Source organism: Esox lucius, chromosome 15 (assembly GCF_011004845.1).
Source record: "Esox lucius isolate fEsoLuc1 chromosome 15, fEsoLuc1.pri, whole genome shotgun sequence".
Taxonomy (NCBI): domain Eukaryota; kingdom Metazoa; phylum Chordata; class Actinopteri; order Esociformes; family Esocidae; genus Esox; species Esox lucius.
The window spans coordinates 12,409,954-12,470,907 of NC_047583.1; the positions used below are offsets into that span (position 1 = coordinate 12,409,954).

Genomic DNA, 60,954 nt, shown 5'->3' on the forward strand with positions numbered 1-60,954 from the left:
GGGCCAGGTAGAGATGTGAGAATCATTACTTAACTGGATGTTTCTTTACTGCTCTGTCGATCAAGCAGGAGAATGAAAGTGCCTGTACGAACAGAAAAGAGCAGAGCAGTTAGAGTCCTGGGAGGGAAATGAAAACAGATGAGGCTGAGATCCTACGGCTCCAAGACCCATTTCCCCTGCTAGCCATAAAGAGCCTTCATGGGGAGAGCGATGGATGGATGGATTGATGCATGGATGAATGAATGGATGGATGCATGGATGGATGCATGGATGAATGAATGAATGGATGGAGGGATGGGAAAGCAACAGATCGAAATGGACAGAGGGAAAGATGGGGAGTGAAACAGTACCAGGAGAGAAAGAACAAGACAGATGGGATGAAGAGAGGAAGGAGATGGAGTGTCCGGGGAGGGGAGCTGAAGAGAGCCAGGGGGCTAATGGCCCTGGTCCAATCAATGGCATAAGATGGCCACTCTAGACTGGGCTGGCTGACAGACGGAGCCCATCTCTCTGCTTTAGCTCTCCCTTGACTCCCACTGTGGAGCATCTTACCCCAGCACAGCTGTCTGACGTCACACACAGTCAGGGCTACAGGCTCAGCCATCGACCAAGCAGTCCGGCTCGCCGGCAAGCTAATAAGCTCCGCTGTCATCCAATTAGTGTTTTGTTGTGGGGGGGGGGGTTCACAGCGTGGCGTGGCTATTGCAACTGACGTGGAAGAGTTGGATGCCTTTGGATGACTGTTCAGCATCAGCGGTGGATTGATTCCTCATACACATTGATTGAGCTAACGGAGAGCCGGGATAGACCTCCTTGTCTTAATCTGGCTGCCACAAAAAGCCTGCTTGATTGAGTGACTACTCTGCCACTTACGTTACACTGTGTCTTCCATTCAGCCGTTTCAAGGAAGCCATTAACCCACAACGTCATTATGCCCCGGTACTCTGATTACCTGACAGGGGGCTGGTTAGAGCGGGGTGGTATGTGGGTGTCGGGGGCCAGAAGCTCGTTGACAGTCCAGGCTGGATGTTGTCCATCTGGGAGGGTTGATATCGGAGTCTCTGGTCAGCAGGGATGAGGAGGAGGTGCTCGGGGCGCGGGGGAATGGGGGGGTGGGGTGCTGGTTGACAGATACACTGACCTCCATTCTGTGTCCACCCCATCAGCAAGACTCCTGTCACACACGGCCTCACATTCTCAGTACACCAGATGAATCAGCGTGTGTGTGTGTGTGTAAGTGTGTGTCTACGCGTTGTGTGTATGAACGAGGGTGTCATGCATATATTCACCCAAGTCTGTGTGTGTTTGTTTTCTGTGTGCATGGACATGCTTGCATGCATGTATGTTTGTGGAGGTCGAAGATCTGTACATCTTTCTTGATAGAACTACAGTAGAATGTACACCTGACCCGTTCCATCCTTAGAACCCTCCAGTCAGAACCTTAGAACCCTCCACTGCCTAGGTCATGGTGGAACACTGCGGCAGACGTTGCTGTGTCTTAGATCCCTAATATTCATAGAAAAGGGTCAAAGCACAAGTCACAGATGGCTGGGAGATCTGACTCTGCCCAGGGGTGGATAAACAGAAGGCTGAAAATGCAAAGAGGAGAAAGACATGGATCTGGCTGGAAGTGAAAGTGGAACCATCCAGGGTCCACATCCCCTGCACTGAAACACTTTCCTTCATTACAGCATGGAAACCCCATCAGAAACCTATTAGAAATGGAAAATACATTTATGAATTCTCAGTTTAAAGGACAGTCTGTTTTTTTTACCATTTATTAAAAAGCAGGTGGAGCTCTCCTCAGCTCAGCGATAATTGAAACCCTGGTCATGACTAATCCCCTTTTTCCATGACTTTGCCTGAGATGATCAAGTATTGTATAAGTAGAAACGTCAAAGAAACGGCTTATCCTTTGGCATAATATTCTAAAGATAAAGTGTGGATCCGGGGCAGAGTGGCGGAGAATCACCTACTGAGCCTATTAATTGAATGGTGCTGTTCTGATGTCATTATTCCAGCTCACCTTAGCAAGGCCCACGACATGCTCCACAACCATGTCTTTTGTAATTAACTCTGCTGATTAAAGGCATGATATTAATTACATTTGTCGTGAGAATCACTGATGTTCCGCGGTTTGCCTTTTGGCTACTCAAGATTAGAAACCTGGATTCTGAGCTGTTGCTCTCCCAGTGAGATGGAATTACACAAATGTAGTATGTTTTTTATACCACATTGCAGAAATCCAATTGGCATTTTGAAGTGCAGTCAAATAATGCATATTTTCTTTTACTTATCCTGAAAGGAGAATTAATATTTCACTTTGTGTGTGTGTGTGTTCTCATTTGTGGGGCAGCAGATACTCTAGAGGTTAGACTGTATGTCCAATTTGAATCCAGATCCAACAAGGTGAAAAATATGTTGTTGTGTCCTTAAGCAAAGAACTTAACAATTATTGCTATTGTTGATTTGTGGAACGTGTGCACAGCGGCTTGACCAGACCCTTATCAGTGTCCATTGGCCAGACAGCTATTCATACAAAAAGTAGTCTATATAAACGAAATGTAGTTACACAAAGCAAAAATTACAGTACAGAATTTTCTCTACTTTCCTCCGCCTCAATCCCCCTCAACTCTTTCAGAAGCAGGGGCATGGAGGCATGTCATGTGCCGAAAAACCTATCAAGCTCCTTTTACAAAGGACAGATCCCTTATGCTACCACTCTGTTCATTCTTCTCACAGGTTAGGTGATAAGCGTACCTCATATATTCATACTTAATATCTTCACACTTCATGTCTTCATTATTATTTACACTTAATATATATATTTTTTTTTTACCATGGATGTTTTCTTTGTTTAAGGTGACCAAATATGCTTCCATTTACACAGAAACACTCCTTGTATTTTTAGAGGTCTATATCTAAGTCTATGTCTCCAAGTCAAGATGTTCCTTTGTAAAGTGGTTAGCTCTAAAAAAGAAAGAATTTCCTTTAATAAAAGAAAGAAGGTATTCTTCAAAACGTTTAAGGAAATTCAGCGTACGGCAGGTGTAAAATTAACTGCCATGTTTTCTGGATAGCGATCTCAACAAGTCCCTACCTCTCGGATTGTGATCCAAGTGACATCACACTGTAGTTCACAAAGGCCCTGTCCAATGCTCAGTTCACTGTAGTCAAACACCAGATGGTGTTCAAGGAAATGAATTACCTACAGAAGACTGCTTCCATACACACCAGATGGGATTTCAAGAAAGAGGGAGAGAGAAAATCCAACACAACTTCAACAACATTTGAGACAAACCAGCCCAGATTGAGAGAGCAGGGCTGTATGTGACTGAGTCTGTTTGTGAGCCTTTGTCTCGTGAGTGAGTTAGTGTTATATGGCTCATGTTCATTGTCTATCGCAATAACACATTCCCCAGATTATAACTCACAAGTGGCTTGAAATCTGAAGAACTGAATGATAACTGTATATTTTTCCTGTGACAGGTGGAGGTATCGCTGGCAAAAACTGAAGGAGAAGATCCCAGTATTTTTAAAGCAATAGTGGACTGCTGTACCTGGTAGTGTGGGACAGAGCTATTTTAACAAGAGTGGACTGCTGTACCTGGTAGTGTGGGACAGAGCTCTTTTAACAAGAGTGGACTGCTGTACCTGGTAGTGTGGGACAGAGCTCTTTTAACAAGAGTGGACTGCTGTACCTGGTAGTGTGGGACAGAGCTATTTTAACAAGAGTGGACTGCTGTACCTGGTAGTGTGGGACAGAGCTCTTTTAACAAGAGTGGACTGCTGTACCTGGTAGTGTGGGACAGAGCTCTTTTAACAAGAGTGGACTGCTGTACCTGGTAGTGTGGGACAGAGCTCTTTTAACAAGAGTGGACTGCTGTACCTGGTAGTGTGGGACAGAGCTCTTTTAAAAAGAGTGGACTGATGTACCTGGTAGTGTGGGACTGAGCTCTTTTAACAGCTGGCAGGGGCTCTTTTTCATATTGTTCCTCACTCTGTTTTTGTCTCAATGTCTTTAGTTGCAATTACTGGTGGTCTTTCTGAGAGGTTGTGAAACTTTAATGAATACTTGATTTGTATGTTCACGCGCACACAAGAGGATTTGTTTATAATGCTTTTATGGGTATTTAATGATGTTGGAATTTATGTTAGGTCAAGACTGAGAAGCAACAACATTTTTGGTCAAGTTGATTCTTCTGCGTCAGAGGTGGAAGAATGTTAATGGAATGTCAATAATGTAGGTATAAGCATTATTTAATATTGAATTGGAGATCCAGTTCATTGAGAAAAGGAGTCGGATCAACTTTATATTGTAATTACTGTTTATAACTTTTGTTCCTATGCACACCAAATGAAAAAGTCTGAAACTCAACCGCACTTCAGTGCTTTCTTGTTTTCTATCACCTTGTCCCTATCTTAACACAACGGGGAATACCAGTGGAGCATCTCACTTGTGCCTCGCTCAATGTGTTTCTGTTACTTTCTTCCTGTTTTGTTCTCTGCTGCATCTGTCACTGAGGCAGTGTCAGACGAATGTAGGGCACTCTGCCAGCACTGACAGCTGGCACAGAGAGAGGGAGGCTGAACTACAGAGAGTGAGAGGGGGTGTGGTCAATAACTATGGACAGTGACAAAACTCCAATAACATCGTCACCACGGTCCACAATACCAACCACAGAATACTGGCAACAAGTGACAGTTTTTCAAACACTGTTGGCTTCATTCAATCTTTATCGCTGAAGGGGTTGAATTGAAAGTGAATTAGAGTGAGCCAACATATTGGGCTCTATTGTGAGTTCCGTCTCCTCTAAAGCTGGAACATTGACTCTTAAAATCCACGCGGTTACGCCGAACCGTCGCCATTCAACAGAACCCTCATGTAAACGGCAGTAATGAATATAGGATGACAAAGGCAATATCTTGCATATTCCTTTCTATCTTGAAGTACCCCCAGTCTTATGACTGTTATAATACTACAGCAGAGTCTTACAGTCCCTCCCTTCATTGGGCTGTTGGCCATCTTTCTCTTTGGGTGTGGTGATGAGTCCAATCTGGGAGAAATCTCCAACTGAACTCGTTTTCCAAATAGGCAACCATTTATTTACAGTTGTAATTTAATCAACACTGAATGGACTTCATGTTGAGCCTGTGTGAAAGTCAGCTCATTTGGGTATTGGAGAGGTGCTGGAGTCTGTCAGAATGACATGACCACTATACTTCCACTGGGTTGAGACATGAAGTGTTAGAGTTATAGGGTGGGGAAACAATGTCCCCATAGAATAGAGGTAGAACAGGCAAAATGTCTAGCGTCATGTTTGAGACTGAGTTGGAGATGAGTGTCTGGAGTTGTGGTTGAGACTGAGCAGGAGGTGGATGTCTAGACCAGTGCTATTCAAATCTGGCAACCCCCTAATCAAGGATTTAGACCTGGGACAACAGGTGAGTTAAATTAATGATGAGGTAAAATAGAAGTCCCTGATTAGGGGGCTGCAATGAAACATTTTAGTGGAACTGGCTTCAAGGGCCAGATTTGAATAGCTTTGGTCTAGAGAAATAGTTGAGACTGGGTTGGAGGTGAGGGTTGGTGTCTGGAGGTCCCAGCCTGACTAACATTACTGTGAGGGATTACCCTGTGACCTCTGTGCCCTAGCAGTAAATCTTTAAGGCCTCTTTCTGGATCATCATTGCTGTGTTAGCGCAAAATGGCTGCAACAGCAAGAAAGTCATTCAGGTGACCAACTATGTGATTTAGTTCTGTAGTGTTTACTTGGCTGCATGAGACATTTTTCGCACACTTCAACCCCATGGTTACAAAAACAACAGTGACATGTTTATTATGCTCCGGTGGAAAAATATTTCTTATTTACAAGTCTGGAATCTTAGGAATCACCGGAGTCCTTACACTAACAGAGGGAAGGTGGGGGAGAAAGGAGCGAGAAGAACAAATAACTTTGGTCCAGACATGGCTGACTTTCCACAGTCATTCACGCAGATGCCAAACCTTTCTCATCACAGTAATCCAAGGTTAAAACAAACACTGAACAACATGTAACCATTAGGCAGGAGTTTGTCTCGTGTCCAGGGGCATTGCTGCTAATTAGATTAATGATAGATGAGGCAAATCTTATCATAACGACTGTGTTTACAGGACACAGTCAGTAATCCTCTGAAATACTCCTCCCTCACATACAAATACAATATGGGAAAATGCCTCTAAAATACTATTAGTGAGAGAAGATTTACTTATACACACACACACACACATCATTTGAGAGAGGGAGCAGAGTGCAGAGATCAAAGATCAGAGAGAGAGAGTGAATTAAAAAAAAATGTCTCAGCGGGCTGTTGTAGTATATCCCTGGCCTAGATCTCTGTATAGTCTCACTGTGGCTGCATCAAAGAAGTACAGTAGTCAATGCCAATGGAGTCAATTCATATTCACACTGCACACACACACACACACACACACACACACAGACAGCGAATGCTGTATGCTCCCACTGACTGCAGAAAATCCACTAGGAGCAAATGCCTTCCAGGTTTCCTATACAATTTCAGTAGGACTCATATTCAATCCTTACAATCATATTTACAAAAATCACATTTACAGTAACAAGAGCAAATTCAACAGAACAAATACTCGAAGTGATGGAGCACAGGACAGACACTGGCTCTTAGTTATAAGTTAGACATTTACTATAGTGGTTACAGGTAACAAATATTCTCCCTCTGGTGTTGAACTGCTGCGATGTGTTCAGCAAAGTGGAGTTGAAACACTCCACTAAGCTGAACTATCCTACTACGATCAATATGACCTTGGAATGTGTTTCCTTAAACAGTAATAGAATTTGAATGTTTAAATATGAATAGGTTACAAATGTCCCTGAAGTGAGCTATTTACTAAACACTCTACTATAACACTAGGTCAAAGAACAGAGATAGAGTGAGCGAGAATGAGAGAGAGAAAGACAGAGAGCGGTACCCAAACCTAATCTCATATCCAGGACTGCCTGGCACAGGTGCCACTTCAAGGATGTTTTTGTACTCACACTGTCAACCGGTTTGTGCACAGTTGCTACGTGCTGGCAACGACCTGCCAGTTGATATGGCAACGACCTGTTTAATCCCGGTATGATATGATACATTAGGCAGATAAAGAGAGAAGGAAGTGTGATATCTGAGAGGGGAGGCGGAGCTGGAGTATTTGAGAAGCCCGCTTGTCTGTCCACTTTCCTGTGTCGGCCCTGTGTCTCCAGCTGGAGGGAAGTCAGAGTAGACATGGGGATGTCAGAGGGGTGGAGGGGAAGAGTCAAGGGGGAGCGACAGTGTGGTGGGGGTTTCAGGGCCTTGTTTCTGGATGTCTCCATTGGCTCCAGCTCCTGGTTGCAGGTGCAGTGAGATCACTTCCTCTGTGTGTATCCGTCCATCCAGGGGGCGCCTGCTCCGGTGGTTTCCTGTCCGTGGGGAGAGACAGGAAACAGGATGAGCATCCCAGGCAGCCGGGGTCACAGGCAGGGTCACGGGCAGGGTCAGGATGGGGTGGACCAGAAGAGGAATGAGGAGATGACCCTGGAAATGGAGAGAGAGAGAGAGACAGATGGAGAGAGAAAGTCAATCAGTATGATGTACTATCAAGAGTTGTTCATTGGAGGACCAACCTAGTGGCTGCTACTGGGGCCTTGAATGGTACCTCACTAAGACAATCAAGCTCTGTATCCTGCTCTTTTGGTAAGTGTTGTACTAGATCATAAATGCAATGCAGTCTTCCCAATATTTGCTGTCCTTCCCCTAATCTGTGCTCACAGTCATACTATCCTCCCCTGCTCGGTTCAACTTCCTCCCCCACTCTCTTCCCAGGTCGACAGCCCACGCTCTGGACTGGTATGTTCTGTCACCCTGAGCGCAGTTCAAATGTCAATTGCCTGTACCCTAATATTACATTTTTCTCTTTACCAATTAAAAGAACCTACAGTCTTTTAACTGTTGTTTTTTTCTGTTTCCACCTCAACAGAAATGGCAAAAACTAGGAGAAATGGTGGTCGTAAATGAGAATTATTAATGATGAATAGTTCTAGACAGTGGCCTTTCCGGTAAATTTTGCCCCAGTAGCTTCTCTATGTGCATACGCTAATGCTGAATACAATATGAGCATGTGAAGTACTATAGGTAGATAGTTGTGAAGTCATTACTCTATCAATATATATATGAGTTGAGATCTTACCATTATCAACTCATTTCGGTAGTTATCCAACTTAACAGCTGTGTGAATCAGGCTGCTGTGGCAATGGGCAACTCAAGTCTGTGGGCAGTGAGAAAGCTCTGGTGGCACTGGAACTGCTTGGCATCATGATATTTGAAGAAATGACAATCTGACTTCAAATTGCTTACTTTTAGTTCATTTGAACCAAAGACATACACTGATAAAAATATACATTTTCATCATTCAAACGTGTATTCTCTTTACCGGTACGGCTTTAACCATCCCTCCGTAACCTAGAAAAAGTGGTCTTGCTATGTCCAAGGTATTTGATGTTTTAAATGATGCGTACACCAAAGGAACACCACAGCAAGATGCAGCCACTGTTGCTGCTACTGATCTACTGATGCTCTCTGGGCAACTCTCCCAATGTGTCGAAATGAGCCAGATGACAGACATGCAAAGACAGGTTCCCGTTCTCATACTACTAGGTCTATCCCTCTCTGAAAACACATTACTTCAATGATATCATCAACAAGGTCACATCAGTGAAATGATGACACACCTCTGGTTAGCAGACATGCTGTCGTGATCACATCCTGTCAGTCTGATGATGTGGTTGAAAGACAGCACTTCCTCCCGCTATTGGTAAACGTGAGAGGTTAGCATGTGTCAGGGGGCATCTTTTGGTGCCCCCTCTAACTCGGTCATTATTCACAGTTCATTCGGAATTACTGCATTAACATAGAAGAAACATCTTCTGTTCCTGTTTACAATCAAATCCACCTGAGACGGACACAAACCATTATCATAACAATAAAAAATAAAAGAAAGTATGAATTATTTTAATAAGTACCAGAATTTTCTTTATCTTTAATCTGGAGTATCGTCTGGGTTTGTATGGTTTTGTGTTTGGAGTGGGTTGGTTGTGGGTGTGAGTGTGTGTGTGGGGGAAAAGCATACCTCAGTAAGAACTAAATCCTATCTGGTTTATCTCTGATTATCAGAACATGGACCAGATCCCAGTGTCCAGCCTATTCTCTGTGTTTCTCTGAGCAGTAGAACCACCCACAGAGCAACACACAGCTGATCTCTGGCCTCTCCGTATCCTGCCTACATTTTACGTGCGTAAGCATGCATGTTAGGGTTTTCAGCATGGGAGCCTGGTGTACATACATTCATCTGGATTCCTTTGTGTGTGCATGCTTGTGGGTGTATGAGATTTATGAATGAATTCAAGGGGTTGGCTGGCAGTGCTTCCTGACTTTGCTGGTGTGCGTTGTTGAAGTTTCCTGACCGAAAAAATATGACTTCCTGTCATTTTGGAGCTGGAGCAGTAAGGCCTGGTGACAGAGAACTGTTGTCTCTCCAGCTGCTAATGACACACCCTATAAATAGTACAGTCACATTAGCATAGCACATTCTACAACTTTTCTCTTCCACAACCATCAATGTGGCATACCTTCTGATAATGGTCATCTGAGAAATGAGTCTGACAAAAGGCTCTCACATTCCATGTATACAGACTACTGCCCTAGAGCTTTGGTGACATTCTCCCCCAAAAGCCTTTTGGTCCTTAACACATTCTTATCAGTATGTCATCAACTTCTACGGGCATGCTAAGAATGCACTGACAAAGAGAGAGAGGGCGAGGGAGAGGGAGAAAGAGGGATGGATACACAATCTGTCAAGCAGCTCAATGTGAAATCATGTGTTTTGGTATTCAGTTAGCACACAAAGGATGGCTATTTTACAGGTATTACATTAAGTGGATGGTATTGTTTGAAACCAACCACCCAACCCATCACTTGTTGGCCCAACCTCAATCCACCCATCATCCACCCTGACCCTTTTCCCAGAGTTCAGTCCCCAGGGAGCTCTATTACTCTCAAATATTTCTGGGAAAATCATGTTAAAAACCTAGTCTGGTTATTCACGAATTGTAGATCGTGGTCATTGCTTTTCAGGTGTGGAAATGTGGATATCCACTCAGCCGCCCTGTACCCACCCATGTCTGGCGCTCGCCCCATTGTTCTCCCTATCTAACATTCCAATGACTTCAGTACCCAGTATCCTGGTCCAGCTCAGGCCTGACCCTTCACCCCCTCCTCTATCTCATTTATGGACTCCTAATTGTTGCTGGCCAGCCTCTGGGGGCAGCAGGGACGAGGCTGCGTGGAGCCGGTGTGAGACAGCTCCTCTGAACTCTCCTGGGGGTGGGTTAACAGGCCAGGGTCTGGCCACCGACCCACTGTGCTTGGGGCCAGTCAAACGACGGCATGTCATCATTAACCCTGTGTAAGAAGCGTTGCTTTATATGAGGTGTCAAGCCCAGTTGGGATACATGGAGACCGTGCCTAAAAATGTGGCACAAAAACAACCTCGTTAGTGGCAGACGAGGACAAGGAAAATTAGCGAGTTTGACGTTTTCCTAAGGCTTTGTAATGGAATCGTAAGGACATGTTGAGGGAAGGCAAGTGCTGAAGGATGATTCTGTGTTCCAGGTGTTGAGCTGTTGACTTCATAGAGCTGGGCTTATTCTCCATGAAAGGATTTCCTTTTTCCTCTCAGGAGTGAGAATGGGAAGCTGTATATCCACTACTAAGCACTTACATCTGTCATTTCATGTTCTGGACTTATCGGGACAGTTTATTTACCGTACATGTCATTGGATATGACGTGTTGGTTGGGCATATTCATCTGATTAGTCAGTTACTGAACATCAACACGATTTCTCAATATCCTCCATCCAAACAATCGCAGTCCTGCTCTAGAGACACCAGTAAATTCTTGGAGGATTTTAACTACCTCTATCTTTCCCATGCGTGTCAGTCGCTCATATCTCCCAGGGATCAGACACTGACGCATGGGGCAAACATGTGAGGACACTTACTTTAGGATAAGAGGCCTGCATTCTGCACACGCTTAGTCACCCTGCAGGGCACTGTAACTTCCTGTAACCCCTTGGGGTGAGTGGGGGGTGGGGATAAGTCCCCAGGGATGATGTAGTCGGGGGGTTAAGTCTAACAATAAAATCAGACTGTGGGCCTGACTGAACATGGACTCCGCAGTACCACTGTTGACTGGGACTCGGTGAGAAATCAGACTTCCTCATTCAGAAATAAAAGGACTGTTTATTGATTCCAGTGATTCATTGGGTCAGTAGATGTTATGACAATGTTGTACTGCCAGTCAGATGTTTCACAACTTCAGCTTGAATGTGAGGCAAAGACTTCCAGCAACCTGCTCTGTGTGCTCGTGATTGGAAAAGGAAGGCAACAGGTATTGCACATTCTGGGTAAAAAGCACGTTGGTTACATTTAACCGTTTTGTCCGGTCACAACATCAAAGCTGAGGCTCTGTGTAATTACTCCTGTACAGGCCTACTATGTCCTCATTCTCAAAGAAAACTTCTGTCAAATAAGATTACAGGTTTGTTACACAGTTGACAGTTATTGGAATTTCAAACAAACATGAAGGCGAATGTGGTCAAGCACGTACGTTAGGTCCCAATATGGGCACCAGAGGTGTTTGGAATGTGTGGCTTCCGTTAAATGTTGAAGAACATACTGATTTCATATCCAATCGAGCCGACATATGCGGCATTGAATTTTTATCTAGATCACGCTGTTGCTACACTTGGTATGCATGTGTGTACTATGTAAGTGTGTGTCTTTGCTGAGTGTGTATACAGGTGTGTGTGTGTGTGTGGGGGGGGGGGGGGGGGGGCATTACCAATACCATAGCTGTCATTGTTCAGATTCCTTTGGCTGTCTGTGTTTACAAACAACAGAATATTTCTCTCCCTCGTCTCCTGGATGAGGACAAAGGAATGTTGGGGTTTAAACAATGTTTGGAACTGTGGAACTCTGAAATTTAATGCATGCTGTGTTAACCCAATTCCACCCTCAGGCAAAATAATGAATTCCACCCTTGGTTAAAATAACAACGTAGTTTATAATTGTTGAGTGTGTTGTCAGTCAACTGATGGTCCTGAATTTCTCACACCCTGGGGACAGTAAGTCTCTGAGGAAACAGACAGGATGGCTCCGATTGGACAGTAACTGTAACCCTCTCTCCATCTGGCAGTCTCCACAGTCCCACTGTCACACTGTCTCTCTTTCCCGACTGTCTCTCTGTCCCCCCTAACATCTCTCTCCCCCAGTCTCTCTCCCCTCAGTTAATATCCCCCATGGCTGTCTCTCCACTGTGTCTCTCTTTTCTCTCTGCACCATCTCCAATCATACTCTTATTTTGTACTTGTCAAGAAAAATAATTATATTTCAGTTTGAAATTCCCTGACACAGATGGTAGGATACATACACGCACCAGCACCTTCTGTATCATCACAGAAACCAAAGACTGGGTCTTCAAATACCCTCTCAGATATGCACATGTACTGTAGTTTAACAGTAAAGGGATGGGTGAGAGGAGAGCAGAACTTAGAGAACAGAGCAGGAGAATAACACTGCCATTTAACAATGCCTATTTCTCTCAATTCGTATCCACCCCCAAGGGAACATTAAAAAGATTTAGCCACCAAGCAAGGTTAAAGTTTAAAAGGATACATAACAAAGCATTGTTATTCAACTCTATAGTATCCATTAAATAATATAAATACTTGGAAACACTTTAATCACAGAACCCAGAGAGGGCTGCTATACAGTGGAATTCTGCAGGACAGAGAAAATCATTGCTGCTGTACTCATCTGCTAGGAAATGATGTGTTGATGCACAATGGGTCCAACTCTCACACACGCAGTATATATTTTCACACACACACACACACCCACACACAAAAAGTATGCCTGGTTGCCATAACAATAAGAATAACAAATGGCTTCAGCAACTTAGGAAATAATATGACAGCTTTGATTGATTCCACTATTTCTTTTCAAGTCCTGACTCATTATATTTGTGTTCAGTGGTTGTCATTGAAATCCGTGGAGACCATTTACGACCCACTAGCTTCACCGAGTTGCATATCACATTTACAGTTTTCTTTTTTGACTACACGACATTTAGTCACAACTTGCCCTGACCAACCGTCACCCATTTCATGAACCTAACAGATTGTTGTGGTCCAAAAACTTCAGTGAAAATTGACACGGCTGAGTATTATGTATAAGGTGGTCCCAGACGGTGACTGCCTGCGCAGGGCGGTGTTGGGTATCCATGCTGCCACCCCTGGCCCCTAAGTGGGCCTGGGGTTCTGACGGGACTTTTTAAAAGGATCACGTTCCCATCCAAAGTCCCAGGGGGCTTTGCTACTTCCTGTGGCCAACCAGTGGCTAGGCCATAAAGACAGGGCCTAACAGATGGGTCTTTGGGAGCTCCACATATGGAGCCCTTCCTGTGGTCACAGCTAAACCTGCATCAGCCCAGGCTCTCTCTCTCACACACACACACACACAAACACACACACATTCCTCCCTAATCTATGTTCACATCCACTGTGTTTTTTTCATTTTTTGTTCAGTGAATGAATATACATTGACTCTCAATAATCTTTGCTGTGCTAATCTCACTCCATACATCGGCCCTTTGTCCTCTGAATTCCGTCTTTATTGTACACTGCGTGTCATACCTATGCTTCTCCAGGGCTCATACATCTGTTCCCCTGTTGTTCAGGACATGGTCGCGCTCTGTCCCTACGTGCCGCATGCGTTCTCTTCGAGGTACGTCTCTGTGGTCTCCTGAGCAGTTCTAGTGCCAATGGTGTCAAATATCGCACAGAACATCTGGAGAGTGTTAATGCAATATAGAGGGATCAGATTCCTCTAACTGCCATTGGCAGCCGTTCAGGGAGTTCAGGTGTGGGGGGGGTTAGTGGAGAGAGAGCGAGTGTGGGGGGGATCACACTAGGTGTCTAAGAATGTGCAGTTAATGGGCTAGGGCTTCATCTAAATGTTTTGTAGCATACAACCCAGCACCGCTATGTAGCGCTGATCCACTACTGAGAAGGAGACTCATGACTAGGGGCCTTCGCCTCGCTGACTTCACTGAACATACGGTAGAAGCAGAGAGTGTCAGTGTTCACATGCACGTGTGTGCGCTTAGCAAGGCCATTGGATGGTCGAACGTGTGAGTGGGCCATTTGCAATGGTAACCTCTGACCTCTATGTGCAAGCCTGTCGTAACTGAGCTTCCTCCTCCACTGTGTGTGTGTGTTCACAGGGGCCTCGGATATTTCCTGGTCCAAGATTCTCCCTGAATCCCTGTTGAGTGACTGACTGGGAGAGTAATGAGAATGTAAGGTCCATGAGGTCACCGTGCCTAGCTCTACCACTCCTCCACTGACCTAGATAGCAGTAACGGCCAGAACAGTCCCCAGACCATCCCCCATTGAACTGACAGTGGACCCGAGGCCTGTGTGTGGCCCAGGGCACTGACACGTTGAGATCCAACAGCGCACAAACACACACAAACACACAGACAGACAGAACCCATGAAAGTGCACACTGGGGTTATGGTAAAACTGTCCCATTGCTTTTCTACTGACCACCAGCCACTATAACTCAGAATGGCATTTGCACTCGTGCTCACGTGTTCTCTCCTCCCAGTGTCTTAATTTATACTCAGTATCTGTGTTTGTTCATTAGTACCTTCAGTGTATTATCTTCCATACGCACGTGCGTATTTCCCTGTTTGTAGACCGTCTTTCTGCTTATTGTGCTCCTCTTAGCATTGGCCCTAGTCTTCCTCCTTAGGTTAAAATAAGTTCTGAGGAAGGAAAAGAGATGAAAGAAGAGGAAAGGATACGAAGGCCGTGAGGAAGTGGAGGGTGAAACTGTAGAAAACATGTTGCAAGGTATAAATAGATTTATTTCACTGCAGGGTGTTCTGAGTGAAAGAACGAAAAGGCAGTAGTGAGACATTGTAACAGATATCACTATATTATTATTAGATACCGTCTATTATAATATCAGCATGTGAAGGTGATGAACAATACTTCAAAGGTAAAGGGTTTCAGACGATTCCGAAAAAAGGACAGTTCATATGGAAACTGGTTCCACCATCGGGATACCAGGACGGGACACCCGGGAGCAGCCCTCCCTTGCGGGCCCAAGGTGGCAGCACAAATGATTCAGCTAACCGATCTTAAAGACCTGGATACTATACAACCAGCATGTCAGTACTGGGCTGAACAATGTAGGTAGAATAACCAAATGTCACAATATCAATGTACAACAAAGTCCAGGTCAGTCATTCGCTGTTTATGTGATGGACGAAGAGAGAGAGAAAAGAGCAGGTTTGGGAGGAGGACATGAATGTGTGGTGTAGGGTGGGGTTGAGGGAAGAGAACAGTGGTGTGGTGTAGGGTGGGGTTGAGGGAAGAGAACAGTGGTGTGTGTGTGTAGGGTGGGGTTGAGGGAAGAGAACAGTGGTGTGTGTGGGGTGGGGTTGAGGGAAGAGGGTGGGGTTGAGGGAAGAGAACAGTGGTGTGGTGTAGGGTGGGGTTGAGGGAAGAGAACAGTGGTGTGGTGTAGGGTGGGGTTGAGGGAAGAGAACAGTGGTGTGGTGTAGGGTGGGGTTGAGGGAAGAGAACAGTGGTGTGGTGTAGGGTGAGGTTGAGGGAAGAGAACAGTGGTGTGTGTGGGGCGGGGTTGAGTGAAGAGGGTGGGGTTGAGGGAAGAGAACAGTGGTGTGTGTGTAGGGTGGGGTTTTACTGACACCTTTGTGCCGCTCATAGACTTAAGCTCATAATTTCCATAAAAAAATGACTTCAAACAATGCAAAGGTTTTTGAGATCAATGCACACGCCTCTCTGACACACACACCCAGCTATCGTGCACTACCAGTACACAACACATGTTGGTTCAGGCCTCGACAGGTCATAAACAAAGTGTACTATTCCAAACAGACCCTTTAAGATTGACTCTCCAAGAGGGTAATCTTGTGTGGTCTCAGGATTTACAGAAAGGCAATTGTCCAACAACACTTAGTGGGAAGTAGTTTGAGATGGACATCTTGGTATTCATTCTCTGATAAGCACTTCATCTCCATTCATGTTAAAAAAGAGAAGGCATCTACATCCTGTACAGCAAGCAAGGACTAGAAGTACTAAAGCAATCTATTGAAGGTCAAGCTGAGAAGATCATTTTCAGCACTTAGACTACATAAATTGTTGTGGAAACAATTTTATTTAAATAACATGAACATAAAATGTAAATACAGATTTTGATTCACACATTAATCTCGTAGCGCTGTAAAGTGAAACGCATGCGCAAGCAGCACTTTGGCCAGACCTCTCTCATATTGAATGTAAACTCACTGATAATGTTATTTACTTGGTTACTAAGAGCTTATTAACGTTATGCTACATTTCGAAGAAGACTCGAGATGCTAACTTGTGCATTCCGATGGCTCGAGACACCGCCCTCCAAGGTCCCCCCGACCCCGCCCCTTGGAAACTGTATCATGTTGCACGCATGTGGGCATCCATAGCGATTTTCCCTCGACTGACGCCCACAATGTGTGTTTAGTGATAGTAGAATTATTTTGGCGCCAGTGTGAGATGTTTTTAGATGATTCCAAACATACATTTTATTTCTGATTCTGTTCATGAAGCTGGAAGGACTTACAGAGCCAGACTTCCTGCATCACTGCTCATTCCACTCCAACACGCCTGGAGCGGGTCATCATCTTTCGACCTCGGTAGTCGCAGGGAGTATTGGTCAAAAAGGAGCAACCAACTTGACCCTGGAAGGTGACGTGTGACAACTGAAATTTGATTTCATCCACCCTACAAAAATATGCTCTTTTTTTCTGTGTGCGAATTTGGCATCAAGTCTCGTTCATCCAGACAAAATAATTGTAGTGTAAAAACAACATCAGAGAAAAGACTATCAAAACATGCTTACAGGGAGGTAGATTGAAAGGTGTGGAATGGCTACGACTGATAGGCATAGGCCTATTGTAAGGGCCCATAAACTTAGCCCAAGGAACATAATCAGCTTAGAAATGTGCGGCTGGGCTGTGGCAGGCCGCAGTAAAACCTTGGTGCATTATAAAATAAACAGCTCAGGCTGACCAAACACAGTAATGTTATTGAGTTATCCCATAACTGGCTCAGCCAAATCTGCCTGCACTTTGCTTAATGTCCAACAGCTGGTGGCAGCTGGTGCACTGGCCACCATGATGGATGTGGTGTCGCAATGTGGCCCTGCCCACCCTGACCTCCCCTGATTCATCAGCTGTTCCACGGGCCCTGTATCTTGTAGCTAGTTTTGTGGTGAATGTGTGGTAAAGGTATGTAGAGTGGTTTTTGTGGCGTGAATATTTAGTAGGGGGGGGGGCTTGGGGGGGGGGGGGGGGGGGCTGGGGCTGTGGGGGGGTAAACACACCTTTTATTTTCTTGAGACAGCATTCACCCTTTAAACAAAAGAAAAGGTAACTCGTGTTTTATTAAAAAATGTATTCACTTACTATTGCGCTCAAGCTTTGATCCACTTTCAGAATGCTGACTTCTAATCTTGCCACCAGCGAATGACTGGAATGGTGGTTCAGGTACGATTGTCGCTTCAATGCCCACAGAACATGTCAAGATACAAAACTAACTACAGTAGCTAGCTCAGGCCAGAGCAATTCTGATGGTAGCTCTGGCAGATAATCAAACTAGAGACAAGGCTTCTAGTGGGTTAAAGAGATCCAGGAAATAAGGCATTTCCTAACACATTTTGTCTTCTGCCTTGTCAACAGACATCCCCAAGCTAGTGAAAACCAGACACCCTGAGAATGAGGGTACAAGCTCTCAGAAGTCACAAATATTTTAGCTAGGTTGATAGCCACCTAGTTAGCTTAAGCGATGGCTAATGCTGGCCTGTCTGCTAGAAGAAATGGCTAGCTCAAAATATAATGTCTTAAATTGCTAAAGTGAAATGAAGCCTAACCTCAGCAGAAGCATATGTCCTAAATGAAGATATTGTAGCTATAATCTTAACAAATGGTAGATCACCATCAATTTTTCTATTTTCTAACAAGGTAATATTGCTTCACAGAAAGCAGTGAGGCAGACTGCACTGCCTGACACAAAGTAGTCCAGCGTAAATCAAAATGGAAGAGCATAACTATAGCAGTGCATAATAAGAAAATAACTGAAGATCATTAAAATGTATACACATTTAATACATTTAGTTATAAATTATGTCCACATACAATTTCTTTCTGGAATTTTCTAGAATCCAAGACAACCTATTTTGTGCATTTAAGTAGAGAAAACTACATTATGCATTTCCTATCAACCTGCATGAAAATGCCCCACCCAAAAACATTAAATGAAACAATGTATTTTAGCATGGTGTTGTGGAGTTAGATGTTGGAATTCAGCATGCTGTTTCAGAGAGCCACTGTTGCTTGCATACAAATCAAGCCACTGCCGATATTTTCCCTTGAACTACTGACTTGTCCCTGTTCCAAACAATCTCTCTCCACTTGCTCTCTCATTTCTCAGTCTCATGTCTTATCTTTTCTCTCTGTCATACCTAGGCCTTTGCCCAGCTGCTTCTGTTCCAGACTGTAATGTGCATTTACAGTGAGAGTGAGGTGGAGTACAAGGATGGGGGAGGGGTAATCATGATTCTCCGTACTCGGAAAAGACATGCATCCAACATATCGCTGAGGTTATTCATTCATGAGATCTGCCAGAGTCCAAATGTATTCCATCACTGTTGTCATGGCATTGTCATGGAAACAAGTTAGATCACTGTCACTGATACTGCTATTTAGCCAGACAGGGAATAAGTGAGAAGAGCAAACGTTGGGGGAGGGGGGGGGGGGGTAGAGTACTGTAATAGCTGCGGGTTGAGGGAGAGAGATAAGAGGAAATGGGGGGTGCTGACATGCAGATAGATGAAGTGGTACAATGGGTGGGATGAGGTGGTAATTTAGGATGTGATTTCACCACAATATGTGTAGAATGAACAGGACACGGACATTACAAACAGACTGAAACATGAAGTTGTTCTAGTGGCCCATGGCTTTACATGATCCGTGCACCATTTAAAACGGAAATCTCTCCAGAAGCTGACAGTGAACAACAACACATTAAGGCTGCTCTCTTTCTCACTCTTTCTCTCTCTCTCTCTCTCCCTCTCCTGCAGGGATGTTGGAAAGGAAGGATGTACAGCAGGCCCATGTTTTATTAATGGACATCTCTCTATTTTGGGACTCCATATGAAGCGCTTATGTTATGTTTTTGCCTGAGCTGAAAAATTACAGAGCACACACACACACACACTCAAGAACATGTCCTTAATTTCTTCTCATAATTTCTACTTTCTCTCTAGCTCTCTACCTCTTGCCTCCCGACCCTCTCCCAAAATAAAATATGGCATTGCACATCCTGAAAACATGCAAATTTCAGCATCACCTAAATACACTTTTCATTTTTGGTAAACTGTACAGCCATTGCTCTCTCTCTCTCTCTCTCTCTCTCTCTCAGAAACACACACACACATCACATGCACACACATACATACACACACACACACATAAATACTTACACATGCATATTTCAGTCTCTCTGTGATGTGAACACACCACTCTATCTTCCCCCCAGACAGAGAGCTACAAGATGAATCCATTTGCACTGCAGCAGCATCACTGCCAGGAGGCCAGGGGGACCTGGAGGGAAAAAGGAAAATGGAGAAAAACAGCCACACAGACAGACATGCTCTGTTAAGTATTTTCATTTAGATTCATATCATCATCCCATACATTGGACAGATGGATGGATCGACAAATATTGAGAGAGAGTAAGATATGCAATTGAGAGAGGTCTCATGAGAAACTAGGAATGTGAAACGTACATTTATGGGCCTCAGGTCTACACTAAAGCAATTCTTATCTTCACATATTATTATTACTGTGGTTATTCATGGACAAAGCTGGGTCTGGGTCAGTGATCTGGCCTCGGGTTTAATTACCTAGTTAACACCGAGCCAAGGTTGAATGTGTGTTGCACTAAAGTAGTCTGGCGTGAGGTGTTTTCGGTGTTCTGAACGCCATGTTTGAGGGTGCATGATCTATCACACGATTTTGTGATGCAAGCTAACGAAAACGTGAAGGAAGAATCATCAAGGGATGGAGCATGTTTATGGATATGCTCTTTTTGTTTCCAAACCATGGAATGGGGAGGTGGAGGGCAGATATGGAGGGGACATATCCGTTTGTGAATTGATAGGAGTATCTAGTCGTTAGCTTAAATGTGCCCATGAAAAAAGGAGGCTTCATACAGTTTTGGTAACACAGAGGCAGATGGCAGAGGTAGATGTGGGCACTCTACACCATCTCAGTGATGCATATTCATATTGATTTCTGTCGGCTGCCCAAAGCTTGGTTTCCACACAGCTGCTGCAGGTCGGACAGCCCTGTGACTCATCCCTGGCACTCAGCAGATATCAATAACGAGCCGTTTCCCTTTGCTCTGCTCAGAATAACAAGGTGATCCATCACAGCAACCGCCACAACCCCAGCCCCACAACACCGGCTGATTTACTGTAAGGCACCAACCACTCTCGGTGTGTGGAAGTTCTCCCTCTCTTCAGAAAGCGAGTGTGGCTGTCTGAAGAGAGGGAGAACACATTTTCCTGGTCAGGTCACATGGCTCCGGTGACCCTGTAGATGTACTCTTCTGCAACATCAGTGAGAATGCCATCCACCCGCGGTCCTGTGGCATTGTTATCGGCTCTGAGTGCTAGGCTACAAACACTCTCGTTACTCAGTGTAGTGACAACGTTTCCTGCCCTGAGACACCCTGTGAGTGTGTTTTGCGTGTGTGTATGTGTGATCTGAGGAAATGTACATGGCGGTGTGACAGCTAGCACTGTTGCCTCGACAACCCTTTACCTTTCCTCAAACTCATGTCCAGCTGACGCCCCCGAGACGAGGCTGTGTTTATTTGCGTGCGTGCGTGCGTGCGTGTCTTAATGTACCGCAGGTGTGTCTGCGTGTGTGAGTACTTGAGTTTTGAAGAACGAGCACAGTTGTTTGACCTTGCAGGCTTGCCACCTCCCCTTTTGAGGGCATGGTCAAAGACAATGGCAGTTTCATCAGGTGAGACCAGGCTTCTCTGGCAGCCCTATGGTCAGGTCATTCACTTTGAGGAGGGGTCACCAAGCCCATTAGGAGGGAAAATTCACCTAATCGTCCCAAATCACTTTCCCTTGATGGCTGTATCACTGAGTTAAAGAATCCAGAGTGTTTCACGAACACAACATATTACCAGACAGGTCAGTTCCACAAAACCTGACACCCTTTCCATTGCTTAATGACCTGCCGTTCCTCGATGGCTACATTTGTTAGTCTGTCTGTATGATGTGTGCATAAACATCCTCACGTTAAACATCCTCCATGGCTGTAAGTGTCCACAAATGACTGATGAGTGGCACAAACGAAGACACGTTAAAGTCAGGCCACATGCTGTGAAGAGTCATCAGTTTCAGTAATGCTTTAACCACGCTGATAATTTCCCCTTTGCTTATATCACATGGCATCGTGACACGTCTACAAATGTACACTTAAATCCTCCCATCGCATCAACACAGGGCAGGCGATCTCATCATATCATGACCATCTATATTTATTGCATTTGCTGTCATCAGGTTCAATCAGATTATCTGCCAAACCACAGAGCCTTGCGCCGCAGGCTGATCGGCTTACTGCTGTGTGGCCCAGTCTAGGGGCGACAGTGTTACGCCTGTCCCCGAGGACCACAAAGTCACACATCCCAGAGACCCTACTCTATCCCTATCAGTGATCTCCAGTCACTGTCATACAATTCTTCTAGCTCTGACTTTGCTGATGGCCGCTTCAGTGAAATGTACTTACATGTACTTTTATAACCACGGATCTTCAGATTAACTAGCAGCAAGTCTCTGCAGGCAAGAGCATTTGATATGTAACTGAAAAATGAAAAGAATACATTTGCTTGGCCACGAGGACCATGTTGATTCAGCCCTAGAAGAAGGTAGACATTGGCAGAGAAAGTGATGCTGAGATCCTGGTAGAGAAGCAGGGGCCTCATATGGTACCTGTCGGCTGGTGATACACTAACCCGCTTTGTTTTTATGTATCTCTGTGCCGGGGCCGTTCATCAAGCTCTGACAGGCAGGGAATGTATGGGGGAATAATATGGCCAGTAACAGTAAATCCTCTTGGGTCTGACTGCACCTATTCCCCGATGAGACATAGCCGTAAACACAGCTCCCCCTCCAGCGTCACCACCGCCGGGCCCCCGGCCCCCTCGCTTGTGATCAATGGGCAATCAAATTGACCTCTAATCAGTCCATCACGTTGAGGTCATCTAGTGGAAGTCAATGCTAGCCAACCATCTGAGAGTGCCAATTGTGGCTGTTTTTAATCTGAAGATGAGAGGAGAGGGGTGTAGAGAAGAGAAGAGAGGAGTGGGAAAGGGGGAGGAGGAGTGGAGAGGATGACCAGCATCGTTTCTAACCTCCGTTGACTGACATCTGAGTTCCCCAGGCAAATGTCCAAACCAGTGGACAGAATACATAGATGGAGGTGGGTATTGGAATAGACCTTCAGTAGCAACAAGATTCTGACTCTCACAACAAGACGCAAAGGAAAAGATGCTCAACAAGTCTTGGATGCACATTTTGCCAATGCATATACAGTTAGGCCCAAAAGTACTCATACCCATGCCAGGTTTTAAGCTGTAGTGAATTTGTATTTGACCCATAGGTTTCTTCTGGCTGGAAATGACATAAACAAGTGACAAAACACGGTAAGATATTGTGCTGGAGATACAAATGAATAACGTAACCATCTGTGTTTTTTTCAGATTTTTACGAAAAATGTAATGTCCAACATTATTCATATGAAATTGTTGCAAATGTTTGAGAACTTGCAAGTTTCTATAGCATTTACAATGGTCTTGTAATTTCCACCATGAGAGAGCATTCTAATCACCTGTAAATGGAGAACAGCTGAACAGCAGTAGTTCTGCAGTCAGTTACTAGTCAACCGCAAGTCATGGCTAAAACAGTAATAGTTATGTTGTTCATTTGTGGCTTAGGCACAATGTCTTACCGTGTTTTGTCACTTGTTCATGTCTTTTTAATTTTTTTTAATTTTTTTTACAGTGCCCTGTCTTCCATCGAATAATCCCTGAGGAGGAATCGCATTTTGAGTAGCCCAATGCCGGCTCTGTTAGTAGAGTAATTGTATTCTTGGCCTGCTTTTTCAAAGCAACCATGTTTTGAGAGAAAATTGGGGGCAGGAGAGAGGGGGTGGGGTTAAAAATAGGTCACACTCAAACAAGCTCAATACACTGCCGTGATGCTCCATGACAACCCAGCTGCAATAGCAGATGGGTAAAAATGAAAATTGGAGCAAAATGAAAACCAAATAATGAATCAGAGCAAAGCTGGTTGCAAAAAAGTAAACCTCATCCTCTAGGTCTCGGTCGCACTCCCCTCTCTCTGTACTCTCGGCTCTTTCTCATTCCTTTCCCTCCCTGTGCTCTCTGCCTCTCTCATTTTTCCTCTCACTTTGTTCACTGGTCAGATCACATTCCCCTAGGATTGCATCAGGGTCCAGACATAATTATTTAAACCATGTAGCCTCCATGATCCTTTTTGTGGAACATACTCTATTTGGCGGTTTTGGCCATTTGTTCTGTAGGTTCTTAGACTGTGAGGAGAGACACGTTGATCCAATGAAACCACAAACAAGAGATGGACTAGACAGTTGTGTTGACCATAGTATAACACTGGGATTTTTCTTTGAGATAAAGGAGTGTGTGGACTCATTAATCCCACAACACACACCTTAGTGAAAGACAATAGCAATGAATGGACTCTTCTGCACAAGGATAAGTTCTTCACTTGGCTGGCTGAGAATGGCTGGTTTACTGGTCCTGTAAATGGAATGAAGACGGGCAAAAGGGATGGGATATTTGCTGCCACGGTGACCAAGCGGGGTTATGTGTCTTGCTTATGGAGAGAAAGACAGATTGTTCACTACATGTGCTGTGGGATCCAATCAAAAAACATTTCAGGTACAGATCAAATGCTTTAAATGCCAAGCTACATGCTGGAGCATAAAGAACATTATTAGCATACCAACATTAATCTCTTTAATTATTTTCCCTTGTCATTCATACATTAGAAGTGTTAAAAACATGTTGTTCAACACTTCAACTAGCATTAGAACTGTTTGCGTGTGAGTGTGCAGAATGTTTGAATATTTGAAGAATGTTTCTTGATAATTATTTTCCACTTGCTTTGGCAATGTAAACCACAGTTTAATGTGTCAATAAAACATTTTAAATTGAAATTGAATTGAAAATAGACAGAGAGAGGGGAGGGGCACAGAGAGGGGACAGGATTACTGTCTGACAGCTGGGAAGAGCATGGGCAAGTAGTCAGCCCCCCCCCCCAACACACACATACGTACACATTCATATATAGCCCAACAGACACACATACGTACACATTCATATATAGCCCAACAGACACACATACGTACACATTCATATATAGCCCAACAGACACACATACGTACACATTCATATATAGCCCAACAGACACACATACGTACACATTCATATATAGCCCAACAGACACACATACGTACCTCGACAGACAGAAAACACATTCACCAAGGTCCCCATCCCCATCGCCAAATGTATGTGTATGCGATCTCAATAGAGCTAAAACATTTAATAGTCTGTTCATCTCTTCAAAATGGTAGTAATCACAATTTCATTAGGTATTAAACTTTAAGCCACTGAGATCAATTATTTGACAATGCAATTATATTTTATTCAGTTTGAACCATATAAAACTCAATTTGAACCAATTCCCTATACTTTTGGAACGATAATGCGGAACTCCTTTTAGGATGTGCTACACACCATCAACATGTTCCCAGACAGGGTGATGATGCTGAAGGCCCTAAAGAGAGTGATGTTTGAGTCATGCATAAATTGTGGCGGGGGGGGGGGGGGATTTTAGATATACCTCTCTGTCTCTCTGCTCCCCCCAGCCCACGCCGGGCCCCATCAAGAAACAGTAGGGCGGCCGGGTCACAGTTAACACCACCCTCCGAAACCCGCACAAAGAGCCCCTCTACCCATCCCCCACCCCTCAATCCCTCCATCCCTCAATCCTCAAAATCTGCATCACAATAGTATCCCAGCAGGTCCGAAGGGGACAGGCTCAGCCAATCAGAAAGCAGAGTGGGGGGAAGTGGGTACAGTTGAAGGGGGCTCAAAAGTGATGATCTCACAGAGACACACAAAACTCTGGTCGGCATGCATTCTAGAGCAGAGTGCACAGAAAACCCCCTGCCCCGGACACACACCCAGCAATGAACACACCCCATTAATGTGTGTTTTATATGTGTTATTAGCAGCTGCTCCATAGTTGTTCTGCAGCCTGTTTCTCTGCTACTAGAGGACACATGGGCTGTGATCCAATATCAGTCCCTCTTTTATTCCCCAAAACATGGAGGAATGTGAAGCTGTCATGCAATTTCACACCCATGGTTTACTGCCCTGCTCCAGTAGCCCTGCTCACCAGGATCTACAAACCAGTTTCACCTCATTACAGAAATCCACCCCAAAGACAAAAAAGGTATGTTTGGACTTGGCACAAATTGTTCCTGTTCTAATCGACATTTCTTTTTTTTATGAACATTGAGATCACGTCTCCAGTCTCTACTGACTATATCCCCAAAATGTACCAGCATGCACACGTGCAGCTGTCCTTTCTTATCCGTCACAGCTGGGATTCAGTCGAATCCCATAATGCATTGCATGCCCCCTTCAAAGGAAATGTTCTCACGTTTGCAGGAACCACATTCAAACAAAATGCTTGCGTGTGTCAATTCAATGAGAAATTACCTCTGTATTTTACAGAAACAACAGTGCGATTGGTCTCAATCAGCGTCTCTGAACAAAACCCCACGGTCAAAGGGTCATTAAGGAAATGAAGACCAAAGAGCATTTAACAAAAGTTAGGGACAAAGTAATGTAAAGGCAGAGTTAGCAAACATAAAGACCAATGCAGGTAACTTGGATAGCGATCTTGCATGCTAATTGGAACAGTAAATTCATAAAGTATTCTCTTCTATGTTTTTTACCTGATAATATAATTGAAACCAGTAGTATGATTAGTGTTTAAATCAAATGAATTGATTTGAATATATTCAGTCTTTTGCAATCTATGAAGCAGGCTGGCTGGGTTTTTCCAAGTCACACATCATTCAGATGGGCATAACTTCACACTGGGACTTTTACTACCGAAAATCCTCAGGTTTAATGTGGTTACGTTCAATGCTACTTACTCGTCAATCTAACCCCTTACCACTGTTTAATCTATTGTCATCGTCCTCTGCATCTCTCGGTGGATAACTAAATTGGAGTGCAAAGCCAGTATGTAGTAGTGTGTGGGGGACAGAGGGATGAAGAGAGAGATGGAACAAGGGAGGAAGGAGTACTGGGTGCGGCGCTGATTAATGACATGATGGCACACTGACCCACAAACGTTGTTGCTCCACTGCCAATGTGCACCGTCCACACCGAAACCCCCCCCTCCCTGATATGTCCACTTCTCCGTCACTATCAACCCCTCCCTCCCTGATATGTCCACTTCTCCATCACTATCAACCCCTCCCTCTGTTTTCTACATCTCTTACTTCATCTGTCTTTTCTCCAACTCTTTCAATTACTTATCGCCATCTGTTTTTGCCCTTTCATCTCTCCCTGTGCAAATAAGAAGTAAGCTTTGTTTGTTTATGGTAGGGTAGCCTACTAGTGGTCAAGAGGGTTGGGCCAGGAAATGAAGGTCACTGGTTCTAGTCCCCAAGCCAACAAGGTGAAAACCCCATTGTTCTTTCCCTGAGCAAGACATTTTCGCCCTAACTGACCCAAGCTTGTTGTTCTGAATAAGCATTCTTACGTGGTAAAACAATGCTTGAATAAAATTGTTACGATAACAGATGCAAACTAGGCAGCATTGTTTTCATTTGCATACAGTAAGCCATGCAAACGTACAAGGGAACCAGAGAGAGGTTGACAGGGGGAGATAAAGAGGCACTCAGAAAGAGACAGAGGTGTGAGATTTGCCAACTGAGCAAGCCAGAAAGTGAAAGGAGGCTAAAGAAGTATTGATTGGATAGTGGCAAGTGGGTGAGGTGTTAAGAGGAAACCACAGCAGTCATGTGATCATGTCCAGATCACTGCCCCTCTACCTCCCCCATCCTCAGTGACGATCAACATCTCCGATTCAGAACATGGGCAGCTCTATCCGGGAGAGACGTTGCTAGCAGTTTCCATGGTAACGGGCTCTATAGTATGTCTGCCTGTGACGGCAAAGTGATGAGATGCATGCATATCTTGGAGCCGAGCATGTCTAGCACTTCAGCAGTGAAAAGATGCGTAGCTACATGAGAGGAAGAGACAGAGGGACTGGGGGGCCACATACTACACTGACTGTTGCTTAAGGATACTGCACTTTCCCACCTCTTGAGGGTTCCTCACTTCGCAAAATACATGCATGAATGATGCAAGAATCATGTCAGCAAAGGACTCTCTGGGATAGAGACAGGCCTGGCTGAACATTGGACATACAGCTAGCATCCCATGATTATCCTCTGAGAAAAAGCAGCCAAGCTACCACTGAGACAACTAAACTACGTCTCTACTGTCAGGGCTGTTGAGCTCCTGCTGTTTAGGACCTTTGTCAGTCAATAAGACACTATCAATCCTGATCACATTACAAAGGGCTTTTTGTAAGAGTTGGCTTGTATTCATGCCAACGGGTGTGGCTTTGTACTACCTGACTATTCTCCAAATTAGATAGACATCAGTGAAAATTGTGAATGTTTGAGAAACACAGTTATCTGGCAGCTCAGCACACAGTCCTGGACGACTATGTGATCTCCTCCCTTTAGCGGAAGTGTGTGAAACTTGGAAACAGGTTACCAAGGCCATGGAGCTGGTTGAATACCAGGGTGCATAGGCAGAGCAAGCGCAGAGTGCCTAGCTAGTGTCTTTACTGGCATCTTGAGCCTCACCCTGACCCGGTCAATAATGCAACTTGGCTTCAAGCTGAACACGACATTCCCTGTCCCTGTCACAAGAAAGCACCATGCCAGAAATGACCATGTAGCCATCACATGCTTTGAAAGCCAGGTTAAGGCTCCCATCAAAGCCTTAACCTTTGATTGTGCCCATTCTGGGCACAATCGCATTAGCATTACCACCCCCAAATGAGATAACGGAATCTCGACTGCACCTCACACACACCAGTATAAAAGGAATACCTAGACTCAAAGGAAAATATGAGTATACACCCCCTGGAAAGTTATCTTTTCTTTTTCTTTTTTACATATTACATTATATATCTGTCAAATGACATCGAAGGATTATACTTTGCAGTCATTTATTTATCAAAAGTCTAATCAACAGAAATGCACATTTATAATGCAAAGAAAAAATTAGTACACTCCAAGTTTCAAGTGCTGGTGTCATCCTGTTTGGCTGAAATAGCTTTATGCAGCTGTTTCTTGTAACTATCAGCCACTTACATCGACTGGGAGGAATTTGTAGGCTTTAACACAGTAGGCTTTGACTGAGCCATTCCATAAACACCAATTTATTATTTTTGTTGCAGCTTTGCTTGTGGTTTGGAATATTGTCCTGATGCAAGATTCATGTTCGGTTCAGCTTCAGCTTTTTGACAAATGGGCTCACATTCACCTCACTAATTATTCTATGGAATTCATGACTGACTCAGTGATGGCAAGTTAGCCAGGCCATTTGGCAGCAAAGCAGCCCCAAACCTTAACTCCACCGCCTGCATGCTTTCTGCTTGGTATTAGGTTCTTCAAATTTTTTGTCAAACATGGCATCTGGCATTTCTGGCAGACACCTCCACCATTGACTCACCTGTCCTGTGAAAATGTTTCCAGTAGTTCTGTCCTTTACCCAGGTATTGTGTGGCAAATGTCAGTCTTTCCTTGATTCTTTTTTGAGAGCAAAAGCTGTATGCTGTTCATCAACTACACCGCAGCATGCAATACCATAGCCCCTCAAATGTTTTTGGAATATCCTTAAGTTTTTTTTTATTATTGAAACTGCAAGAGAAGGTGGAAGTTCTTCAAAGAAACATTAAAAATTATATTTCAAATAACAGCTGCACCATTGAGACTGAATCACCACCTGTGGCGATTATGATGGTATGCCAACTTTAATGCTATTGATCGCAAGGCACTTCAAAAGGGGTGAAACCAGTTAACATCATCTTCGGTCCAATGCCCCCTGCCATCCAAGTTCTCATCAGCAGTTGGTGTCAGAGGAATGCCCTAAAACTGACCACCCAAGATGAAGACTATTTTCTTTACTACCTCATGGCAGGCATACGGAAATCAGCATTGAGGATTCAAAGCACCCAGTATAATGTTATATATATATATCACTGTGTATGCTTTATATTTTACTGTGTATACTCTACTATTTTATATCTTGCCATTTGTTAATTACCAGTATTGGCAAATCAGCTAGTCTTCAAACCCTGATGAATGACATGTTAATTAAACTGATATGCTCAAGGTGACTCACAAAACCACCCTCTTTTCATACCCTCTTACAAGGCAATCCCCAGAGAAGTGTTTCCTTCATGCCAGGATTAGGTGTTACAGTTAGGTTAAGTTTAGGCATTAAGGTTGAGGTTATGGTTAGGGTTAATGTTAAGGTTTGGTTTATGGAAAAATGGATATTTAATAGGAATACATTTTGGTCCTAAAAAGGTGCTAACAAGTATAATTGAACAAATGCACAGTAGTTAGCCTAGCATTTAAAGCTTCTGAACAGCAACAGAAATGTTGCTACATCAAATCCCAGAATCAGCAAGGCAAATCAATATCATACAGTCCTTCAGCAACACATATAACACAAATTGCTATGCAAAATGAGTATAAATGTAAATGTCAGAAACCTTAAATCCTTAAAAGACTGCTGTTGTCAGCATATTTGACATGTCTGCTCTGCATCCCTCTTCAACCAGACATCTCTGTCTCTCTCAACCTTCATTTATCTCTCCTCATTAACATATACTGTACCTATATTTTTCCCAACAGACAGACATCTATGACAAATACGTACTCCAGCAATCTTTGAACAATATTTAATCTTCCCATGTGTAAACTTGGTAAAGTACATTCACTAAAGGTGGAAATGGAAAATTAATTTGGAGGAGGCTGAATGAGTTTTAAGATGGGAATGCAAACTCCCCAATGTCTGCCCCCAAGCAGTTTGGACATCTGTGCATACTGTAGGGAAGAATAACGCACCATTGACATCTGACATTGTGCCTTCACATGACCCCACATCAGAAAGCAGTAAGGAATTCCAATGGAACTATTGTGGTGTAAGTTGTTATGCTGGCTGGAGGAGGGAGCTAAATGAGAAGAGGCCATTTTCTAACATCTTTCAAGCATTATTTTGTTCTCTTTTTTGTTTGGTGAGGGTGGAATTTTTAACCCCTAAGGGTTCTATTCCACTCTGGAAGGTTCCGCCCTTTCAAAGGAAGCAGATAGTTCTCTGGGTGGAGAAAGCATACCAGGCATTCCACTACAGTTAAAAGGGGGGTGTCAGTGTCATCATGGGGAAAGGGGGGCATGTGGAACCACAAAAGGGGGGTCTATTTAGAACAGGGAGCATCAGAGCTTATACATTTTTAATAAGAGGAAATAATACATTTCACTTAAGTCTTACAAACATGGCAGGAACACACAGAAGGCCCTTTGTTGGGTTCACATTCACAAAGGTTCATAGTCTGGAAATACAGTTGCATTTCAGTCGAGGATGCTACTCACTTGGGGACCTTAAAGCTGTAGATTCCCTTGCTCTTCGTGGAACGCAGGTTTTGTGGAGTGATAGGTAACTAACTAGGCTTCGTGGGTGACTGCTGTTGTTTTATGAAGAGGATCCCTGGTTGCTCTGGGGCCTTGAGTAGGGCCAGTTGTTTATCCTGCTATGAAACCAGTGTGCAGTGATACCTTGCAAGTGAGTCGTCAATGTGTGCACAGGGTCGCCAGTTTAAGCACAGGATGGAGAAAGAAGACAGATATAAGCAGTCCTGTCACACTACTAATGGTAATCCAATGGGCTTTTAATAAGCGCAGGTTAGGCAATGGTTCAAAATAGAGGGGTTTAATGTTACTTTTTTCTTACATGCACTCATACATACATTTTGTCAACAGCTACTCTAATGTAACTACATTCCACATTGCAGAACATCAGTTTGGAAGGTATGAACCCCGTGTGTTTGTACCACGAGCTAGCTGTGCAAACTCTTCCAGTAGAGAGTGGCAAGGTGAGATCGGTATGGAAACTACAATGATAAATATATCATAATACATTCAGTGCCTTTGGTTAAGTTCTCAGACTCCTTCACTTTTTGTTGTGTTTTTGAATTTATTGTGGAAGCATCTTGATGATGGAAGAATCATGCTATTGGGGTAACTTCTCAGGGACTGGGAGACCCGTCAATATTGAGGGAAGAATTAACTTTGGAACAGGTCAATGAATGTCCTTGAGTTGCCCAACCAAAGCCCGGACTTGAACCCCATTGAACATCTGTGGAGAGATGCTCCCCATCCAATCTGACAGAGCTTAAGAGGATGTACAACGAAGAATGGGAGAAACTGTCCAAATTCAGGTGTGGAAATCTGTTAGAGACATACCTAAGAAATCAAAGCAATGATCGCTGCCAAAGGTCCTTCTACAAACTACTGAATAAAGAGTCTAAAATACTTATCTACATGAGATCTTTCCGTTATTATTTTCAATAAATGTACGCAAAATTCTAAAAATGTGTTTTTGCTTTGTCCTTATGGCAAATAAGAGACCAATTAAGACCTGCACCTTTTTCTTTCCTTTCCAAAAAAGTCAAAACGGAAGCTTTTAAGTGAGGAACAGAAGCCTTCAATTTGCAGTGGTCTCTTAATATTAACCCTTTTGTTCCTCACTCAAAACCTTCCTTTTCAACTTTTTTGGAAAGGAAAGAAAAAGGTGCAGTGGTCTCCTAATTTTTTAAGTATTTTTGAATAGTTTCTGAAAGCACTATGTTGCTCTGGTTACTACCAATAACACAAGTTAATCATGTAGGCTATCCCATCCTACTAAACATATGCAATGGAACAACCTGGCCACGTTAGCTACCTCCAGTGATGCTGTCCGGTGAAGCCAATGCAGCCCAGGCAGTGATAAACAGCAGTGGGATCCACTTTAATACAAAAAGGGTCAATCAAAACAGCTTATCATTGAGTGTGCTAATTGCCATGTCATTGTGCCTTGCAGATGATTATAATCGTTATTTCCTTCTCGTCAATCAAAATAACTACAACTTTTTGTGCTGTTGTTGACCAGACACCAGTATGAACTAGTTAGCTGGCAGGTCCACTGTCCGTATATATGCTCCAGAGGGAGGTTTGCCAGTGAGATGTCAGGGGGCATCGGGCAAAATGCCAACACAGCCGGACAAAATTGATTATATGGAAATTGTCTTGATTTAACATATTTAATTCAGCCATCTTTGCCTTCACTACTAGGATGGTGTACACTCATCTGGCAGTTAGGTACACTCAAAGGTCAGACACCTTTGCCTCCAGAGCAGCCTAAATTCTTTGGGGCATGCATTCTCTTTGGTGTTTGGTGAAACATCACACAGGAATCCAAGCTGACAAACTGGCATCACACAGTCACTGCAGTTTGGAAGGTGATGCATTCATACAGCCTTTTCATCTTATCCAAAGATGTCATATTGGACATAAGTTAACCTAGATTCTTAGGACTAATGCAGTGTTTTTTTACACTCCCTAATTTTTCAGTGTCGTTGATTGCTTGCCCAGTGGAACCACATCCTATTTTTATCTGATAGCAGTGTTTGTCTGCTACAAAAACCCATCTGTAATAAAGACTGATGAGTTGTGTTCCGGGATGCCGTTCTGGACACAAATGTTGTACTGTGCCATTGTTTGTTTGATTGTGGCCCGTCTGTTAGCTTGCATGATTCTTGACATTCTCTTTGACATGTCTCCTCAACTAGTTTGTTTCACCAACACAGAACTGCCACTGACTCAATATTATTTGTTTGTCACCACATTCTCTGGAGGCCAGCCATTTCTGAGATACTGGGCCTGTTACTAATCAAACCACAATAAAAGTCACATAGGTCTATCATAATTGACCCATTCTAACATTCAACTTAACAGTAACTGAAAGCCATGATGCATTATTTACATATGAAGCAAAGGCCATGCAACTCACGATTTACTGTCAATGTGGTATACCTGATAAACGCTTCACCTTAACCTTAAGATATTACAATAAAAGTGCTCAATAAAAAAAATTACACTATTTTCACTTACAGTTAACATATGCAAATAAAAAAAAATTAAGCTGATGGGGCGGAGAGGGGATGGGGAGGGCTTCCAAACCATTGTTGCACATTGGATATGTCCGTGAAGTCACGCCCATAGGTGGAGTCTTCCACGATTTTGAGGCACGGTTGAAATACTCACACTTGTAGCCCTTGCATTCTTTAATTTGCGCTCAGCAGCCGTGAGGTTCGTAGCCCAAAGAGAGGAAACTTTTATTGCGATCCAAAACGTACATAAAGGGAAGAACGCGGATTTAAAAATCTGGCAAGATCTGCATATCTGGCTGGATTTTAAACCGCACATCGTCTCGAGGTTTTTCTTTTAAGATTATATTTTTTTGTTTAGAAAACCTCAAAAAGATGGGAGCTCAGTTGTCCAAGGGTGGAGTAGCTGTGGAGGGGAATGCCGTCGCCGACCCCGCTGTCGCTAAAACAAATGGGCAGGTAAGAGTCCAATTGGATGCATCCACATTGATACCCTATGCCCACCTCGAACGAGTACTATGGGCAACGTTTAGAAGGACCAGTATGAGCCATCGCCGCTAGTACCAGTGAGGACTACATTGATAATTTGTTATAAAATAATTCGGCGTAAGTAGAATATACATTTGAATTAATCGTTGAACCACCGCTTTCGGTTGTAGAGACTACATTTTGTAATAAATAGTTTTTACTTGGTCGGGTGGCTAATCGAGGAGTGCCATATGCGCCACCAACAACCACCAGACGCGTTGTTCAATGCGATTCATGAGCATTTAGCCTAATCGAGTAGCTAGCTACAGTAGTCCGTTACATGTACATCAGGGCTGGACAGAAGTCAGGTACTTAAATATCTACATTCAAAGCAGTTTTAGTTTCAATAATTGTTATCAGAATGGAAAGCTATTTTAATTTGACTAGTTCTCTCTCATGAGTTGGCGCTAGAAACTGGCAGCGGTCGCCCACTCGCGGAACAAAAGGTGTAAAGGATGCTAACGGGGTCGGCTGGAGGCGCATTTTTTGCTGAGTTGCAAACAAAGCGCACGAGCACCAGCAAGGCTTACCAAAACGTGGGATCATCAAACGTCTTATGTCCGATGAAATCCTTGATTTAAATACATTGAAACATGTAACTTTAACATTGTTTTTTGTAAATGCCGTTCGCATGCCCGTTATCTACAGGATATTGATACGCTATGTACGTTCTTGATAGAATGGTTGCAATTGCTTGTCGTCTTTGAGGCGGCACGCCTACCAGTTCACGGTACATTTATCAAAACCAGAAATTGTTTTTAAATGAGCAAATGTACACTTATTTCAATAACATGTTGGGTTGGTCTGTTCGAGAAGTGATATATTTAAAAATACATAGCATAACATTTTGCAATGCCCCGTATGAGTGTTAAATTGAATGGGAACTCCTTTGTTCCTAAACCGATCGGTGTTTGACTGCTTTTGATTGTGGTGGAGCACGACTGCCCCCATATGGTCGACGCGAGCAGAACAAACCAGCTGTGCCCATGCAGCGTTTTGCTGCGCATTTTAGCAGATAAAGTAATCTTTTCCGATAAGGAATCCTCTGTCGTTTGGACATACTACACGCCTTGTCTAAGATAATTAAAACAGTGATTTTATTTCCCGATATTTGTTCCTATTATGTTTGTATATTGTATATCTGGTTTACATCGCGCTGTTTATTTTCGTAATTTGCCTTATTGATCTCCACATGTGTAAATGGTTTTCCCTGTTGTCCTCAGGAGAATGGCCATGTTAAAACCAATGGAGATGTCTCTGCCAAGCCAGACGGAGAGGCAGCTGCTGTTGACGGGAATGGCACAGCCGAGCCAGCCAAAGAAGGCGAGACAGGCGCTGGCGACACAATTGAGGCTGCCCCTGCTGCTGAAGGGGAGGCCGCCAAGGTTGAGGGGGAGGCCGCCAAGGATGCTAAGAAGAAGAAGAAGTTCTCCCTGAAGAACTCTTTCAAGTTCAAGGGTATCTCGCTGAAGAAGACCAAGAAGAGCAGTGAGGAGGCCAAGGAGGAGGCTGTCTCTCCCACGGCGGAGGACAAGCCAGAGGAAAATGGCCACACAACCAAGGAGACCAAAGAGGAGACGCCGGCCACTGAGCCTGTGGCAGAGGCCAAGGAGGAGGCCGTCCCGGCCCCAGAGGCTGAGGCAGCAACAGAGGCTGCTCCAGCTGAGGAAGTCCCTCCCACAGAGGCTGCCCCCGTCGAGGAGGCTGCCGCCCCCGTGGAGGTCACGACACCTGCAGCGACCGAGGCCGAGCCCAAGACAGAGTGACCACAGCCGCCACGGCTACCTGAACTGTTTTTCCAAGATTAAAGTATATAAATATATATATGACTCGTGCCACGTTCTTAAAGTTATAAACAAAACTACAAACGAAGACAAATGAAGGATGTATCACATTTGCTGATTCAGCCACCAGTTCACTGCCTTTATCATTTCTCTACTTACGGAATCTCACTGGCCCTCATGATATTGTTGGCTGAGCGCCCCCTCATGGTACACACTGGGACTGGTGCATGGGGAAGGTATTGGATTGGGATGTAGAAGGAATCAGGAATAATGACTTATTTTCCCAGTTCATGGAGAAGCATCCTTTTAAGTGTGGCAGCCCTATAACATTTTATTTTCCTTTATCTCTTGGGATCTAAAAATCGACAATGGTTATGGAGCAGGGCAGACATATCCTTCAACGGAAATGACTGTTATATGGACACATAAACCTTTCAAATGATCTTATTCTGTTTTTTGATTTCTACATTCCCATGTTTACCCCCCAAATTTCAAGTATGTTGTGCTGTATAGAAAAACAAAATTCAAGGACAGGAGGTGGAAAGAGCGATATCTTTGTTCGTGCTTTTTGATTATTTTCTGGCTAAATCAAGCTTTCTGAGTCTTGCAGTGTTCACATTTCAGAGTTTATGTGAGAAAAATGTGAGCTTTTATCTGCAAATTGTCTCTGTAAATATGTTTTTGGCCAATATTTTTGGTTCTTTATTTTGCTATCGTTTAAAGATGTTAATGGTTTTATTGTAACTTTTAATAAGGGTAAATAAATGTTTGATCCCCTCTGATCGTGTTTTGCCTCTGTCGTCCTAAGCAATGTGGATAGTAAGAAAACCTTGGGTGGTCTGTTGGCGTGTTACAGGTTAGTCTGATGCATGCACCACATTAATTCCCTCCAAGATCGTTGATTAAAACATTGTCTTGTCTCAGAACCCCATAGGTGTGACACCTCACAGAACTCCAGAAGGATACTTGAAGTAAAGGCCCTTTATGAACCAATAAATTACTGACATGGTACCATGCTTATAAGTTGAACTACAGTATGTATCCTGTCATTTAGGCAATCCAGCGGTCTAAGCTGTTGCCTCTGGTGTACATGTACTGCTACAGCATAGGTTTGAATCTTGCTCACTGCTTTTTCAGCACATTCTTTCACCACTGTTCCTATAAAGAAAACAACATTAATATGCAAGAAAATATTTAAATTGTTATGAACTGATATGCAGTAGTGACAACTGGTAAGGTATACTACACTTTGATGTTGAGAGGCAATTGGTGTTGGTGGCCTTGAATGCTAGTAAAAATGTAGTTTGTAATAAAACTACGGGTTTGGATGGGTACTGAAAGTGACATTTTGTGGTGTTTGCGCTCCATGCTTTTCTACTATTAATCACGCTGGAGTATACTAGCTAGGCAGTAGACATGGTTGAGAGAAGACCGGGTGATCTGGTACCAAGATGCAAAACGGAAACATTTGGCCAAAAAAAGTAGTTTCCGTTTAGCAATTGTGTGTGTGTGTTTGTAATAGTCTTATCAATTGGCCTGACTGGCACCATCATCTGGGCCAAACAAGTAAGGTAATTTAGGACAGTTGGTGACCCCATGGATACAAATTTGCTTTTATTAGAGGAGCACCTAAATGAAATTATTTCAAGGATGAAAAAACACTTCCACTAACCTACTGCTGAGACGCAAACCACGCCTTTGCCCATGCCAACTCAAAGGGCCATCTGTTTCTAGAAAGTGAAGGTAGATAGAAGGCTGATCAACTTCTGAACACAACCCCTGCATTCATTTTACGAGATGTAAGCAACAGTCCCAGTTAAACATTTAATTTGGGAGGTATTTTGTCTTTTGCGTGTGTTAAGTCTCGCCATCAGACTTGAATGCATATAATTAGTCACGCATCTCCACTCTGTGAAATTGCGAAAATAAGGCATTGTCTGAGATTCCATTTATTATTAAAGGGAAAATCCACCGTAAAACACTACTTAATAAGTGTTTTTTTCAGTTTATGTACTACAGCAGTATTTTGAAAATGTCATGCCAGTAAAGTTCAACCAATGATGTCACCGGTTGATTGAGCCTACATTTACATCTGAAAAACACTAGTGATGGGCAGATATGGTTTTCCTTGTTCAATTTAGCCATTGGTCTCAACAATGTACCTATCGGCCACAACCTGGATAGCCAGGCTGACTAATTTTCTTTGGCTTCGTAAAGACTACATTTGGATGAGAACCATGTTCCTGCCGTCAAAGTTAGTCTTTTCAATCCAGGGGTGGTACTAGTTTTACAGATTCTTGAGAGCTCGCTAGCTAGCCTTTGTTAGATTGTGAATGCTAATCCCCTATTAAACACATGGTCTAACTATTCCCTACAACCTCAAAATATCACTTCATCATCTCTGGGACACTTATAAAAATGAAACCAGCATGTGTGGAGATTTGGGATTTAGCCATCTCACTGACCACCCAACCAGCTTTAGGATTAAGATGAACTAAACAAGAAAACATCCTAGGGAATGTATCACCCCTGACAACTGTGTTTTGAATACGCTGTCGGGCATTGCATCAATCATCCTAGTCTGGGGATCTATGAAGGAAGCAGACATGCCAAACAGAGTGGACCTAATCCTGAAACAATTATCAAGCACAAGGTAAACTTCTGTAAAGCTTCACCATGCCACTCTCAAGGGTTGTTAGAATTTTTATCACACTTCTCATGCCTAGGACAGCGCAGCCATAAACAAAAAGACAGCATGTTCATTTTGTTTTCGGAACAACTCAACACAAACCGAATGATTCCACATGCTGCCTGTTTGTTACAGATAGTAAAACACAAAAAAAAGGGGACTGAAGGTCATTCATTCATACATTGTCTTAACCAATGATGTATGTACATATAGTAGAATAGCCAATTTGAGCCTTTAAGCTAACGGATAGAACAGTCCTCCATAGGAATTAATATAATTCAACAGTATTTATATGAAAGGCTTCAAAGACAAAAAGACAGTTACATTTGTATTTATTTGTTGTAGTCGGGACATTGACGTTAGCCCCCCTAACAGTATTCAAAAGAATAGATTTAAACAAAAGCATATGTATTGTTTTCAATTTGGAATTCAATCTGACAGTCCAACGCTTTAGCAGTTGGTGAGGAAGAGTTACCCTATGCTTCACTTTCTGTTCAACAGGTTGCTTTGTTCTGGAAAAGCCCATGGCCTGATTATTGGTTTAACATACTGTTCCTTAATGGCAGAGGCACTTTGCATTGTGATGTCTTTACTGAGGGGATGGTTGTTGTTCTACAGTAATCAAGGTGAAAGGGATCATAGTATCGCCTCCCGAGTTGAGGGCATAGCCAGGCTGGCACATTGACATGTCATTAACCTTCACACATCCACAAGGCATTGACCCCACCATATGCTGGGTATCTTCTCTGGTAATGTTCTGACAGGCCGGTACTGCAGCCGTATTCAGTTTGTTGTTGGTTTTTCAGGTCTATTTCCATTAAGTCTCATCTTAAGCAAATAAAAGGAATCTTCTGTTGTATTTGAGTCAGGAGATTGACTTGGCGAGTCAAAAACTTTCTACTTTTTGGGCCTGAATTGCTCCCCTGCTGCACTTAGTACATGTTCAGCTTTGTATTATCTGTCCACAAGAAATACATTTGTGCTTTTAGGATTTTTTTAGGCCATCCTATATTTAACGCAAACAATAGCTCCTATAGCAAAGAATGCTCACCTATAGTTCTGATGGTGAAGTATATTGCTGATAGTAGGGGCTGACACATCTTTGCCTACCACCTGGAGTGTTCTTGGTCTGTTGGACAGTCTATATTTTTGTTTTCTTCATAATGGTGAGCATTCTTTGTTCATCCAGTGTAGAGGTCTTGCTTGGCCTATTAGGACATTTCCAAATGCTGAGCTCACCAGCACATTCCCTTGTTTAATTTTTTGGTCTTACAAACCATTTTTTTCTTGTTTCAGATTATATGGTTCAGATTTTTCAACCTTACAATGGCTTAATTTCACACATCTTTGGTAATGATGTTGACAGACACCAAAAGCAAAATGCAAAGTCTAGAATCAAGACAACACATTGACAGCTCTCTGAAGCCAGCACAAATAATATGACGAAACACACCTGACATACCAGAAACACTGTCAACTGTCCCAATATTTTTGATGCTCTGAAATAGGGAGACATGGTTTAAAATCTGTTGTCATTTCTCATCTCCAGATGAGATTACCTTTGACTGGCTGACAAAAATGTTAGTCGGTTTGAAGACGGGATACGTACATGGATCACATGCTAAAATGGAACCATTCATCATATGTCTTTTTTTCTGATCACAGCAGTTTCAAAGCACCTTGCTGTTTTCAACATTTAGGACATCAAATCCTTACAAATACACATATACACACACTGCTGTCTAATACTGTGTTCAACTGGCTGACCAAGATACTCTCCACTCATTTTGTAAATACAGTCATTCGTTCATCATGTACCGTACCGTATGTCCTACTGTTCACATGTTAGCTGTCATATTGTTACTTATGCATTTAATTTCTTCTTTCATTATTTTGGATTGACTTGACTATTATTGAAAATTATATTTAAACTGAACTGTTGATGGAGCTGCAAATAGGCATTTAGTGGCCTCATTTAGGCTTTCTGTAACTTTGAATGTGCCAAATTGATTTCTTTTTGAGTTGTTACATTCGCAGTATGATGAAATGAAAGGCGTCAATTTTAAAGGACAAAACAAAACACTGGCTTATTGCTTCACATCAAAGCCACATTTAAACATACCCAAAATGGGTTCAAATAATGTACAGTATAAACACTGGACTGTTAATTGTATGTACTGGCCAATTAGAGGCTTTGCAGAAGGAGAAGGAATAGAGATGTTTCAACAAAAGGTTTTATATTTAAGTATTGCTTATTAAATGTTTCCGTGTGTCTTGTTATTATGAAATGCACTGCACACATTTTTTATGCTTAATTGAGTATTTGATTGGTTATTTCCAAATCAATATATAATGTTGGGGTTAAATGTATTAGAGTAAGAGAGCGTTAGTATTTTCAAATACTTGTATTGGTAATGTCACAACAACCAAAGCAAAATAAACCAGAGAAAAACATTGGGGTGACACAGGATGTACATAGCATGAATACACAGACAATGACAAACTATGTGTGAAATTATATCCTTCCTCAATACCCTTTGAAATATAATTAGCATGCATCTTCTTTTGTGTGGGGGACATTTTGCAAATGGCTCCTTTAAATATTGTGAATATAATGGGAAAGCTCTATTCATAGGGACAAACAGAGAAAATGTGTAATGAGAAATTATTTTAAATGAATAAAGTTTTGAATAAAGCTATAAATACTTTTGTTGCGCCCACTTACTTACGTTATAAATTCCAATCGTACTAGCCACACATTTTTATGTAGAACCTATATTATAACCTCAGAAGAAACTAAAAAGAACAAAGGTTTGTTTCCCACGACGACCAGCAAAAATAAATTGGGAAGTTGTTGACCTACATCTAGTGGTAAGAATCGGTACTGCTCCACTTACAGTCAATTTATTATTCTGAATCTAAGTCTACAGTAATGTATTAATGCAATTCTTGCAGGCGTATTGTGAAAGTATATTTTAATTGATAATCTTAAATCATAATAAGAAACAAGTCGACGATAACTGAATGAATTACAAAAAAAGACAAAAGGATGTGTGTTTGGTCATTATGTTTTCTTTTATTCAACACCCATTCTGAAATAATCCCCTAATACTAGTTGATGTCCAATTTTCGTTCACAAACCATCGAAACCCAATTCAATACATTAAACATTTCCTGAATCTTTACAAATGATGAAACTGTATGAAAATTAGTCTGAATGTCCTGATCCTCACATTATATTTTTAGTATTAAATACTTCTACTCATATTGACCATATTCCCCATTCTACAGTCTTTAAAATTGCTGTTAGTTTACACTGTTAAGTATATTGCTGCTATATATTTGCTTTAAATATTTTGCTTTACGTATTTCTTAATTCTTAAGGCGTAGATGTCGTGTGCCATATGTCACAAGAATGCCATTACTCAGGATGACGCTGTGTTATTCAGTGCATTTGATAAATAAAACTTTGAACTTAATCATATATTTTCCATATACAACAAATGGCAATATCAAAATGTTGGCAACAAATCGCTCCACTCAGCACGTATAATCTCCCCATGTCTGCTACCCACCTTCTTCCTACAGTCTTGACGCGAGAAAATGTAGGTTATTTTTAAGCACAGCCCCAGCTAACAATTTGCCGTTGTCACAATGTTGTTACGACGTTATCTGGCGACCGAAATTAGGGAGCAGCAACGTTGTCAGCTACGTTGTCACAACCGGAAAAGTTTTCTTGTTGTCTCTTCAACGTAACAAATTGACGTTGTCAGTTGGTCGCTGGCATGTCGTAGCAACGTGGTATTTCTAAGGTTGTAGGTTGGTAACATAGACTGTATAAATAATGGACGACGCCCTTTCGCTCTTTTCCATTGGTGAAAAATGAAGCCACCAGTGTCCTGATCATAGACTGTATAAATAAAGGACGACGCCCTTTCGCTTTTTTCCATTGGTGAAAAATGAAGCCATAGACATAATAAATAGACGCCGCATCGACCGCTACTGCCTACTGGCGCTGACGAGCCGTGGGACCGCCATCTTGGACCGGTCAGCTGCTCCACTCAATGTAATGTTTTGGCAGGTGAAATGACCTGTCAGCGCATTTAATTAATCATACCTCAGTGAATACCTTACTGATTTTCACGCGGGTTTTTTTGCTGCAAAGGTCATACATGTAGCTATGATACAGGACACATGGTTCAGCGTATTTTAATATTCATAGTTTTATATTCATCAAAACTGTGAATATAATCCCCAAAAAGGGAGAAAAACAGGAACATTTCCAGTTTGACTATCATTCTGATTGAAACACCTAATGTGTAAATAGTGGCAGTAAAGTCAGAAATATATATTTCTCTCTCTCTCATTTCACAGCCCCCATCCCAACATACTCACATGGGTCCCAGTCTAAAATAGCAGGATGAAATGAAAAGTGACTGTTTTTATTTAAACTACACATTTACTTTGTTGAAACTCCCTTGAAAAGTCTGCAACCTTAATTAATGTAGCAATTTTCAAAACACTGTTACAAGTGCTTTTCAGAACCCAGAGGGAAAGGGATCAGGGCTAAGACAATAACAAGGACATAATGTAAAGATAAACTTCATTATACACAAGCTCACAAACTTAGTGTAAGGCAAAGGAGACCAACATTTGGATTCCTGGAGACACACACCATGAGGCTAGAGTTCATGAAACACAAACAAACAGAGGTATTTACAGACCCAACAACACTTACAGCAGTATTCACATAAAATGTGACAGACCACTGTTTCCGGCAGTTTTAAGCCATTGCTTTCAGATTCAGTGTTAATCTTGTCAGAATGATGACAGATATGACATAAAGATACTATGTGTGATGCGTAAGGTTAAAGTACAGATAAAGCTTAGAATTAGTTTTGGGATGCTGGAATTTAGGATTAAAGTCTTGAATTGTCGTGGAACCACACACATGCACACGCTCTAAAACCCCTGAAAGAGGACAGTTCTTCCTCGTGCTCCCTTTCTGCAGTTCAAGAGAGGTGAGTTTGGTAATGTGGTGCAGCCTTATTTTGAGAAACACAGACACAACCAATGACAACAAGTCAGAATGATGGTTGTCGATGCCAAACTGAGTCTCCTCAATGTGTTCCCCAAGCAGAAAAACATCCTCCGTTCCAATCTCCTGCCGGACGATGTCTGTGACTGTCGACACCTTAGGAGCTGGCATTGGTGAAGCTTGGCGGATCACCCTCTCTGCAGCACTCAGCACCTTATCAAAATAATAATTTTAAAAAATACATTATAATTTATATAGTGCTTTACACAGGTGAGACACCACACCGAACCATCAGGCGGCGGAAGATGGCCTGGAAGTGCCGATGGATTGTTATTCCAGCCTCCTTATATGGAAAACAGGCACACAATACATACATTACTCACAAGACATAAAGATATTCATTAGGTATATTTTCAAAATTGTAATTAAAAGAACACCAACCCTACCTGACGCTCTGATTGAATTAAATAGGAGCTCCAAGTGATCTTGGCTGAACCTGTAGGTGAGCACATACCGCTGAACTAAATAATAAGCTTGTTTGAAAACCATTCTACTATCAGATGTTCTGTTGCCTTTATTTTAAGTGTGGTGGGTATGAGACATGAGAGGTAACTTACTTTTGTTAGGGTGAATTACATGTGAATAATACACAGTGTTGGGCAAGTTACTTGGAAATTGCAGTGAGCTAAGCTATTAGTTACTCTGTCATGAATAAAGCTTCACTACACAAAAGCTACCACCCAGTCAAATGTAGTAAGCTAAGTAACACAAAACAAAAATATATATAAAAAAAAAAGTTACACAAACACAGCAGTAGGCTAGTTCATTACATAGGAAGCTACTTTAAGTTGTGCTAATTTCACATGACAAGAAAAGTAGCTTGTGTGGCCAAGCTACTTGGTAAATAAAGGAGTTACTACTACTGAAAAAAGTTACTTGATTCTGAAAATAGTGAAGCTACCACCAAAATACTAAGTTACTAGCTAAGCTAGTACTGCACAACAATGATAATACCGTCTTTTATTTATATGAATATATAATTAGCTGGCCAATGTTATACCAGTAATATTTGCTTTATTTCTACAATAGCATTCTTGAGTCAGTTGTAATCTAAGTCAGTGTTATAGAATATGACTTATCAAGTCTCAGTTCGCTGGGTGAACACCGGCTGGTGCAGTAAACATAGCCTAGCTAGCTGGATACAATTTCAGTACAGTGATATCAAAGATCCTTGCTCCTTCTCAACTCTCTGGTAATATTCTAATCACAAAATACAACCAATAATACGGTAATGTTAAATCTTACTTGTGAAAAGTAATCCCACGAGCCCTGCTTTCGATGGTCCACCGATATGAGCAGGAGTATTCAAATTCAACACTACTGTTGTTTGCTCCTTGGGGTTTAAGGCCGGGTGTCTCTGTAAAGCACTTTGTGACAACTGCTGTTGTAAAAAGCGCTTTATAAATAAATTTTGATTGATTGATTGATTGAGTATGCTCCACAGTGCTCTGGCATCGTTGCTTCTGCTGCTACGCAAATAGGAGTATGACCGGTCAAACATGGCGGCCGTATTTCTCGCGCCCCAGCAGCCAATGCGGCGTCTATTCTTTATTATGTCTATGAATGAAGCCACCAGTGTCCTGATACGGCGCTGACATCTTGGACTTGCGTCTGCGCAGATAGCGATCTTGGGACCAGTTCTGCGCAGTAGTTATGCGCAGTAGCGAGAAGGAAGTAAAGCCGTAAAGCCGCGAAATCAACGGCCCCACCCCTGTGCTCCGCCCTCACTCTCCCTCGCAGAATGCGCATACCGTAATCAATCGCAAGTCCAAGTACAGTACAACCTTTGCTTGTTAAACCTAGACGATATGTTATAGCCTAACTTACATCATGTTTAACCGCGATTCGCGATTACCAACCAACATTTATGTAATTTTAAAAATATTTTATTCATCACCCATGCACCACACTCCCAAGTTGGTCAACAGTCAAATATTATCAAACTGGCCATGTTACAAATAATTAAAATATAAGAACACAAGCCAATATGAATGATTTACTCTTCATTGGTTTCTTTTCAAATGGTTAAGAATTGTGAAATCATGAAGATGAGAAGAAATTAACAATAAATTGAAACAATGAATATTATCCAACTGACAAAATACAATTACACAAGCAAAGACGGACACTTTACTATTTCGTGTTGTCAAAAATGAGTCTGAGTGGTCTTCAATTCTATCTTCATCTTCCTCTGCCGTTGGACCCGTTGGGGCACCTGGACATGGACAATGAAAACCAGTTTCAAACCAGTTTAAAACAGTGTCAACCATTTGATTCAATTAGTTCATAATTTATATAACTTTTACAATTTTGTCAAATATCTTTTTGAATCGTTGCTTGTGTAACTCATAGTATTTTTTCTTTACATTTGAGTACTTGTGAGGTGACTCGATGTTCATCTATGTTTGAAAAAGTTACCAACCAAGCTAGTTAGTAGTTGACTTACTGTACTGTAGCTTGTTAACGCTTGGGCTAACGTTAGTTGGCTATCTAGACAGTACTGTAATTCGATGGGAACTACCAAACCGATTTTAGCTATATGACAGATAGTTATCTATCTGTTTTGTAAAGAAGTTAAATACGCTTACCTGAGATTCCTTGATGTCGGCTTGCCGAACTAAACGGATGTTTGTTTAACGTAGTCATACAGTACAGTTTGCTGGCTGCAGTAGCTAGTTTGCCAGGTATATCTTATATATATATATATATATATATATATAGATTTTTTTTGTTTTTTTTGACATTACCAATCCGTAACGTCAAGGTTGGTCGTGGTTACGTAACTTGTTAGCTGGGGCATTTGAGTTTCGTTTCCCCAGAAATTTGACCGAGGTAAAATTGGTTTTATATTAAGATATTCAACGGACATTCAACCGACATTCGCTGTAAATATATTTCAAAACTTTTTACTGATCTATGACAGACCATAATATTCACTCATGAAATGGCTCTCATAGTTATCAGTGAAGAATACAAGTAGTTTTTTACTTTCAAATAAGATTACTGCGAATGTCTGTTGAATCTCTTAATATAAAACCGACTTTACCTCGGTAGCAAGCCGGTAGACACTATTTAAACATCGCGTGAGTTATTTTTATTAGTCATCGAGGAAACCATGGGACTTCGTAAGTAACAAAATCTATTCATATCTGACAAATGTAAGCTATAAATAAAATTTAGTCTAAATATCGTTTCATGCAGACTAATTATGTTTTCTGATTTTTAACAGTAACGTATGCCGCTATTACAATTGGAGCAGGTGAGAATTTTTTATTGTGATTAATGATTCCTACCTACCACCAAAGCTTATTGTATATTGAAAAGCGCTTTCCAAATGTTATAACACATTGTGATAATTATTAGGTGGATGGTTTTCCTATGAGAGGTTTTACTTTTAGGTATTTTTACTAATGGGAATAACAACGAATGGCTACGATTTTTTATCCCTACTCAGACAAATGGTTTACAACAAGTACCACAAGTTTTTCTCTTCTGAAGAGCACAGAATTCTTCCATACATTTAATAACAATAGATTAGATTAGATTCAACTTTATTGTCATTGAACAGTACAAGTACAGTACCACAAAAGGCAGTTAGCATCTAACCAGAAGTGCAAATAGAGGAGGGCAGAAAATGTACAAGTGTATATATATATATATATATTATTTAAAAGTATATTTATATTACCAGTGGAATGTGTAGATGTGCAAAAAAGGCAAATGCAGTACGAATGGCAATATCTGCAATATGTGCAATAAGGCAAATAGAGGAGGGCAGACATTTTACAGTATTAGATAAAGTGTATGTTACAAGTGGGATGATAGTAATTTGGGTACAAATGGCATACAAGATGTACAAACAAGGCTAATGAAGGAGTGATGTATTAGGGTAGCGCCCAGGATGCAGAGATGGCAGCAATGAGGTCCCGAGGTAGACGTGTGTGTGTGTAAGAATGCAAGCACAAATAGAGCACAATAATATACATTTCCATAACACACTGCACTCCCGCTATATCTCCCTAAATGAGAGTACACAGAGAGACAGTCCAATAATTACTTCAAGCAATTTATGAACTATTCCCCATTAAAATTCAATACAACTTGTTAACTAACGTTAGACAGCTACAATTACATTGTCTATTTCTGTCCACTAGGGGGGGCGGTGGCTTTGACTCCTGTAGTCCTAGGTGCTGTGGGCTTTACCGCAGCTGGCATTGCAGCCAACTCCATTGCAGCCAGCATGATGGCATCTGCAGCCACTGCAAGTGGTGGTGGTGTTTTGGCTGGAAGCACAGTTGCCGTTTTGCAGTCTGCAGGTAATGACAGTCCCATCCCCACCCATGTGTTTCAACTCAAATAATCTTGAGTGGTAAAAACCTTCCGTCTCATTATAATACCAAATTATACGTTAAACTGCTCTCTCTAGGTCCTCATTTCATCTCTTTCAACATTGCAACACTGAAGAGCTCTTATTTAGAGACTGTTAGACTGTAGATTGTTTTGTGGATGTCACAGAAACAAATGTATGTTGCTTCCGTTTAGGGGCGGCTGGATTGGCTACCTCTACCACAGCTGTAGTGGCTGGTGTTGGAGGGGCAGTGGGATGGCTCACCTCTGCAGCTGCTGCTGTTCTCATCTAATGTCAAATCAGCCGCTGTACTCGTCTAATGACAAATCAGCCTCTATACTCACCTGATTGTCAAATCAGCCGCTATACTCACCTGATTGTCAAATTAGCCACTATACTCACCTAATTGTCAAATCAGCCGCTATACTCACCTAATTGTCAAATCAGCCGCTATACTCACCTAATTGTCAAATCAGCCGCTATACTCACCTAATTGTCAAATCAGCCACTATACTCACCTAATTGTCAAATCAGCCGCTATACTCATCTAATGTCAAATCAGCCTCAAATCATGATGGTTTATGTGGTCTATGTGTCTACAGTGTATGTGTGATGGTTTGTTTTTAACATTATGATGATGATTGGGAATGCCTTGTTCTAGCAGCACTATGAAGCGGGGTTGGGGGCTGTACTGTTAGAATGCTAAAAAACTTTCAATCAATCAAATGTGTTAATAAAGCCTTTTTTAAATCAGCAGTTGTCACAAAGTGCTTTTACAAAACACCAGTCCTCTTCTGGCTGTGCCTGATGAACATATGAAATTGTAATAATCCAGGGTCTATTTAAACTTAGTCCAGATCGGAAGCATGAACAGATGGACAAGGACAGGGACAACACAGGGGGAGGTGTCAGCACAGTGGTAGCTGAAATCCTCATGTATCGTCTTTATCTGCAACACAACCAGGAGGACTTTGGACAGGGACAGCAACAGATCTTTTAAGCCAGGTACTCCTCAGGTGTGGGCCAAGACCTCATGTCCTCCTAAGGTTAAAATGGCAGGGGACAGGGAACATTTTGAAAATGCATTCCTTATATCTACAAGGATCTATAGTGGAGAAGGAGAACTGAGAATAGAGGTTGCGTTTGATGCCAGGGCTGAATTTGTCCCAGAATTTATATCAGTTCCTGGTGACAAACCCAAAAAGATATTATCCCATGATCATTGAGTAATAAAATAACACTCCCAACCACAACTGGTCAGAAAATAACACATTTTGAATTGAACTGTTTAATGAAAAATATACAGAACAATTCTTACACACTTGCAATGAGATTTGATTAAGTGCCAAGTTCTGTTAAATTACATTTCAATTAGTATACAGATTGTTTTAAACAGCTGCTTTGCTGTCAATCCTTAAATTAATATATAAATATATTTCATGCACAGATACTGCTGCAGTCTGGGTTTGAGCTAAACTTACTGCCCTTTCCGCAAAATCTCTCACCACTTCCCTGTCTAACGAATGGAAATGAATAATCTAAAGTTTTCAAGTAGAGACATGGAGATTGTAAAATCACTGGGAGTGTCATTGGGAAAAGGAGGAGAAAGGGGACATCTCTAATTTGAATGTATCTGTGTCTTTTAGCTTTCAACGTAATATAGTAAACATTTTCTATCTGGTCAATATCTTGGTTTAATTTTGAGATATTAATACTTTTCATCAGACTCAAACAGCTTTATAGTACAGAGGACTAAGTAGTATACAGGATCAAAAGTGTATTGCTATGAGGCCTTCAAAGCCTATGGAACATTCAAGACCTCTTATTTTTCAGCCAACTCACAGCTCCTCCCAGAGCTCCTCCAACGGTCGCTCCCACACTCCCCACAATCGCTGTGGCCGTTGCTGACAGCCCTACGGCACCTGGAAGTAGACAACAAGATGTCGGTCAATGTCTCCCACATACAGGACTTAACGTCATAAGCTTATAACTGTTACTGTCCCCTTTCTTATCTTAGCTTTAAACGGTTCAATGCAATATTCCAATGCCCTGAGGTGTGTCTTTGTATATAGTTTCCGTGCATTTTTACCTGCTGACTGTAGAATAGCAACAATGCTACCTGCTGCTATGGCGCCTCCATTGGCCACAGCTGCGGTAGACATCATGCTTGCTGCTATTGACCCAGTTACAATACCACCTGCAGCAAATCCCATCGCTGTCAGGGCAACTGGAGCTAGGGCCACCGCACCGACTGTGGGGCCAAGCACGGCAACATGTTAGTGCCCAGACGCTCTCATTAAGAGTTTGACAATGTGGCAACCAAATAATACTTCACTATCGATCTACTTTTTTGTAATTTGTTTATCGATTTCTAACGATCGTTAAAGAAAAAAACATGTTTTAACATAATAACCGAAAGAAGCTTCTATCACTTACTGTGCATTAAGGTAATTTGGGGGAAAAAATTTAATTCATGTTTTTTTTTTAATCTTATAGAAAGATATGTACGTTGAATTCAACTTATACTTGTGAGTCTATGTCACAAATTACAGCTCCAAAAAAGCAAACAAGGTGATTGAACTCTAATTAGTTTTCATTTTGTCATTGACAGGAAGGGGAAATGGTGCAAAATTGAGAGAAAAGGGAAAACCTTTTTTAATATCCCTGAAAACAAAAAACATTGGATTTTTAGAGATACAGTCAACTTTAGCCTAGCTTGTTTCCTTCTGAACTCCACTCAGACGTTGCTTTTATTCCTGCTACTTTAGATCATGACCATATGCTGATTAAGATGTAGGTGTTTACATGACTAATGCCCGCCTAATACTCTGCCTATTGCCATCATCGATTTCATGTTTAATTACAAATGTGCAGGTAAACAGACACAATATAAATGCTAAGAGGAAAAATATACCTGCTGCCACTGCAGTTGTCGCCACAATAAGGCCAACGTTACCTAAATATGGAAAGAAAATGTTTTACCTAAAGGTGCAATGTACTTGAATGTTTGGTGTCAATCCTACAAGACTGCTGAAAGTTTCAACTCCAAAAGCTGACATGACACTGAAGTTGAACCACACAATGTAATTATTTGTGCATTTGTCATTTTTACTATGTATGTATTTTGTTTTTCATAAAGTATATGGTTATTTACTTTCTTTACAGAAACCACTTTTGTAGAACCATTGAGATCTGGCCACAACATCGTTGGAGAAGTCAATCCCAGTGGTGTTAGCATCCACGTCATCATATGACTCTACATGGTCCTCTCCCGTATTGTAGGCCGCTAATCCCCCTGGCAAAACAATGTTGTCACAGTAACTAACTGAAAAGGGTCCATTTATTACTTGCATCAAATGCTCAGCAAAAACAATGGTGATCATTACCTTTTAGCTGCTGCTCCTTGGTCCATGAAGGGAATCTCTCTTGGAACCTTTTGATGGATTCGATAAGAATCTCAGTGGCTTGTTGGAGATGTTCCTTACTATTCCATTCTCCCTTTGGGATATGGCCAGCCCCCTTTGGAGCTGGGGTGGTATCAATCTGTAAAAAAAAAAAAAAAAGATTTTATAAAAATGTATGTAACCTGTTTAGAATACACTGTAAAATTCCAGTATTCAGTAAATGTGATAAAACGAGAATAGAAATTCTGGAAAATAAGAGAAGCTCAATATTTGCTTTGTTATTAATTCCCCTATTCTCTGCTATAATCAACACTGGTGTGCAAGTCAACCCTGTTAGCTGTTGTAATGCCTACATTAGTCTCATCTGTAAAACATCATTATTTCGCCTGAATCAATCAAATGTATTTATAAAGCCCTTTTTACATCAGCAGTTGTCAAAGTGCTTTTACAAAACACCTTGCCTTAAACTCCACGGAGCAAACAGCAGTAGTGTTGAATTTCTGTGGCTAGGAAAAACTCCCTAAAAATGCCAACATTTTGGAAGAAACCTAGAAAGGACCCAGGCTAAGAGGGGTGACCAGTCCTCTTCTGGTTTTGCTGGGTGAACATATTAAGATTACAATTGTAATAATTAATAAATGCATGTGGGCTGAGTCTAGGTTCTATTTAAACTTAGTCCAGGTCGGAACATGACCAGATGGACAAGGAAAGGGACAACACGGGGGAGGTGTCGGCACAGTGGCAACTGAAATCGTCAGGTATCGTCTTGATCTGCAACACAACCAGGAGGTCTTTGGACAGGGAGAGCAACAGGTCTTTCAAGCCAGATACTCCGCAGGTATGGGCCAGGACCTCATGTCCTCCTAAGTTCAAAATGGGAGAAGACTGGGAAAATTCTTATCAACAAGGATTTATAGTGGAGAAGGAGAACTGACCTTACTCCCCCAGCACAATAATATAGCAACGTAATCCACCCACACTGCCAAGCATCAACCAAAATGACATCCACCAACAATAAAACCGTAAAATCAGCCCTAACCCTAACAGGCAGCCAGTGTAAAGAGGCTAGTACAGGAGTAAGGTGTAAAAAAAAAAAAACTGCCTTTCTAGTTAAGATTCTAGCAGCCGTGTGCAGCACTAATTGAAGTTTATTTATTGATTTGTCCGGGTATCCGGAAAGTAGAGCATTGCAGTAATCTAATCAAGAAGTAACTAAACCATTTTTCTGCATCAGTTTTTGATAAAAAGTTTCTGATATTTTATATGTTCATAAAAAAAAAAAAAAGAGGTCAGGGTCAAGGGTAACGCAGAGGTTTCTTACAGTTTTTTGGGATACGACCATGCAGCCGTCGAGGTTCACAGTGAGATCTACCAACAAAGCTCTTTGTTTCTTGGGTCCTAAAACGATTTCTGTTTTTCTTGAGTTTAAAAGCAAGAAGTTCTCTGTCATCAACTTCCTAATATCTGAAATGCATGGTTCCAAAGTAGCTGGGGCTTCTCCATGCTTCATTGAAATATATAACTGTGTGTCATCAGCATAACCTTGAAAATTGACATTGTGATTCCGGATTACAACACCCAGAGGCAGCATATACAGTGAAAACATTAATGGGCCCAGAACGGAGCCTTGAGGAACACCAAAACATACCTTTGACTTGTCAGAAGATATGCCATCCACACAAACAAACTGATATCTTTCAGATAAATAAGATTTAAACCAGGCCAGAACATGTCCACGTAGCCCAATATGGGTTTCCAGTCTCTCTAAGAGGAGGGAGGCATTACAAATTTAGTGAATGTGTCAAGCGTTACGAAATTTGAGTGTCCCCATTGACACCTGGTCAGGGAGGTTCAGGACATTCTCAGGACAACTGAGATTTTGGGGACTATAACTATTTAAGGAGAAGTCAGTTATTTGTTTTCAAATGGTGATTATCTTTTCATCAAAGTAGTTCATGTATTAATTACAGCCAAATTGAAGACCCACTCCACTTGTTGAGCGTTGCTTTTTTGTTAACTTTGCAACTGTATCAAAGAGAAATTTTGGATTTTGTTGGAGAAATAAGCTGATCATGCAGGTGTGAGTGATTTTTGGTATTGTAGTGTACTGTCTATCCAGGCTAGTCTGAATACTTCAAACTTGGTGGAGCACCACTTTCGATCCAATTTTCTGGAGACTTGCTTGAGTGCTCTAGTATTGTCTGTGAACCAGGGAGCAAGTTTCTTGTTGCGCATTTCTTTTGTTTTTATTGGTGCAACCATATCTAAAGTATTTTGCAGTGTTGAGTTTAGATCCTCGATTTGATCTTTTGCGGACGTATTTACTCTGACATTGATGAGCGAATTTGTAAGAATATCAAGGAATCCATTTGTAGTCAGAGAATTTATTGTACGGCTTTTGAAACTCATTGTTTGCGTGGCAAGTGGATTTCTTGTTTTAACGGTAAATGTAATAAAACAGTGATCCAATCATCCAGGATTTGAGAGGGAAATTATTAGATCTACAATATCTATTTCTCATGACCGGACTAAATCTAAGGTGTGATTGTGGCAATGTGTTGGACCTGAGACATGTTGGATAAAACCCATTGAATCAATTATGGCTTCAAAGGCTTTTTGAAGAGGATCATTGGACTTCCATATGAATATTGAAATCGCCAAAAATTAGAATACTATCTGCCATGACTACAAGGTTAGACAAGAATTCTGGAAACTCATGGTGGAACATTGTGTATGGCCCGGGGGGCCTGTAAATAGTAGCTATGTAAAACTATTTATCAGCCTGTTTAACTTTCATGAGTAAATCTTCAAAAGAATGAAAATCAGTGATGTGTTAGAGAGTAAATTTAGGGCAGTGCAACCCTTTTCGGGATGCACAGGGAATATAAATCACTAGTAAAGCCAGGAGGAGAGGCCTCATTTAGGGCAGTGAATTCATCAAGCTTTAGCCACGTTTCACACAAGCCAATAACATCTAGTTTATGTTCAGAAAATAATTAATTCCCTGCAACTGCCTTTGGGGCAAGGGATCTAACATTTAGGAGTCCCATTTTGAGATGCGAGGTGATAGTCATTTTTTTTGTGACCTAGGTGGAGGAAGGCTTTATCTTAATAAGGTTGCTATTGTTAGCACTACCTTGTTTAACTTTTCTCAGCCTGGAACGAGTCACAGTGGCAATAGGTAAAACTGTACTAACTACTCTGGCTATGCTATCCACAGGCTATAGGAGTGAGACTCCTGTCAATGTTCCTAGATAAAAGAAGAGCACCACTCCAGCTAGGATGGAGTCCATCGCTCCTCAGCAGATCAGGCCTGGCCCTATTTCTGGGAGAGTCCCAAAAAGAGAGCCAGTTATCTATAAACTACCTCCTGTGACAGTAGAAGAACACATATTGCCTAAATCTCGAATTTCTTCTGATGTAGAAATTCTTGTCATTGCATGAATTTACCCCAATTTGATTTATGGGAAGGCAGTACTTTGGAGTTCATTCAAAACAGCACTGCAAAGGTCCTGATACAAACAAATGACATTTCCCTCGTCACCTGCCTCCTTGCTGACATTCATTGGCTTCCTTTAACAAATTATTACAAAATGTTTCCCCTGGTCTACAAAGCATTAAATTTAAGTGCCTTAAGACAATAAAGTCACACTTGATTTGAGATATTGTGTACTCAGTCATTATCATGTACAGCATTCTGTTCTTAAATGTTTTCCATCACAAGCAGTTACTTTGCACTAAGTTACATTCTGGGTATGTGCAAATGGACTTAACAGATAAAGGAGATACAGACTCTGAACCAAAGACCAGTCTCCAAACAATTGGGTGGACCTTTGTACATCTTTTCTGGATTTTAATTACAATATTGGTATATAATAGTTTTTTTAATGTAAAAAAAATTATAATAAAAAGTGTGATTTCATTAGATTTTTTGTATAAGGTTTTATGAATATAGCCCATTATTACCTGCATGAGTCCAAAGGCTTTGCCATTGTCTGCCCTGCCATGCTGGTCCAGTGCTGTCCCAGCCCGGGACACTCTTGATATGATTCCACAGATGACAGCTGCCTCCACTTTATTCGTCTTCGCAACCTTCATGATGATTTCTTTGTATTTCTTCATGGCAGGCAGGTCATTCTCTGCCATTTTGTGAGAGGCAAGCACCCCTTTTGCAGAACAGTAAAGTAAACCAAAAATTACAGCTGTTTGTATTTTGCTCTCAACTAAATTAATTATATTCATTTGATAATGGATATTGTGTTGAATGTGTGTGAGGGAATAGACTGAAAGCATACCACTGAATTGTTTCCCATCTGCCTTTGCTGTCCCCCAGGAGGCACCACATGTTGCAACCTTCATAATATTTCCATAACGAGATGCTAAATGACAGCCAAGAATAAAAATACGTGTTTACTTTCTATTCACACCATGATAATGGAAATGTATCTTTTGCAACCTCCAAGACATAATCCGCAAAACATGCAAACAAATATAGCATATGTTATACAACACAGAGCATAGGAATAGGAATTACAATACTATATGACAATTAATTATCTTATGATAGTATACAATGTATTTTGGTAAAGTGGTTGCCATTGTTTAAAACTAAGAATTTGAGGATTATCTAAACAATATGTTTATTAGCGATCCAGTTTTAGAGGAATAATTACATTGAAATGTTCTTAAAATAGGGCAACATTACATGCAAACAAATAGCAAACTACAGCCATACACTGAAATTACTACAGCTGTATTTAAGTACCGGTACCATAATATGGAGTTCGATATCTATGGACTTAGATATCTGCGAAAAGGTTAAGCGTACGTATTGTTGGGATCGTAAGAAAATACATTCGTAAATTGGTATGATCGTAAAAAATGTCAGACGTAAAACATTAAACGTAAGCGTGAAATTAGATCTGTGAACGTACAAACACCCTTTCAAACGTTAAATTCTTACTTTACGTCTCCATTTATTTGTTACTCCATTTATTTGTTCCAGACAAACTTCTGTCAGTAATCTGGCATCTGCAAAGATATGACCCAAACGTAGCTCTTGGAAACTGTGAAGCTAGCAACATTAAGTTGGACCGCTAGCCCAGTGTTCAACCATAGCTTTGCCATTCCGGATTTCATGTTCAAAATAGAAGTGTACAGTTACACCAGTAGGCCATCAAGCATTTAGGCGTTAGGTAAAATACATGTGTGAAAATGACAAGGACACACTGTACCCTTGCATAGAATATCCTTCTGAGATGCAAAATTTTATGAAGTGATTTAGGTCAAAATATTCTTTTAAATATGACGGTCTGGCATGTGCTATTTCACAGCTGTGTTCCGTCCATATGATGACTGTATGTGGCCTGGAATTTCTAGTAATTGCTTAACATTTCGTTTTAGTTATTTAGTGTTTTAACGAACTATCATTGTACATCAACAACCCATAAAGCAATGCTGCTTGAGTATTTGGGACCACAAAAAGTGTGTTGGCCTACACAATAATACAATTTCTTTAAGTTTGTGATTTTTATTATGCATGAAATATATGCACAAACAAAGAGCAGTTATGCACTTGAAAATCAGCATTCACAATGCATGCATTAAGAAAGAGACATTTAAATTGAAATCTTGCAGGATACCCATTTCCAGTTTCCCTGATTTATGATCTGCTTGTTATTTTAGCACTCATCTCGGATGAGTTTCGGTTTCGGTTACGTTTTTTGGGAGGATGAGATGAAACTGCTAAAACTCCAGAATATGATGCTGTATTTTAGAAATGTAAAACTAGATCCGTACAAACAAAAAATATTAGTCCGTCATCCTAACAGGGTGTTTGTACGTTCACATATCTAATTTCACGCTTAAGTTTCATTTTACGTATCACTTTTTTTACGATCATACGCTTAACCTTTTGGCAGTTATCTAACTCCATACATCCCTTCCCAGATCAAATAGGTTCCAAATATCTAGGAGTATTTGTGCAAACTGGCTACAGTAAATGCGGGATCAATAGCCGGTGTATTGTATTAAATGCATTATAAAGACGTTCGTGTAATACACACGAAAAACTGAAGCTGTTGCTGAAAGAAATTATGAAGAAAGTCATGTAATATACCAAACTAGATCCGTATATGACATGAATCATTAAGAAAATCGTGTCCTGCACACGAAATAAACTGGGTTTTACGCGCGGTCACTAGAAAATCGTGTCCTGTACACGACAAAAATGCCTTTTACGTGTGCATGTCACGATTTTCTAATACGGAATTCGTGTAGACATCACGAAATCCTGTTGTTGACAATCACGATATACGCTTCTACAGGAATTTCTGCAACTATGAGTAACTGATAAATAAAGCTCACCCATATTAATATAAATACTTTGAAGTTCTTGAAATTGGATGATCCTCAGACATCAGCGTCCTCAGACATGTAAATCCACCAATGATAGAAGTGACAAATTCCTCAAACAAAATGCTCAAGCGTCATTTTATCATCAGCGTCTTGTGAGCAACATTAAAGAAACACTTCCGGGTCACGAAAATCTGGAATTTTTCAAAATAAAAGAGACTAACAAATTACTTAAAAACTGAGATAAATTGAGTTTATTAATTGTTTGAGAACATGTACCTCTCAAAACATTGACAACAATTCACATATGATCATATTTAAGAGTAATTTCGATAAAAAGTGGGTGTTAGTGGGTGTTAAAACACGTTCCAAGGGTAAAATTCAGACAATGCCAATGACAGAATATGGAATATATATTGCCTCATAACTAATAAACTATTGAATATTCCACAGAGAAAGCAGTGTAGGAAATGTCCAGGAGAATGTGTAGAGTAAGACAAACCTGTCTAATCATGGGGAACAGTGTGCTACATCTAGCAACACAATATTTCCACACCCTCTTTTTCCACAATGCAACTCAATGGATATGAAATACATATTGGCCTATAAAAAAAAAACTATTCTACACGCCGCGGTGAATGTATTGTAGGAAATGTCAAGGAAGGTGGATAGAGTAATTATATGCAAAGAAATCAAGGGGCACTCTGTATTTGCAATTGTTGCTGGTGTTTTACTCCACCCATTCCATTGGCCACAATGCAACTCAATGGATATGAAATACATATTGGCCTATAAAAAAAAAACTATTCTACACGCCGCGGTGAATGTATTGTAGGAAATGTCAAGGAAGGTGGATAGAGTAATTATATGCAAAGAAATCAAGGGGCACTCTGTATTTGCAATTGTTGCTGGTGTTTTACTCCACCCATTCCATTGGCCACAATGCAACTCAATGGATATGAAATACATATTGGCCTATAAAAAAAAAACTATTCTACACGCCGCGGTGAATGTATTGTAGGAAATGTCAAGGAAGGTGGATAGAGTAATTATATGCAAAGAAATCAAGGGGCACTCTGTATTTGCAATTGTTGCTGGTGTTTTACTCCACCCACCCCATTGGCCACAATGCAACTCAATGGATATGAAATACATATTGGCCTATAAAAAAAAAACTATTCTACACGCCGCGGTGAATGTATTGTAGGAAATGTTCAGGAGACTCTATAGAATGATTATATGCAAAGAAATCAAGGGGCACTCTGTATTTGCAATTGTTGCTGGTGTTTTACTCCACCCACCCCATTGGCCACAATGCAACTCAATGGATATGAAATACATATTGGCCTATAAAAAAAAAACTATTCTACACGCCGCGGTGAATGTATTGTAGGAAATGTTCAGGAGACTCTATAGAATGATTATATGCAAAGAAATCAAGGGGCACTTTGTATTTGCAATTGTTGCTGGTGTTTTACTCCACCCATTCCATTGGCCACTTTCCAAATAGCTGAATAGCCTTTAGATCCATTATTCTTTTTGTTAATGGAGGTGATTATCACCACTTGGTGATTACCTAACAATTTAGCCAACGATCTAATGTTGTTGTCAATGACATATATTAACTGGTCATTAACCTGTTGTACCACCTTTAGAGATGTAGGGGAGTCCATAAGACCATTTACAGTTTTATACCTTTTAGATTAGCAAACAAATTTTTACAACAGAGTCAAATCATAACCAATATCCAACTATTACGTACTAGAATAAGTCAACTTATTAGAAGGATATATGTTATTGCAACTACATTCCAGCCTTAGCTTAATTTGTAAAAAGAATATGTATTTGTCCTTATATTGAAAGATACATGTTTTAAATGAGACAGTGAGGAAAGAAAATATTTCATCCCCTGCTGATTTTGTACAAAAGACACCTGTCCACAGAAGCAATCAATCATTCAGATTCCAAACTCTCCACCATGGCCAAGACCAAAGAGCTGTCCAAGGATGTCAGGGACAAGATTGTAGACCTACTCAAGGCTGGAATGGGCTACAGGACCATCACCAAGCAGCTTGGTGTGGAAGGTGACAACAGTTGGTGCGATTATTCGCAAATGGAAGAAACACAAAAGAACTGTCAATCTCCCTCGGTCTAGGGCTCCATGCAAGATCTCACCTCGTGGAGTTGCAATGATCAGGAGAACAGTGAGGAATCAGCCCAGAACTACACGGGAGGATCTTGTCAATGATCTCAAGGCAGCTGGGACCATAGTCACCAAGAAAACAATTGGTAACACACTACGCCGTGTAGAACTGAAATCCTGCAGTGACCCCAAGGTCCCCCTGCTCAAGAAAGCATATGTACAAGCCTGTCTGAAGTGTGCCATTGAACATCTGAATGATTCAGAGGAGAACTGGGTGAAAGTGTTGTGGTCAGATGAGACCAAAATCAAGCTCTTTGGCATCAACTCAACTTGCCGTGTTTGGAGGAGGAGGAATGTTGCCTATGACCCCAAAACACCATCCCCATCATCAAACGTGGATGTGGAAAACTTATGTTTTGGGGGTGTTTTTCTGCTAAGGGAACAGGATAACTAATTCGCATCAAAGGGACGATGGATGGGGCCATGTACCGTCAAATCATGGGTGAGAACCTCCTTCTCTCAGCCAGGGCATTGAAAATGGGTTTTGGCTGGGTATTCCAGCCTGACAATTACCCAAAACACATGGCCAAGGCAACAAAGGAGTGGCTCAAGAAAAAGCACATTAAGGTCCTGGAGTGACCTAGTCAGTCTCCAGACCTTAATCCCATAGAAAATCTGTGAAAGGAGCTGAAGGTTTGAGTTGCCAAATGTCAGCCTCGAAACCTTAATGACTTGGAGAAGATCTGCAAAGAGGAGTTTGAATCCCTGCACAACGAGGTCTAGTTGAATCGATTACCTGTATTTCCTTAAACAAAGTGTCCTTGATCAGGGTAGCCATAATTGGCATCTCAAAATCATTGCTCAAATGAATCTTTTTAGCCACTGCTCATAGGGCCTGGAAGGCCCTGGACTTCTCCAATCCGTAAGTCACATCCAGATCCCATGCTTGGGTTTCATACTCCAGGGCCAGCAGTTCTTGGTAATTGCCTGGGAGATGGATGGGCTG

At 41.6% G+C, this 60,954-nt stretch overlaps 3 protein-coding genes across 4 annotated transcripts; 2 read left to right on the top strand and 1 right to left on the bottom strand.

Annotated features, from left to right (window-relative positions):
- Nucleotides 1–33,770: 33,770 nt before the first annotated feature.
- On the top strand, nucleotides 33,771–36,694 carry marcksl1a (MARCKS-like 1a). The gene is made up of 2 exons (XM_010879267.4): nucleotides 33,771–34,059; nucleotides 35,352–36,694. Exons 1-2 carry the CDS (start codon nucleotides 33,976–33,978, stop codon nucleotides 35,892–35,894), a joined length of 627 nt encoding a protein of 208 aa, XP_010877569.1. The 5' UTR covers nucleotides 33,771–33,975; the 3' UTR covers nucleotides 35,895–36,694.
- A 9,980-nt stretch (nucleotides 36,695–46,674) lies between these two features.
- LOC105010089 (interferon alpha-inducible protein 27-like protein 2A) lies at nucleotides 46,675–48,800 on the top strand. Its single transcript, XM_010869470.5, has 4 exons — nucleotides 46,675–46,824; nucleotides 46,929–46,958; nucleotides 47,854–48,015; nucleotides 48,242–48,800. The coding sequence occupies exons 1-4, from the start codon at nucleotides 46,815–46,817 to the stop codon at nucleotides 48,337–48,339; spliced, it is 300 nt and encodes a 99-aa protein (XP_010867772.1). The 5' UTR covers nucleotides 46,675–46,814; the 3' UTR covers nucleotides 48,340–48,800.
- A 321-nt stretch (nucleotides 48,801–49,121) lies between these two features.
- On the bottom strand, nucleotides 49,122–57,959 carry LOC105010090 (lysozyme g). 2 transcript variants are annotated; one of them, XM_020054457.3, is made up of 8 exons: nucleotides 56,415–56,530; nucleotides 55,747–55,830; nucleotides 55,418–55,617; nucleotides 51,434–51,590; nucleotides 51,202–51,342; nucleotides 50,962–51,003; nucleotides 50,137–50,298; nucleotides 49,122–49,969 (listed from the first exon to the last, which is right to left on the bottom strand). In XM_020054457.3, exons 2-8 carry the CDS (start codon nucleotides 55,808–55,810, stop codon nucleotides 49,860–49,862), a joined length of 876 nt encoding a protein of 291 aa, XP_019910016.1. In that variant the 5' UTR covers nucleotides 55,811–55,830; nucleotides 56,415–56,530; the 3' UTR covers nucleotides 49,122–49,859. The 2 variants fall into 2 exon arrangements, with proteins under 2 accessions (XP_019910016.1, XP_010867774.1); XM_010869472.5 differs by lacking the exon at nucleotides 56,415–56,530 and adding an exon at nucleotides 57,818–57,959 and having other exon boundaries at nucleotides 49,123–49,969.
- Nucleotides 57,960–60,954: the final 2,995 nt, after the last annotated feature.

Coding starts and splice junctions, on each gene's coding strand:
- marcksl1a (XM_010879267.4), top strand. CDS start 33,976: ATGGGAGCTCAGTTGTCCAAGGGTGGAGTAGCTGTGGAGGGGAATGCC. Junction 34,060..35,351: donor TCGCTAAAACAAATGGGCAG/GTAAGAGTCCAA, acceptor TGTTGTCCTCAG/GAGAATGGCCATGTTAAAAC.
- LOC105010090 (XM_010869472.5), bottom strand. Junction 51,343..51,433: donor CAAGGAGCAGCAGCTAAAAG/GTAATGATCACC, acceptor TTGTTTTGCCAG/GGGGATTAGCGGCCTACAAT. Junction 51,004..51,201: donor AAGTGGTTTCTGTAAAGAAA/GTAAATAACCAT, acceptor TTCCATATTTAG/GTAACGTTGGCCTTATTGTG.
- LOC105010089 (XM_010869470.5), top strand. Junction 46,959..47,853: donor CGCTATTACAATTGGAGCAG/GTGAGAATTTTT, acceptor TCTGTCCACTAG/GGGGGGCGGTGGCTTTGACT. Junction 48,016..48,241: donor TGCCGTTTTGCAGTCTGCAG/GTAATGACAGTC, acceptor GCTTCCGTTTAG/GGGCGGCTGGATTGGCTACC.